This window comes from Glycine soja, chromosome 15 (assembly GCF_004193775.1).
Source record: "Glycine soja cultivar W05 chromosome 15, ASM419377v2, whole genome shotgun sequence".
NCBI classification, from domain to species: Eukaryota; Viridiplantae; Streptophyta; class Magnoliopsida; order Fabales; family Fabaceae; genus Glycine; species Glycine soja.
The window spans coordinates 30173386-30245474 of record NC_041016.1 but is presented as its reverse complement, the minus strand read 5'-3'; the positions used below and the strand labels follow the sequence as shown (position 1 = coordinate 30245474).

General features: G+C 33.6%; 4 protein-coding genes, 3 long non-coding RNA genes and 1 pseudogene across 7 annotated transcripts in view; 4 read left to right on the top strand and 4 right to left on the bottom strand.

The window, feature by feature from the left end:
* LOC114386052 overlaps window positions 1–29 on the bottom strand; it is a 1548-nt gene extending 1519 nt beyond the window's left edge. Inside the window, exon 1 of the mRNA XM_028346060.1 lies at window positions 1–29. This exon is cut by the window's left edge and continues 1519 nt beyond it. Within this exon, the coding sequence (XP_028201861.1) occupies window positions 1–29 (29 nt within the window).
* A 35477-nt stretch (window positions 30–35506) lies between these two features.
* LOC114387194 (factor of DNA methylation 4-like) lies at window positions 35507–36392 on the top strand. The gene is made up of 2 exons (XM_028347339.1): window positions 35507–35690; window positions 35999–36392. The coding sequence occupies exons 1-2, from the start codon at window positions 35559–35561 to the stop codon at window positions 36167–36169; spliced, it is 303 nt and encodes a 100-aa protein (XP_028203140.1). The 5' UTR covers window positions 35507–35558; the 3' UTR covers window positions 36170–36392.
* A 4748-nt stretch (window positions 36393–41140) lies between these two features.
* LOC114386655 lies at window positions 41141–44644 on the bottom strand. The gene is made up of 3 exons (XR_003661134.1): window positions 44452–44644; window positions 42883–42963; window positions 41141–41427 (listed from the first exon to the last, which is right to left on the bottom strand). It is a non-coding gene; the product is annotated as an uncharacterized LOC114386655 (long non-coding RNA).
* A 235-nt stretch (window positions 44645–44879) lies between these two features.
* Window positions 44880–50091, bottom strand: LOC114386051. Its single transcript, XM_028346059.1, has 8 exons — window positions 49922–50091; window positions 49646–49724; window positions 49456–49501; window positions 49265–49366; window positions 48425–48531; window positions 46170–46325; window positions 45141–45821; window positions 44880–45032 (listed from the first exon to the last, which is right to left on the bottom strand). Exons 5-8 carry the CDS (start codon window positions 48440–48442, stop codon window positions 44880–44882), a joined length of 1008 nt encoding a protein of 335 aa, XP_028201860.1. The 5' UTR covers window positions 48443–48531; window positions 49265–49366; window positions 49456–49501; window positions 49646–49724; window positions 49922–50091.
* On the top strand, window positions 48581–51234 carry LOC114386049 (annotated as a pseudogene).
* Window positions 51235–52370: 1136 nt separating this feature from the next.
* LOC114387361 lies at window positions 52371–52759 on the bottom strand. Its single transcript, XR_003661297.1, has 3 exons — window positions 52703–52759; window positions 52480–52551; window positions 52371–52387 (listed from the first exon to the last, which is right to left on the bottom strand). It is a non-coding gene; the product is annotated as an uncharacterized LOC114387361 (long non-coding RNA).
* Window positions 52760–62857: 10098 nt separating this feature from the next.
* On the top strand, window positions 62858–63223 carry LOC114387295. Its single transcript, XR_003661285.1, has 3 exons — window positions 62858–62944; window positions 63038–63125; window positions 63204–63223. It is a non-coding gene; the product is annotated as an uncharacterized LOC114387295 (long non-coding RNA).
* A 1707-nt stretch (window positions 63224–64930) lies between these two features.
* LOC114386048 (transaldolase-like) lies at window positions 64931–69332 on the top strand. The gene is made up of 7 exons (XM_028346058.1): window positions 64931–65097; window positions 67097–67185; window positions 67608–67684; window positions 67789–67899; window positions 68406–68711; window positions 68801–68989; window positions 69099–69332. The coding sequence occupies exons 1-7, from the start codon at window positions 64931–64933 to the stop codon at window positions 69315–69317; spliced, it is 1158 nt and encodes a 385-aa protein (XP_028201859.1). The 3' UTR covers window positions 69318–69332.
* Window positions 69333–72089: the final 2757 nt, after the last annotated feature.

The following is a 72089-nucleotide window of genomic DNA, read 5'->3' as shown; positions in this document are numbered from 1 at the left end:
CGTGATGCGTTCATCCAACTTCGATCCATGTTACACCTTCTATGTCAAACGTTAGTGGCTTAGGGGTTACTTGACATGCATCACAAGCATAGAGCACCAATTGCAGTAGAAAACACACCAGAACTGCACCTTTTGTACAAAACGCTGCAGTGGAAAACACATTAGCAATTGCAGTTAGTTGGACCAGCAATGCTAACAAGTAAAATGGTGCATGGCTGTTTCAAGGGATTCGGCATTTTTCAGTTTGTTGGCCTCTATTACCAATGCTTATAAGAAAAAATCAACAAAAACTGCACAAACGACAACATCGAAATTTAATGACGAAAGTGGTGCAATTGAAATTCAACATCATTTTTTAAACATTTATAAAATCAAATCAGCTGAATTTGGGAAAAATAATCTATGTCAAAGTAGCTGATTTCTGGTGGTAGAAGAAATTTCACTTCCCAATGGTGGCAGGATTTAAAGAGTATCTTTCAGCAGCAACACAATAACTGCTTTAATGATAATTTAAAGTGGAGGGTGGGTACGGGGTCCAATATTAGTTTCTGGAACGATTTATGGCTGGAGGACAACTGTAATATCCAAGGAAAGTATCCCCAATTATATGTAATAAGTAAACAGCAGAATTCTCTAATTAATTCTATGGGAGAATTTGTGGAGGGCAGATGGGAATGGAAGTTATCTTGGAGAAGGGACTTTTTTGACTATGAAATACAAATGGCAGCTGACTTTGTAGAGGAGATTGATTCTGGTCACATACACCAATCCAGCAGGGATATTCTGTGGTGGAAGCCAGATCCTAATGGTTTATTTTCAACAAGATCTGCTTACAAGGTGCTGCAGGGGGCTCATCATAGTGTTAGTCAAGACAATGTTCTAAACACCATGTGGAAACTGAAAATTCCTCCAAAAGTGAGTGCTTTTTCATGGAGACTCCTCAAGAATAGACTCCCTTCTAGGGACAATCTTAGAAAGAGACAGGTCACAATGCCTTCTTATAGCTGCCCTCTTTGTGATCATGAAGAAGAATCGATTAATCATCTTATTTTCAACTGTACAATGACAAGGAGACTTTGGTGGGAGCCTTTGAGATGGGTTAATAGAGTGGGTCCTTTTTCCACAGACCCAAAGAACCACTTTTTGCAATTCACTCAATGGAACAGCAAAGCTAGTATAAACAACAGATGAAAATTTCTGTGGTTAGCTCTATCCTTCTTCGTCTGGCATCATAGAAATGTTATGATTTTCAAGAACCTGTCGTTTGATCCTGAAAAGGTTATCGATGATACCTTGTTCCACACTTGGTCTTGGTTAAAATGTGCAGAGAAGGACTACACCATCCATATTTAGCAGTTGCATGTGGAGGTCAAGACCAGGTTGTCTCATGAACGAGAACTCCATTAGCCATCTTCCAGCGGTCAATGACATGGTGTGCATGCAAGGGGACTGGAGAAATTTGAACACCTTGCAATACATGTTCTGGGGGTGGTCGGGTAAGGACATAAAAAGGCGGAGATGAAGAGATTTATTGTAGAATATTTCAGTACACCTAGTACTGAATTTTATACATAATATATTTGATTTTTGCCTTGCAAAAAAAACAACAAAGCAAGGGTAAATGCTGACACCTCTTCCAAGAGGTGCAGCATACATGTACTTAAGTTATGGGGTGTAGCTGGTCCACAATACCATCCTCAAATTCAACCACAATTGGGGTTAATTTATACTTGTTCCTATAGTACCTATGGTACTCTCGTAATTGTATGATATTGGCACAAAAAGACATAATAAACATCATACTAGACAGCTCAAAAGAACAATTACACGGCATGAATATGAAGGCATTAAACGAATACATGTTTTCAGGCATCATACATGTTTGTGATTTGTGGAATTTCAAAAACATATTTTAAACTATTACTAGAAACAATAAACACACCTGCAAATAATGAAAGGAGTTCTTTGGTGATTCTTTGGTGCCTGATTCAGCCTGAAAAATAATAACACTTTGGTCAATCAACCGCTTCTATGACAAACATTTGTGTAATATGTAGAAAATAATTTGTGGCAATCAACTTGATATGATACAGAATTAAATTGCAAGGCATTTACTAAAGAAAGCAGTGAAGACAGAGTTCCAATAGTCATATATAAAGCTCAAATCATGGAAGAAGGTCTTCACTACATCATATTCTTTCTAGCTATATAAAGCTGAAATCATCATTGCAAGACAAGAATATATAATTAAGAAATGGCTCCAAAAAAAAATTAGTGTAAATTTTGAAATGGAAATGTTCCAATATGATCTGATTTGTATTGTAGAAATTATTGTCCTAGCATTTGGATGGAATCTCTATGCCCTTGCCTTGTTTCATTTGACATGTACTTAGATTTTGCTTTCCTTTATTGAATCTGATATCACAACATCATATCTTGGCATCTACAAATTACATCTAGCATTTGGATGATGCTCTGCTTTTACTTTGGTCATGGCTCAAGTCCAACGAGAAAGATTTTACACTTCACTTTAATCAATGGTCTTCCAATGTAACACTAGGTTTCTGTACGTAGCTTGGGAGTGTGGGGGCTGGACTTTTGTAGCATGGGTTAGGTAGCAGGGTGCTATGGTGCTGGCTTTGTTCCTACTAATAATCATAGGAACCAGCTGGCCCCTAAAATTTGTAACTTCAGTACCACTGGTACTCATTATTAATATATCATATCTATGTTTGCTGACAAAAAAAAAATTAAAAGAAACTATTTGTGTAAATTTTTAATATGATTAAGCATATAATGTAATATAAATTACTTAATTTATATCTATAAATTTCATAATAGTGGTTATTCCACTATCTACTATCCTACTATACCAGTTTTGGGGTGAAATGCTCTGCATCTGTATTCAGGAATTGATAATGATGCATACAACTCTCATTGACCATATTAGCCCAGAAAGGGAGCTTGGACTAGCCTAGCCTGAGTCTAAAGGGTGAAGGTTCCATGTGATGGGGTTAAACTGGTGGTATATTGATGGAAAATTTAATGGGATCTTAAATTGTGACCAGTCCTGATATCAATTGGTGGGAGGTATTGGTTTGATTGACTTAGGGATATTGTTGAAAATCAACCTATTGTTCATATGGAATTAGAGGTCAATTTGTTTTTTTAATAGGGCAGAAACATTTATCAGGCTGGAGGGGTAGAGAAGTGAATGTGCAACGGGATGGGTTGAGGTTGAGTATATCTTGGATTCTATATCCAGATGATGCAAAGGCCCAAGCTGTTCACTCAACAGAGGCAATGGAGCCTGATAGGGGGGCACATCAGGTTTGACTGAGTTATATCCGAGTGCCATGGTACATAGTCCTTGAAGCTCTGAACACAGATGGAGCTTCATAAGGGGCCACATCATGCTTAGTCAAGACATATCTGGACGGTACACTAATCAAATGGTTTTTTTTGCCTAAAATACCAGAGAATGGCGTTCTTGCTCATAGTAATGCCACCAAAAATAAGAATCCAAGGAATGTAATTAGAAACCTTGGAACAAACACCCCCTTAGATATTGGGAAAAAACTCTAACAAATGAATGAAATTAGAAACCAAGGAATGTCTATTTTTCCTTGATTAGTAATATCAGCCTGTAGAGATTATAAAATTTGATTGCATCATACAAAGAAGGATTGGTGTAACAGAAAAGTGCAAGAATGAAAGCTTTCCGAACCAAATTCTCATACAAGGATGTGAGAAAATGGGCTTCAAAGTAGAGTCTGTGGCTATAAATTCCTCAGCAAATGACTATTGTGGTTCATGTTGTTATGGTTGCAGAACAGGAGATAAGAAGGGAACTGACTCCTCTTGGTTGGTTGATTCTGTAGGCAATGGTGCAGTGATCCTCACTGGATGTAAAGCTGAGAGATTCATACTTGAAAATGTAAAGAATGGAATGAAGAAAAAGAAGTGCTTAGGAGTGATTGCTGCAGCAAGTTGGAGGACTAAGGTATGAAAGAAACTCCAAATTCAATACAAGGTAACCATCTCAGCATGTGGCTTTCTCAAGACTCGTCCTCTAATGATTTCTAGTGGACTAGTATGCTACGAAGACATAATTTGCACCAAGAAAATAATTAACTAGAAACTAAAAGTTTGCAGTGCAAACCTCCTATCATTTATGCTAAAACACACTGCATTATCCCATCTTTGCGATGAGTCCATGACAACTAAGAATATAGTGAGATTTCAACTCATGTAAGCAGACAAGAATAGACCATAGTCACTGTTTACATTATTTCCTATTTATATAAATTTCTCGTTAAATATTTAAAGAAAAGGAAAATACTAAACTAGAGCTATTCACCAAAATAAATTTGTATATATAAATAACAATAATAAAGAAAATCATTAAGGATTACGTTGTTTATGCCCCTCAATAACTAAAAATTTTCAAATTGAAATTCTATATTTTGTTTCAATTATTTAAATTATTAATAATTCGGAAATAAATAATTTTAAATAATATTAAAAATGTTGTAAGGAATATATCTAGTGGGAGAGCTATTTTTTAAATGACTGTGAGTAAAAATAGTAGGCTTAAATATATTTTTGATTCCTGATAAATATCTGATTTTGCGTTTACTCTTTAATAAATTTGTATTTTGCGTTGAGTTCTTAATGAAAAAAATAATTTTATTTTGACCCTTAACACTTATTCTTAGTTCCTAATAAATTAGTAAATTTTGTATTTACTCCTTAATAAAAAAAATTATTTGTTATTAGTCGACACTAAAAAAAATTATTATTTTATTATGGAGTAAATACAAATTAACTAATTTATGAGAGACTAAAACAAAATATCAAAAATAAAATATAAAATTGTTATTTTAGTAACGACTCAGCGTAAACCAAAAATTCATTAGAGACCGAAGAGAAAAATGAAATATTTATTAGAAATCAAAAGCCAAAATAGTAAATTTCCTTCACTTGTATGATTTAATTAATTTATGATATTTAAAATTTATAATAATATTTTGAATAATACGTAAATATAAATAACAATTAATTATATGAAAACTATTAAAATTAAATATTATTTAAAATAAAATAATTAATATTTTATTCTTTAATAGACAATTCATATTTCATTAGTAATTTTGTTACATGAGTTGCTAAAGGTGTTTATTAGCAGTATCTTCTACTTGCGAGAGAAAAACATACTAATTGTTATATTTTGTAACATAAGTATTTTTTTTTTCTTAACATAATCATACAACATTAATTGATCATAGAAAAAATATATTAATTGTAATAAATATCTACAAAAATGATATTTTTTGAAAAAATTCAATCAGTCTTTCATTGAGGGTTTCTAATGATATTAATATTGCTTGTTGTAAGTATATTAAAATTAAAAACTATAAAATAAAATAAAATTTTCATTGTTATTAATCAACACATTAAAAAATAGAAATTACATATTATAAATTAATCAAGTAGAAACACATGTGACAAACATGTCTACTAAAATGAATATCTCTACACATGAGAAGGTTATTAAATAGACCTCACTTTGAATTTCAATCAATAAATAATTTTTTTGTAAATATAAAAAAGCAAAAAAAATCACTTAAATATTATATATTTTAAAATCTAAAATTTTCATGTTCTTCCAAAGAATTTGCTGGACACAAGAGAAAGCACCACCAACCAATCTCTATTTGATTTCAAATCATGAAGGTGGCCATTGCATATGGAGAAGATACGGGGAAAATTCTAAAGTGTATCCTGAAAAGCTTTGAATTGGTCTCTGGTCTTAAGATAAACTACAATAAGAGCAAATTTGGGTGTTTGGGCAAATCGGAGGACTGGTGTAGGGAGGCAGCATCTTCTCTCAATTGTAGTCAAATGGATATTCCATTCTCTTACCTTGGAATTCCTGTAGGGGTGAGCTCTAAAAATAGGTCTGTGTGGCAGCCCATTATTAGCAAATTCGAGGCTAAACTTACAAAATGGAAGCAAAGAAATCTATCAATGGGGGGTAGAATAACCCTCATTAATTCAGTCTTAACAGCCTTACCCATTTATTTGCTATCCTTCTTCAAGATTCCTAAGCTTGTGGTGCAAAAGATTACATTTATACAAAGGAATTTTTTATGGGGCAGCCTCCAAGACTCCATTAAGATTCCTTGGGTGAGGTGGGACATAGTCTGCCTACCTAAGAGTAAAGGTGGGTTAGGGATCAAAGATTTGATTAAATTCAATGAGGCTTTGCTTGCTAAATAGGGGTGGGAGTTGGCAAATAATCAGAATCAGTTGTGGGCCAGAATTCTATTGTGTAGATATGGTGGTTGGAGGGATTTGATTTCTGATAGGAACTGCAGTTTAGACTCTCCTTGGTGGAAAGACCTCAAGGTTATCTTCAAGCAGCAGCAAAGCAACACAATTTGCAAAAATAGCTTTATTTAGGCCATAGGTAAGGACGGTCCATGGAATACAAACCAAGTACTCATTGGCTTGACAACAAAAAAAACACTCATTGGAAATATATATGTTTAGCAATTTGCATAGACTCGCTGAACAGGAATGGAGAAATATGACATAATTAGATTTTTCCTTTCACAAAGAATGTAGAAGAAACTAAAGACCTTCTCTTTTAGGGGTACAAATAATTTGAAATATAAGTAGAAATTGGCCTTCTAGGCAGAGAAGATGCTAATGAGGATGACAATTTGATAACACTAGTGCATTGACTAGAACTTGCTTTAGACTTGGTCATGCAAATTTCATCATGCTTATGTGTGTTACATTACATGTATTACAGGTGTATGCATGTGAAAACAGAAGAGAATGTCCATGACCTTGAATGGAGCAAAGAGATACAAAAGCAGAAAAATTGCATAAAACTGGATGATGTTGGGCTTTCACTTAATAGAGGAAGAGAGAATATATATATGTGTGTGAGTGTGTGTCAATCTCCTGCAGAAGCAGAAGGAACAAAAAGAAGTGGAAACCAAGCAATTCCAAAGTGATGATGCACAGAGAAGAGAGAAAAATTTGAGTGACCCAAGAAGAGATGTTTTTCTTTCTTTAAACTGAGCAGAGGAATATTTTTATTTTTTATCTTTAATTTTTTGTTTTTTTTCTCTTGCAGAGGGAACAAAACAGCTATAAAGGAGGCTAAAGAGTGTGTGAGAGAGGAGTTATGGGGTCTATATATATGAAGATGGCAAGGCAAGTGTTGAAAAAATTGGGTCGGAAGAATAAAAAACTCGCAGTGAAAACTTTTTTTTTAAGAAAATGTTTGATAAATACTCCATATATTATCCTACACTTAGAGAGAAAATAAAAAAGAAATAAAAAATATAAATATAATAAAATTTATAATGTGATAGCAAAAAAATATTGATGATGTATTTAAAATGAAAAATGATTCACCTACAATTATTTTTAATCATAAAAAAATGTATGATTATTTTTTTAATTACATTACGTAAGAAAAAAGGGTGGAATTTGGGGTGTCAAAATCTGAGTGCATGAGACAGATAAGAGTTGTTAAAATACATAAATGGTTGAGAAAAAGGAGGGAAGTGAGGTGTGTGAATGCGTGGGTCAGAGATGAGGCAAATATGCTGTGGTCATTGCATAGCACTTGTATGCAGACACAATAACGTGGGTGGGTCTTTGGCTTGGGCCTCTCTCTAGGAGCATGTGGAGTCTGTCAGAGAGTGAGGGAAAAACTAACAAAAAAGAAAGGAAGAGGTATAGTATATTTTGGTGTGCTTGATACTTCAAAGAACTTCTATTCATTTTAGAGGTTTATTTACAGACATTTTTATCAATCAAGTGTATGGAGTAACTAATAGTCTTAAAATTCAAGTATTAAGTATATGGAAGTGGGTTAAATACTTTAAGCAAGAATTTTTCCACTTATAATATATGTATTCAATTTGACTTAATCACTACTAAAAGAGAAGGTCTTTAGTTTCTTCTACATTTCAAATTATATGTACCCCTAATGGAGAAATATGACATAATTAGATTTTTCCTTTCACAAAGAATGGAGAAATAGGGAACCAAAGCAAGATTTTAGAAAGACTTCATTGTGATGCACAGAAGTTGAGAAACCTCCAAATCACCATAAAAGATTTGATGAAGAAAGTAGACATAAATGAGAAGAGCACAAAAGGAAAAAGTGTTGAGTTTGGTGAGGTGAAAGGGCATCAATCAAAATTGACATGGGTGCATTTAATACCAACTTACTGTATTGCCAGTAAGATTGCTGAATCAACCCCATGGTAACCATTCAGTCTACATCTTACTGTATTGCCAGTAAGATTGCTGAATCACTTGGCAAAGCATCAATCAAAATTGACACGCATGCATTTAATACCAACTTACCAATCAACAAAAAAACTAAGATACACAAAGTTACCAACCAATAACAACCCATAAGAAAATTTTTTATTTTTAATCATTTCTAAACGCACAAAGTATATTTAATAAACAAAAAGTACCTTGTGGTTGTAGCAGCAATAGATTCAAAAGCTGGTTCAGTCCTTATGGTTGTGGCAGCAATACATTCAAAAGCTTCTTGAGTAACTCTTCCAATTGATATAACTTCCTCTGAAAAAATGTAACGAAATTAATTCAAACCCACAATAAGAAGCTTTGTTCACTGCAGATTCAAATTTCTGCTTTATTAGTCTTCTTTTTTTTTTTTATCAGCAAAGATAAATTATATATATATATAACCTGGAAGTACCAGAGGTACTGATTACAGAGTTAGTCACCATAAAAATGGTTCCTCAGTCAGACATCATAAGTCTGATTGGGAACCAAAATATGGGAAGCAAAGTATACATATATTGATCCCTACTCCCTAATGAAACCCCTACTGCTGCAAAAAATGATGTCTCAAGTTACTAGACCATTGACTAAAATGTAATGTAAAGTCCTTCTCCAAATTATGGAGCCAAGTCCACATTAAGAAAGTCGCGTCTTCAAATTACCGAGATTGAAGTTCTTCTAATAATATCCCTAATCATATAACAATATTTAATTGTTTGTTGTTAAGCACATTACTATTTATACACTTTAAATTTATGAAGCTACAAAGTATAAGATTTTTATGATGATATGTTAAAAATAAATTCTGAGTCACTATATGAAAACAAAAACAATGGTATCAATTTTTTTTTTATCAGCAAAGATAATATTTTATAGATATGTAAAGAAGTACCAGAGGTACTATATTACAGCAGTATGGGTACCATAGAAATGGTTCCAAAGTCAGACAAAACAGGTCTGAGAGGGAACCAGTATATGGGTACAGTAAATATACATCTATTAGTCAAAAAAATCTATCCTCTACTGATGCAAAAGCCGTGTCTAATGCTACTTGACCATTGATTAAAATGGATAGTAAAATCTTTCTCAAAGTGCCTGAGCCACGTCCATAGAGTGAATATTGCATCTTCAAACTGTTTGTTAGCATTAAAGGTTGCATTAGAGAACACTATGCTGTTCCTAAGCTTCCAAGTGGACCAAGTTAGAGCCAACCACCAGCATTGCCATCTCTGCATCCTAACACTATGTTGTTCCTAACACTATGTTGTTCCTAACAATGGTATCAATTGAATAATAACTACAATTAATGACTCTAATTTGTTAGGACTAAGCTCAGACATATTTCTTTCTCAAAGTTCTATTCCAGCCATGACCCAAGAGCATTTCTTTTAGACTTTTCCAAAACCTAGTGCCAAATAATTATCCAACTCGAATAGCAGTTGTTGGACTCTAAGTTTCAGTTCAAGCTTAACAATCAGTGTCATACTATTCATCAAAACAAAAAACTACACAACGCAAATAAAAAAATACATTATTCAATAGTGGGGCAAGACGAAAATTGTATCCAACCACTTGTGCATTTTTATAATTATAATAATAACCCTAATCAGTGTGAAGACTAAAACTAGTACAGTAACGTAGATTCCTTTTGTCATTTAAATCTAACAGGTTATGCATATCTAATAATGGAGGAAAATAATCGAAACCACAAATGCATATGTAATAAATCCAGATACGAAAAACGCGAAACCAAAACCACCAAGAACACAAACTATAGAATAAGATGCACATCTTGCAGCAGATAGGAGAACAAACACTTAATAAATGGATTATTTATATAAAACAAGAAAAGAAGAAAAGGTTAACATTCTAGCACTGCATAAAAGATCTTGGATTTATATAAATAAACTAATTAATTGTTTATTATAACATGAAAGACTTCATGCGTCTAGCTCCAACATTCCACGAGCACCATCTTTCCAAAAATATGATCATTGATCACACAAGACAACACCTGTCACCTTAGATGACGTCCAAGGCATGATAGCCTTAATATTTAAAGATCACACAATACTCAAATTGGAATCCAATTAACAATATTATTATAATTTAATGAAATTTTAGAGATTATATAGTCTCCTTGAGAAGTAACCAAATCCAACAGCAGGGGAAAGACCATTAGTCCTTTTGTAAATTTTAGCTTTAAAAAATGCCCACCACTATATTTTATGTGTCCTCCTCTGGATTATGCCTCTTGTAGCTTTGTGTCCAGATGCAATATTGCCCTAATTTACAGGTGTCCACAGTTCTCTTTCTCTTGGCTCATTTTGGCATCAACCTTAATAAATATATACTATTTTATTTTAGAACCTTAGTCATGTCACCTAATAGCATAACACATTATTGAATTTCCAAATATGCCCTTTTGTTAAAATAGCTTGCTATTCCCTTATTGATTGATCTCAATATTCTAATCCCCTTCATTGACAGAACATTTTTCTGGGCAGAAAGTGGATATTAATTTGCTTTGAAGTAATACATCACAAGGGCATGACCAATCTTAAGTATTAACCTAATGTAAATAATATAGACAGGGCAAAGGTATTTTGGTCAATTCGCACTTGAAGGACAAGCATGCTACATTTTTAGTGTCACTTGATCCCTTTGGTTTATTTATTTATATATATTCTTAAAGAAGTGTTACCCGTAGTACCTTAAACAGTGAAATGGATAGAGATCAAAATATGTTAAGAAAGTGACCTTCGATTGACCGATAGAATCAAGTTGGGGTGGGGGGGGGGGTGGCAAAGCAGGTATAAATATGCAATACTAGACTCAAAATATGCAACAAACACTAGACCTAAATCAGTGTCACAGAAATTGGAAGAAAATATTTTATCCAAGCACAAACTTGAAGCCTTATTCCATGTATTGGGGGGAAGTTATGGCTGGCCATATGGGTAGAGGTGTCATAGAGGAGCAGGTATGGAGGAAGGGACCTTGGACTGCTGAAGAGGACAGGTTGCTTGTTGAGTATGTCAGGTTGCATGGTGAAGGCAGATGGAACTCTGTTACTAGGCTTGCAAGTAAGAAACACCAAACTTTTTTCACTATTTTGTTTCTTAATATATATGATTGGATTTTCACATTTATAAGTGACAATATAGCAAAAAAACAAGTGAAATTGTTTTCAACTTCTACTCTTCATAGTGGCTACATTCATGTTCACCGGAAGCTCTTCATTTTGAAAATTATACTATTGTCTGGTAGAAATTATGATATGATCTATGTATCTATGGTTTTAGTCAATCTCTACGTGATACGTAGTTGAGTTTTTCAATTCACAATAAAGACTAGATAAAACTCAATATGTATCGTGGCTGAAACCATTAATCTGAGACTATATATATCAAGACCAGATAATCCTTTTGGCATATTCAACGATGACATTGTTAGGGCAACTCAACACATTAATAATCACATTTTAAAAGTCTTACTTAAGTAAACCCCTAATACTGTAACACATATATATCAGCAAACAAGAACTCTGAGTACTTCGACATCCTTACCTTGACAGTAGCAAGGTCGCGACACCACTCCAAAGAGCACGACTTCGGCTACGGCGGTGGTGGGAACAATAGGTAGCTAGGGTGGGCACGACGGAGGTCAGGGAATGGCGATGTGAGGGTGGGCACAAAGGAGATCGAGTGGGATGAGTAGAATGTGTGCTAGGTTTTAGGTTTTTGTCGTAGAATTTTCGAAGACAGGAGATGAAGTGTTGAATCAATGGAAACACGAGTATATATAGTACAAAATTTAAGACGGTGTATAAGCAACACCGTCTTTGTATCCTTTTATTTCTACGACGGTGTCTTCAAAAGCACCGTCTTCGATAAGTTGAACCAAACGTACAAAGCCGGGGTTAAATTCAAACGTCGTCGTTTACGAAATGTACCGTTTAAAAATCGTATATATTTACGTAAATGCCACCGTGTTCACTACTACGTCGGCTACTGTATGACCGACGTAGAATGTGCGTCGTAAAATAGGATATTTTTAGTAGTGTTATTTAATTGTTATAAAAAATAATTCATTATATACAAATATTAAACCTTGTTGTTAGATAATTTGATGACTGTTTACATTCTCTACAAGTGTATTGATTTTTCTCTTTTGTAACTTCCTTTTGGCATCTCTCACTTGCAACATAATTTCAACCAAATGTATTGTCGATCTCATTGATTGTTACATGAATTGTGAACACATTATCCTATTATTTTATATATGTTAAAACTAAGAAAAAAATAAAGTATTATTGAATATTATGAATATGAAGGTCATGGTAAGTTATCATACATGTGATTCTCATACCCATTTCATGGACATTTGTATGGCAAAGATCTTCTATTTTTTGAGATTTTCTTATCAAGATCAATGTTGGCAGAACTTGAAAAAGATAGTTTTTTTATTTGATGTTGCTCCTTTTTTTTCCTGCAAAGTAGTTATTTATAATAAAATTTATAATTTTTTAACTGCATCAATAAAAGAATTAGAATAAACTAATAATTTTGTATATATATATATATATATATATATATATATATATATATATATACCTGGTGTGCCCGTTTGATCCTACTCCGGTGTGCCCTTGATATCAGTCATAACAAATTGGCAAGTGAAGGATGGTGAGTTAATCCAATCGGAATTACCTCCCGCAACACAATATCAACTACCAAACATCAAAGACAGTAACAATAAACCTGTCATGGCAATTCCATTCAAGACAAAAGATGTCAATGAGGAAGTAACCTCTAAAGACATTAAGAGCCTAATGGAACAGGAAAATTATACCAACAAATACTTACAAGCTTTAGGAGAAACCATAAAAACTAAGGTATTTCCTAAACAAAAATCAATAGAGGAAACTTCGCCAAAAATCCCCATTGAGAAACCTTTATTCAAACCTTTCAAAGTTAGTGAGAAGGCTAAAAGAAAAATTAGGGAACTTAGAAAAACTAAATCCTTAATTGAAGGCGTAGGTGACAACCATAGTGAATTACTAAACAAGATTGGTAGTTTACTTAAAGTCATTCCAGATACCCCCCAAGCCTCGGAAAATACTTCCAAAATGGTAACAAGAAGTACCTCCAAATTAATCAATGTTATTAACGAAGATAGTGACCAAAACTCAGATAACACAACTGAGATAGGATCAGTGTCAGAAAAGAATATAAATCCAATTAATTGCAAACACTGGAAGACACCCTCCAAATTATATTATCAACGTCCAACTGCCCCTGACCTTCTATTAGAAGAAAGAGGTGAAAACAATTTTAAGAGTTTTAGTGCAAACAACATCTATGAATGGAACATAGATGCACAAACGGAGTATAACATCATGAATACACTCCAACATATGACCATGGTAGCTACGGCTTACCAAACCTCCCATGAATGTTCAGAAGAAACCATTATAGATATCTTAGTGGCAGGATTTTATGGACAACTGAAAGGATGGTGGGATAATTATCTCACTAAAGAAGAGAAATCAAAAATTTACAGGGCAGTTAAGACGGATCTCAATGGAAGAGTCATTACTAATGACGATGATAAAGAGATTCCTGACGCTGTTAACACATTAATTTTTACAATAGCCCAACATTTCATTGGAGACCCATCATTGTGGAAAGATAGGTCTGCAGAATTATTGTCAAATCTTAAGTGTAGAACCTTAGCGGATTTTAGGTGGTATAGAGATACTTTCCTAACTAGGGTTTACACAAGAGAAGATAGTCAACAACCTTTTTGGAAAGAAAAATTTCTAGCTGGTCTTCCCAGATCATTAGGAGACAAGGTTAGAGATAAAATCCGTAGTCAATCTGCCAATGGAGATATTCCATACGAAAGTTTAAGTTATGGTCAATTAATTTCTTACGTCCAAAAGGTAGCCTTAAAAATTTGTCAGGATGACAAAATTCAGAGGCAATTAGCCAAAGAAAAGGCTCAAACAAAGAGAGATTTAGGTTCTTTCTGCGAACAATTTGGTCTACCGGCCTGTCCAAAACAAAAGAAAAAACAATCCTCTAAAAAAGAAATCCATGAGAATAAACCGGTCAATACAAAGAGATTTCCAAGGAGGAGATACTCACACAAACCATCAACCAGTAGAGGAATGGAAAATCCTAAACAGAAAACAAAATCAAAAATAACGTGCTACAATTGTGGAAAACAAGGCCACATCAGCAAATATTGTCGGCTAAAAAAGAAGTTAAGAAACCTTAACCTAGAACCCGCAATTGAAGAGCAAATAAACAATTTGCTCATAGAAACCTCGGAGGAAGAAACAGAAACTTCATCCTCCGTGCTTTCCGATGAAAACCTAAACCTAATCCAACAAGATGACCAACTATCATCAACAGATGATAATGACGGGCAAATCAATACTCTAACGAGAGAACAAGATCTCTTGTTTGAAGCAATCAATTCCATACCTGACCCCCAGGAAAAGAAGGTTTTTCTGGAAAAACTCAAGAAAACATTAGAGGTAAAACCTAGACAAAAAGATTTTATCACAAACAACAAATTTGATGTAAGTAACATACTCAAGAGATTAGAAAATTCTTCAACCAAACCAACGACAATCCAAGATCTCCAAACAGAGATAAACAATCTAAAAAGAGAAGTAAAAGAACTTCGTCAACAACAAGAAATTCATCAGATCATTCTTTCTCAACTTGAGGAAGATAGTGATTCTGAAAGTACCAACAACAGTGAAGAAAACCAACCAGAAAATTTAGAAGATGATATGTTTATGGGATTAATCAACAAGATTAAAATCCAAAAATTTTACATAAACATAAAAATAATTATTAATGATTTCGTTTTAGAAACAATGGCCCTATTTGATACAGGGGCTGATTCAAACTGCATTTTAGAAGGATTAATTCCTACAAAATTCTTTGAGAAAACCTCAGAAAAATTAAGTACGGCAAACGGCTCAAAATTAAAAATTAATTTTAAGCTATCAAATGCAATAATTGAAAACCAAGGTCTTAAGATTAACACAAACTTTCTTCTGGTAAAAAACCTTAAGAATGAAGTAATCTTAGGAACGCCCTTCATTAGAGCCCTGTTTCCCATCCAAATATCTAATGAAGGAATAACCACAAATTATTTAGGAAGAAAAATTATATTTAATTTTTCTACTAAACCAATTTCCATAAATATAAATCTTATAGAAAATAAGATTAATCAAATTAACTTCTTAAAAGAAGAAGTATCTTTTAATAATATTCAGATACAACTGGGAAAACCCCAAGTAAAAGAAAGAATTCAATCTTTATTAAATCATATTGAATCGACCGTTTGTTCTGAATTGCCACATGCATTTTGGGACAGAAAGAAACATATTGTCGATCTCCCTTATGAGAAAGACTTTAGGGAAAAACAAATTCCCACAAAAGCCAAACCAATCCAAATGAATGAAGAACTTCTTCAATATTGTCAAAAGGAAATCAAGGATTTGCTTGATAAAGGCCTAATCCGGAAAAGCAAAAGCCCATGGTCTTGTGCGGCTTTTTATGTTAACAAACAATCTGAGATTGAGCGTGGAACACCCCGCTTAGTCATAAATTACAAACCATTAAATCAAGCATTACAATGGATTAGATATCCTATTCCAAACAAAAAAGATTTGCTTAACAGATTAAATTCTGCAAAGATATTTTCAAAATTTGATATGAAATCTGGATTTTGGCAAATCCAAATCCAAGAATCAGATAGGTACAAAACAGCGTTTACTGTACCTTTCGGGCAATATGAATGGAACGTGATGCCATTCGGACTGAAGAATGCCCCTTCAGAATTTCAAAAAATTATGAACGATATTTTTAATCCTTATTCAAAATTTGTCATTGTCTGCATAGATGATGTTTTAATCTTTTCCCAAAACATTGACCAACATTTCAAACATCTCCAAACCTTCATACATATCATCAAACAAAATGGTTTGGCAGTCTCCAAATCAAAAATCAATCTTTTCCAAACTCGAATTCGATTCCTTGGTCACAATATATATCAAGGTACAATCATTCCAATCGAAAGGTCAATAGAGTTTGCTAGCAAATTCCCCAACCAAATCTTAGACAAAACCCAGTTACAAAGATTTCTAGGTTGTCTAAATTACGTAGGAGAATTTGTCCCTTATTTAAATAATATTGTCAAGCCATTACATGATAGGCTGAAGAAAAATCCGCCTCCTTGGTCTGACCTCCATACACAAACGGTTAAAGAAATCAAAGTCAAAGTCCAATCCATTAAATGTCTGTATCTTCCTATTCCACAGGCATTTAAAATTGTCGAAACTGATGCTTCAGACATAGGTTATGGTGGCATCCTCAAACAAAGAGTCCATGGCCAAGATCATGTCATTGCATATACATCAAAACATTGGAATCCTGCACAATTAAAATATTCAACTGTTAAAAAAGAGGCTTTAGCAATTGTTTTGTGCATTTCCAAATTTCAATTGGATTTATTAAACCAAAAATTTTTAATCAGGGTTGATTGTAAATCAGCCAAAGATATTTTACAAAAAGATGTTAAAAACCTTGCCTCAAAACAAATTTTTGCACGATGGCAAGCAATTTTAAGTGTCTTTGATTTTGACATAGAATACATCAAGGGCACCTCAAATTCACTACCTGACTACCTTACCCGTGAATTCTTACAGAAAAGTGGTAATGCCTCCTAAGGCATCGGGAATCTCCCTACGGGGAGGAAGGAGTACAGGCAAAGGAGCCAGGCTGGCTCTTCCAGAGCCAACCATCAAGAAATCATCTACCTCTTCTGGGTCACCAACCCAGGCTGGGTCATCTACCCAGAAAACCAATTTAGAAGGGTCATCAACCCAGATTGCCTCAATCAAACCTGAGTCATCCACTCAGGAATCTCCCAAACCGGCAACCGCCAAACAAACATCGGCCGACTATGCATGGCCAATTGAAACCCTTCAGGCCCTTCAAGACATGGGTCTGACCAAATTTCCAAAAATAATCAAAAAATCTTGGGCAGACATTGCCTCAGAATCTGATGATGAATCTGAATCAAATTTACAAACAATGATCCAAAATGCGTCAATGACCAAAACAGCCACCAATACTAAAGGAAAACTACCTTTAGCCAAAGCTCAAACACCACCTACCAAACAAACTAACAATTATATTTATAAAAATAAATTGTTAACTGTTTTGCAGATGGAACCTGAATTTTGGGACAAAAATCCCTTCAAGGCGACGGCCAAGGCTTTCCCACCAGGATTTCACTACAAACCAACCACCATCCTGAAGACAAGAACTTTTTATGAATTGATTTTGGTAGATTCAAACTCAGTATCTATCAAACATTTCAAAGATCCAAAAGACCAAACCTTAAACACCCACTCAACCATCCAAATACTAAAAGTTCTTCAACCAAGACACTTTGGTTCGGACTTGAACAAAGGAAAGAGATTTTCAGTTCCATTTGATCCGGTAGGTTATACCTATTGGGATTACGTTGATGCTTGGACTAAGGTGTTTTGGCACCAAAATACCCGCTTCAAACATTCATGGCTGATATATTTCAAGACCAACACAATTTACAATTTTCCCAATTGGTTTTTACAATGGTGGGACTTCTTTGGACCAATCCCAGAGATATTCCCAGAAACGGTCCAACAAGGATTTTCCCAATTTAAGAAACAATACAATTCGCAGGAATCACGAATTCCAGCAGATCTTAAATACTTTTCAAGCTTTGCACTGTCATGGATATTCTCATGGCAATATCGTTACAGCAAGACTGAAAAGACAAACCAATATCCATCACTACAAAGACACGCATTTGTAAAATGGTGGACACAATTTGACTCATCCAAAGCGGATCCAGAACAAGTAAAACTATGGTTCCAATCCCATCCAGAATTCCTCAAAGCAGCTGATCTAGAGACTTCTGTGTTTTTGAACCAAAAGTCTCATCTGGCAGCATTTTTAGCAGGATCGACATCAAAGGAGGTCTTAGCTAAAAATCTGAAGGAAGTTCTACAAATGTTACAACAGGAAGAAGAAGCTTCATCCTCAAAAAAGGAAGAAACAAGTTCTGCTGAAGACGAAGAAGATCCCTTTTACCCAAACGAAGATGATTGTTTTGGTATCTGTTTAGATTAAATTTAATTTCGGTCACAAAACCGTCTGTTTGTAATTTATGTGTAATTAATGCTGGACAATACTACCTGTCCTGTAGTCATTAAAGTCCCGATCAAAACTACTTGTCTTGTAACAAACAGTCAAATAGTCCCGGTCAAAACTACCGGCAACTACCGGTCTTAGATTTTTGGCTATATAAGGAGTCCTCAAGTATGTTGTGGGGCACCCTTTCATTTAGCCATTTTTTCAGGTTTCGGAAGAGAGGTGCTCTGAAACAAGATTTTTGTAAGCGCTTCTTTCTAGATTCAATAAATTTATATTTTTCATCCTTCTCTCTTCTCCCTTCACCGATCCTGTGCGGCTCTGCCGCCGCTTCGGTTTCTTTGTTTATGAAAACCTGGGGTTTGTAAGCCGGTCTCCGGTGTGCCCTTGATATCTGTTTTCAAGTTTATATTTTCATTTCATCAATCATACTGCATTCTTACTTCCTATCTGTCCGTTTGATCCTACTGGGTTTAGACAACCTAGAAATCTTTGTAACTGGGTTTTGTCTAAGATTTGGTTGGGGAATTTACTAGCAAACTCTATTGACCTTTCGATTGGAATGATTGTACCTTGATATATATTGTGACCAAGGAATCAAATTCGAGTTTGGAAAAGATTGATTTTTGATTTGGAGACTGCCAAACCATTTTGTTTGATGATATGTATGAAGGTTTGGAGATGTTTGAAATGTTGGTCAATGTTTTGGGAAAAGATTAAAACATCATCTATGTAGACAATGACAAATTTTGAATAGGGATTAAAAATATCGTTCATAATTTTTTGAAATTCTGAAGGGGCATTCTTCAGTCCGAATGGCATCACGTTCCATTCATATTTCCCGAAAGGTACAGTAAACGCTGTTTTGTACCTATCTGATTCTTGGATTTGGATTTGCCAAAATCCAGATTTCATATCAAATTTTGAAAATATCTTTGCAGAATTTAATCTGTTAAGCAAATCTTTTTTTTTTGGAATAGGATATCTAATCCATTGTAATGCTTGATTTAATGGTTTGTAATTTATGACTAAGCGGGGTGTTCCACGCTCAATCTCAGATTGTTTGTTAACATAAAAAGCCGCACAAGACCATGGGCTTTTGCTTTTCCGGATTAGGCCTTTATCAAGCAAATCCTTGATTTCCTTTTGACAGTATTGAAGAAGTTCTTCATTCATTTGGATTGGTTTGGCTTTTGTGGGAATTTGTTTTTCCCTAAAGTCTTTCTCATAAGGGAGATCGACAATATGTTTCTTTCTGTCCCAAAATGCATGTGGCAATTCAGAACAAACGGTCGATTCAATATGATTTAATAAAGATTGAATTCTTTCTTTTACTTGGGGTTTTCCCAGTTGTATCTGAATATTATTAAAAGATACTTCTTCTTTTAAGAAGTTAATTTGATTAATCTTATTTTCTATAAGATTTATATTTCTGGAAATTGGTTTAGTAGAAAAATTAAATATAATTTTTCTTCCTAAATAATTTGTGGTTATTCCTTCATTAGATATTTGGATGGGAAACAGGGCTCTAATGAAGGGCGTTCCTAAGATTACTTCATTCTTAAGGTTTTTTACCAGAAGAAAGTTTGTGTTAATCTTAAGACCTTGGTTTTCAATTATTGCATTTGATAGCTTAAAATTAATTTTTAATTTTGAGCCGTTTGCCGTACTTAATTTTTCTGAGGTTTTCTCAAAGAATTTTGTAGGAATTAATCCTTCTAAAATGCAGTTTGAATCAGCCCCTGTATCAAATAGGGCCATTGTTTCTAAAACGAAATCATTAATGATTATTTTTATGTTTATGTAAAATTTTTGGATTTTAATCTTGCTGATTAATCCCATAAACATATCATCTTCTAAATTTTCTGGTTGGTTTTCCTCACTGTTGTTGGTACTTTCAGAATCACTATCTTCCTCAAGTTGAGAAAGAATGATCTGATGAATTTCTTATTGTTGACGAAGTTCTTTTACTTCTCTTTTTAGATTGTTTATCTCTGTTTGGAGATCTTGGATTGTCGTTGGTTTGGTTGAAGAATTTTCTAATCTCTTGAGTATGTTACTTACATCAAATTTGTTGTTTGTGATAAAATCTTTTTGTCTAGGTTTTACCTCTAATGTTTTCTTGAGTTTTTCCAGAAAAACCTTCTTTTCCTGGGGGTCAGGTATGGAATTGATTGCTTCAAACAAGAGATCTTGTTCTCTCGTTAGAGTATTGATTTGCCCATCATCATCATCTGTTGATGATAGTTGGTCATCTTGTTGGATTAGGTTTAGGTTTTCATCGGAAAGCACGGAGGATGAAGTTTCTGTTTCTTCCTCCGAGGTTTCAATGAGCAAATTGTTTATTTGCTCTTCAATTGCGGGTTCTAGGTTAAGGTTTCTTAACTTCTTTTTTAGCCGACAATATTTGCTGATGTGGCCTTGTTTTCCACAATTGTAGCACGTTATTTTTGATTTTGTTTTCTGTTTAGGATTTTCCATTCCTCTACTGGTTGATGGTTTGTGTGAGTATCTCCTCCTTGGAAATCTCTTTGTATTGACCGGTTTATTCTCATGGATTTCTTTTTTAGAGGATTGTTTTTTCTTTTGTTTTGGACAGGCCGGTAGACCAAATTGTTCGCAGAAAGAACCTAAATCTCTCTTTGTTTGAGCCTTTTCTTTGGCTAATTGCCTCTGAATTTTGTCATCCTGACAAATTTTTAAGGCTACCTTTTGGACATAAGAAATTAATTGACCATAACTTAAACTTTCATATGGAATATCTCCATTGGCAGATTGACTACGGATTTTATCCCTAACCTTGTCTCCTAATGATCTGGGAATACCAGCTAGAAATTTTTCTTTCCAAAAAGGTTGTTGACTATCTTCTCTTATGTAAACCCTAGTTAGGAAAGTATCTCTATACCACCTAAAATCCGCTAAGGTTCTACACTTAAGATTTGACAATAATTCTGCAGACCTATCTTTCCACATATATATATATATATATATATATATATATTTAAAACTTAATATAAAAATTATATTTAGAAAAATAATTTCAATTTCCATAGTGAAATAATGTATGACAATCGTTTAATGCAAACATTAAATACAATTTAACCATCTATTTATCTAATTATCCATATTTTTTGGCTGAATTATATATATATATATATATATATATATATATATATATATATAAAGAAACATATTTTTTTGGAGGCTATGTTTGTCTGCAAAGTAACATTAATAACTTCATTTATGAAAATAACCGATTAAAAAGGGAGATTTGAAGAAGACACTTTGCCCAAAGTGGGTCAAGGTCACTTGATGATTTTCAGTGAGCCCATAAAAATCTCTAAGTTCTGTCCATCCAGCTAGTAGAGTTGAGCTCACCAGATCTTGGTTGTATGCAATAGAGTGCATGTTGCCACTATTGTCTAGTAGATGCCAAGTATGCTCTAGTTCAGCCTTCCATCTTATAGCAAATGACCTACTGACTTCACCATAAGGATACATTTAACAAACAAAGTAATATAAATAAATGTGTTATATCATGTCATGTTTATTTGAGAATAGTCTTGAAATTTCTAACTTGATACATTACATGAACAACATTGAACATTTCCTCTATTTTTTTTGTTAATCTTCATCATTGTGTTAGCCATTTCCTTCCAGTTCTGTTGATCTTCATCCATCGTTTCTAAACTCATTTACAATATAAACATGACACTAACTGATCCATGCACAAACTGACTATGCAACATGCTTATCTAAGAGCTTATTCCATGCAACTAATATAATATGATAGATTTGACATAACAATATGATACCAATAAATCTGCAAAACAAAAATATGATACCAATACATGATAGATTTGACATAACAGTATGAGTTTGTTCGTATGCACATAGCAATAAAGAGAATTCTCTCAAACAAAAAGTAATTGATACAAAAATTCATATCGATGTAACTTCCAAACGAATAAAGGTTTCTCTAATGCAACTTTTCTGTAGCTTTCTTAACTAACTACTTTGCAAAAGCTAAAAATAAACAATACTTTCCCATCTATTCATTCTAATCCTTAATATCCTACAAAACCCATTAATTTGATTGGATATTTAGAAGTAAAAAACTTCAAAGCCCATGGATTCTTAGTTCTCTCTTTAGTGGTTATGGTTGTACATCAATACATCTATACTAACAATCATTAATCAATCTCTTTAATTCCCAAATCTTCATCATTCACTAAACCAAATACGTTGTCACTGTAGCAAGACAAAAAAAATAAAACAAAAAATTTACGGCTACTAATCACCATTGGTAGTGGTAGTGGTAGAGACAATGCTGGTGGTGATTACAACACTGTTCAGCCATGACCACTTACTACTAATCTCAGGTTCAACAATCAGCACAACCACAATCACGGACGAAAGAAAACCAATTTTTTTTCCTACAGTGTAGAACGAGGAAGATACACACAATCCATAAAGCTTTGACAGAAAAACCTACGGTTAGAGCGAGAATGAGAGTGAGACCGAGAGTGATAGTGCCAATACTGGTTTCAGTGCCGCGAGAGTGAGACCGATAGCAAGAATGACACTAAAATCTAGACGATCTTAAGCAAGACTGACGATAATGGTTTCAGCGTCACGAGAGTGAGAGTGAGAGTGACAAAGGGTTTGAGGTTGCCAGAAGCGTGAGGGAGATGAGTGAATTACCAAAAGCACGAAAGATATTATAAATAGGACAATACAATGTCACGAAAACATCGATTTTTGAAAAACTGATGTTAAAAAACTAATGTTAACATCAATTTTTTGAAAAATGAATGTTAACAAGGTCATATTATTTATGATTATGCTATTGTGTTTTCATTTACATTGGGTTTATAGAAAACCAATGTTATTCTAACAGATGTTAAAAGTAAATTTTCTAGTAGTGCTATCCTAAGTTCCTGGTAAGATTATCGTTGGGGTCTCCTTCGTGTCCTCCTCCATCAACTCCCAAACTTCCTCTAGGACCTCCTCCTGCAACTTGTATGCCTAAAGCAATGCCTCATACGACGTCGCCTCCTTTACATCAGTCTCGCGCAATGGAGGACATCCAGTCCCTCAAAGGAAGGTCTGAGTTGCCCTCAATACAATCCTAAGTGACTCAATGGTAGGTTAAGACACCTTGAAAGCATCCTTATCTTCAACCTCTAAATTGGACGGCTCGATTAAAATTATGATTCCCTAAATTAATTTCTTAGATTATAAATAAATAAAATATGATGCTGAAAGATTACCATAAAAGTTTAAGGCAAACTACCGTTACACATGAAAATATAAGTTGTACATTATGTATATATGTATATATATATATATATATATATACCAGAGATCAGCGGAACGGATCAAACGGACAGTAAAGAAGTAGGAAACAAATTAAAACAGTTTGAATGTATTAAGTTGAAGGTAAAATAAACAATAAGAAGAATAAAACTTAAAGCTTAAAAATGATAACTAAACATAAAAGAAAATTGAAACGGCGGTAGTCCGCACAAAATCAGTTATGGAGGAAGAAGAGAAGAAACTGAAACGGCGGTAATCAGTAAGGAGGGAGAAGGGAGATAAAAGAAGCAACTTGCAAATTTATTTGATAACAACGAAAGAAAAGCTTAAAATGAGTGTTTCCAAGAGCTTCTCTCTCTACAATCTATCCGACTATCTCTCTCTCAAAAAGGGTACCTCACAATAGAGTTGAGGCCTCCTTTTATAGAAACTTAGTTTGATTGTAGCTACAGTAACGGTTACAAATACCGAAACTATTTCTACAGTAACGGTGATAACTAAATTAATGTTCATTCAAACAAATACCAAAACAATCATCTTCATTTTGGTAAAAATCATTATCATGATTAGAAGAATTGGTGTCTTCTTTCTTTGAGGAAGAACTCCCTTCTTCTAGGCTTGGGAACTCCCTTCTTCTTGGCTTTGGAGTAATTGCAAAACTTCTTTTAATTTGTTCGTGAGATGTTCCTTGGAGTTAGATCTTGCTAGGAAGGCAGCTAATTGAGACTTTTGATTGAGAAACAAAGAAGTCTCTGGATCAGGTGCTTTCAGGAACTCTAGATGAGTTTTAAACCAGATTTTCACCTTATCTAACTGTGCTTTTGATGTGTCAAATTGATTCCACCACTTGACAAATCCATGTCGCTGAAGGGATGAAAATTGCTTGTTGTTTTCTATTTTGCTATACCTGTATTGCCAAGAAAATATCCAGGACAAAGTAAAACTGGAAAAATATTTTAAATCTGCTAGAATTTGTGATTCCTGAGAGTTAAAATGCTTGTTGAACTGTGCAAATCCTTGTTGAACTTGCTCAGGGAAAATTTTCGGGATTGGTCCAAAAAAGTCCCACCACTGAAGGAACCAATTTGAAAAATTATAAAATGTGTTAGTCTTGAAGTAAAAAATCCATTAGTGCTTATATTTGTTGTTTTGATGTCAATACACTTTGGTCTAGGCATCCATATAGTCCCAATAGGTGTATCCTCTTGGATCAAAAGGTACATAAATTTTTTTGATTTCATTCCAATTGGATCCAAATTGTCTGGGTTGCATAACTTTTAAAATTTGGATTGTAAAGTGGGTGTTTAAAAGGGGTTCTTTTGGATCTTTGAAATATTTAATAGAAACTGACTCCGAATCTATTAAAATGAATTCATAAAAGGTCCTTGTTTTGTTGATTGTTGTAACATTCCAATTTTTCGTAAATAAATTTAAAAAGCTTTTTAGAAAAAAATAAATAAATAAATAAATATAGAGCAAATAATAGGCTGAGTACCCTAGGTATAAATAGTTATGTTAAGTCAGCTGCCTCTTTTTGGCCTCATTTTCGTTTTTCCCCTTCTCCTCTCAAAATCCTTTTCTTTTTCCCGCAGCCCACCAAACCAGTCTCAGAAAAACGACGATCTCCAACCTGTTCACCGTTGGATCGTCGTAAAATTTGAGTATCATGTTCGCAACACAATTACGAGCATTTTCACCGTTGTGAATTTTGATATCATGTCTGAACTGAGAGAAACACCCTTCGCATTGTAGTCTTTTTCTTTCCCGCAAAAACCCAGAGCTGTCTTGGTAAAACTACGATCCCGGTCTCGTTAACCGTTGGATTATTGTGAAATTTGGATATGTTGTTCGAAATTCAATTCCGCACGCCTCCACCGTTGGGATTTGCGAGATAATATTCGTGGAGGGAGAAAAAGGAATCGCATGAAGACAGCACAAGTGGAGGTTTCAATCTCTTCTCCGTCTCTCTGACGTTTGGGAATTCTATCGGAGCAGTCGGATGAATAATTGAAAGAATTTCCGGGAACCGCTAGAGATGTTGCTATTGCTGGCTGAAGACACGTGAGCCCGCTTAGAGGTAAGGGATGAGTTTATCGCAATTGGGGATTAGAATGAACATGTGTAGGGATCCTTAGAGAACTAAATTTGGGTTTATTTTGAGATGTTTATTGAATTATAATTTTCTCTTTATGATTATAAATATAATATTATTGTGTTCTATGTACCAATTGATGTCCTGATGAGAATTGATTGATAAACTTGAGTGCTCTTGATGTCTTTGTGTTTAACCCATGGATTTGATTAATTGATTGTGATATAATTGTGAGAAACTATTTCAGGGATTTTACACCCCATGTTGTGATGAAATCTTTTGTATAAATTGTTATGTTGAGGTTATGAAATGATGATTCAAACTGTGAGTATGTGATAAATTGAACATGTGACGGATGATGAAATACATGTGTATTGAGATGAGATGTGTGTATTGAGTTGTGAACTATGAACTGTGCAATCACACAATTGTAAGACCCTTTAAGGGCGACGAGTATTGTGATGGGATCCACTGTGGGAATCCGACGAGTTAAAATGATTTTGAAAATAATTGAGTAGATGTGTGTATTGCATAGTTCATAGGTAAAGTGTACATGATTCATGAGGTGTGATAGTATGTTAAATTGAGATTATACCATTGTGATTGGGATTAAGTGTATGTGATAAATTGAGTATGCATATGATTGAAATATATATGTGCATCGAGTTGTGAACTATGAATTGTACAATCACACGATCATAAGTCCCTTCAAGGGCGACGAGTTAATGCTAAGTCCCTTTTAGGGCGACGAGTTGATTTTAAGTCCCTTTTAGGACGACGAGTTGATGCTAAGTCCCTTTTTGGGCGACGAGTTAATGTTAAGTCCCTTTAAGGGCGACGAGTTAATGATAAGACCCTTAAAGGGCGACGAGTTAAAATTATTTTGAGAACAATTGAGGAGTCGTGTGTTTTGTACAGTTCATAGATAGAGTCTGTGTGCTAAAATAATTTTAGGGGTTGGATCTGAATCGGAAGGGAGAGGCCCTGACGGACTCTTCGGAGTGTAGGCCTTGGGGGTCACCGGGTTTGAGTGCTCCTTTAAGCCTATGTTGATCCCATATGGTTGGAGCATTCTCGCAAAACATCGTGACCCTGACTGGTCTCCCTATGATCTTACTTAGTGAGAGTGACCTGACAAACCCATTGTGTGGTGTGTCTTGTTATGTACTCCTAAGCGCCCCAGGGTGGTTTTTCACTGACATGGTACCACATTGCATATAGGCTTGAGTCTTAGCATAACTGTCGCATACGCTTGCTAATTGTTTATTATGAAATTGATGTGTTATTATTTCTTGATCGGAGTGTGTGATTCCTGTGTATAATGATTGATGATTGAAAGGTGTGATTAATGGATGAAAAGTGTGATTGATGAATGACAAAGTGATGAAATAATGTGAGATATGCTAAGTAAATTGTATTTGGTTACTATATGTTGTGTTGTTTCTCTCTAGTAGTTAGCAATGTGATAACTCACTCCCGGTTTGCTGTTTGTGTTTGGATCCTGTGATGATCTTGAACTTTGTGTTCGGGGGAGCAGATGAATAGGTGGATGACTATGAAGAACCTCATGCTAGAGGACACGGGAACACCACGCTCTGATAGGATGTGACATTAGGATATAGGTTCTATATTAATTGTATGAGACTTATATGACTTTCTTTGAGTCGAGATGACTTTATTATTTATTTGGACAAGTTTGAATATGATGTAGAAGAAAGTGAATGTGAGCCATTTACCCATTTGAAAAGCTTGTATTTAAAAATGTTTTAAAAATACTTTTAATTAATATTTGAATTTTTATTCCTTTATTAATATATATGTGAGGGGTAGAGGGTGTCACAATTGTTGTTGGTTTGAAATGGAATCCGGGTGGAAATGCCTTGGCTATAGCTTTAAAGGGATTCTTGTCCCAATATTTCGGCTTCATTTGCAAAACAGTTGAAAAATTATTTTTGTAAATATAACTGTTGGGTTTTGGGGCTGGTGTTGCCATTGGGGTTATTATTTGTTTTTTTTTTGGAGAATTGCAAATAACTTTTGTGCCTTTGGCTTTTTGGATTAAGGTTTTTAGATCAATTTCAGATTGATCATCTGATTCAAAGGCTATGTCAGCCCATGTTTTCTTTGGGAGTTTTGTCAGGCCAATTTCTTGATGGGCCAAAAGTGTCTCGATTGGAAAGGCATAGTCAGCCTTGGCTTGTTTTGATGTTTGGTTCTTTGAAGGTTCTTGAGTGGGGTTTGATTTCAACGAGTAGGGTAAATGACCCATCTTGTTGTTTACATTTCTGGGTTGATGACCTAGATTGGGTTGATGACCTAGTCTTTGAGGGTGAAATATTCTTTGAGGATGGCTCTGGTAGAGCCAACTTGAAAACTTTTCTGCTACTCCTTCCTCCCTGCAAGGAGGTACTGGATGCCTTAGGCTGCATAATAATTTTTCTGTAAGAATTCACGGGTAAGATAGTCAGGTAAAGAGTTTGAAGTGTCCTTGAGATACTTTATCTCAAAATCAAAAACACTTAAAATTGCTTGTCATTTAGCAAATATTTGTTTTGAGGTAAGGTTTTTAACATCTTTTTGTAAAATTTCTTTGGCTGATTTGCAATCAACCCTGATAAGAAACATTTGATTTAACAAATCAGATTAAAATTTGGAAATGAACAAAACAATCACTAAAACTTCTTTTTTAATAGTTGATTATTTTTGTTGTGCAGAATTCCAATGCTTTGAAGTATATGCAATGACATTTTCTTGGGTATTGACTCTTTGTTTGAGGATACCACCATAACCTTTGTTAGATGCATCTATTTCGAAAATTTTGAATGCCTGCGGAATTAGAAGATACAAACATTTTATAGATTGAACTTTGAATTTGATTTCTTTGGCAACCTGGGTTTGAATATCAGACTAAGGAGGAGGATTTTTTCTTAACCTATCATGTAATGGTTTGACAATATTGTTTAAGTAGGTACAAATTCACCAACATAATTTGGACAACCTAGAAATCTTTGCAACTGAGTTTTGTCTAAGATTTGGTTTGAGAATTTGTTGGCAAACTCGATTGACCTGTCAATTGGTATAATTGTTCCCTAGAGAATATTGTGACCAAGGAATCAGATGTTTGTCTGAAAAAGATTAATTTTGGTTTGGCAAACAGCAAGACCATTCTGTTTGACAATATTAATGAAGGTATGCAGATGTTTAAAATGTTGTTCAATGGTTTGAGAAAAAATTAAGACATCATCAATATATACAATGAAAAATTTTGAATATGGATTGAAAATGTCATTCATAACTTTCTTGAATTCTGAAGAGGCATTCTTTAGACCAAATGGCATAACATTCCACTCATATTGCCCAAAGGGAACTGTGAAGGTAGTCTTGTACCTATCAGTTTCCTTTATCTGGATATGCTAATATCCTAACTTCATGTCAAATTTTGAGAATATTTTTGAAGAGTTTAGCCTATTGAGTAAATCCTTCTTGTTTGGAATAGGATACCTAATCCATTGTAAGGCTTGGTTCAAAGGTTGGTAATTTATGACTAGACGAGGTGTTCCTCGTTCAAGTTGTGCTTGCTTGTTGACATAGAAAGCAGCACAAGACCAAGGGCTTATGCTCTTCCTTATTAATCCCATATCATGGAGATCCTTAATTTCTTTTTGGAAATATTGAAGGAGTACTTCATTCATTTCGATTGGTCTGGCTTTTGTGGGAATATGTTTTTCATAAAAATCTTTTTCATAAGGGAGATCAATTATATGCTTTTTTTCGATTCCAGAATATGTGTGGCAGATCGGAACAAATTGTTGATTGGATGTGTTGTACCAAAGATTGGATGTTTTCCCTCAATAGGGGTTTTTCTAGTTGGATTTGAATATTACTAGAAGAAACTTCATCTTTTAAAAAGTTGATTTGGCTAATCTTCTTTTCTATGAAGTTTATGTTTCTTGGAATTGGTTTAGTAGAGAAATCAAAGGTGATTTTTCTTCCCAAGTGCCAAGTGGTTATTCCTTCCTTGGATATGTGGAGGGGGAACAAAGATTTGATGAATGGTGTTCCTAAGATTACTTCATTCTTAAGGTTTTGTACCAGAAGAAAATTAATTTGTTTCAATCCTAAGACCTTGGTTTTCTATGGTTGCACTGGATAGATTATAATTAATCTTTAGTTTTGAGCCACTTGTTGTACTTAATTTCTCCGAGGTTTTCTCAAATAATTTTGTAAGAATTAGTCCTTCTAAAAAATAATTTGAATTAGCTCCTGTGTCAAATAGAGTCATTTTATCTAAAAGAAAATCATTTATAATGATTCTAATATTAATATAAAACTTTTGGATTTTAATCTTGTTGATTAATCCCATGAACATTTCATCATCTTGACCTTCATCTTTTTCTTCTTTGACCTCATTATCCAAATCAGTGTGTTCTTCAAAATGAGAAAGGATGATTTGATGAATTTCTTTTTTGATTACATAATAACAACTTGAAGAAGGGTTTCCTAGTTGAAGCAGGGAAACAATAATGCATACACGGAAACAAAAAAGAAACTAGAAATAGAGTACTTTCTAGTCCTTCAAACTTGCAATATACGTTGAAGCTAACAGCAAAGAAATCGAAATACGAGGATTAAAGAACTCGCCTTTGTTCTTCAAATGCTGTCCTAGTCCTTCCTTATAGCACAAGTTTCTCTACTCTTCCATTCTCTCTCTCTAAGAGTCTTTATATACTACTTTTTACCCTCTCTTCTCTAATTTTTCTGTTTGATATTATATATATATGGGACTGCCCCTTCCCTTAAATCGTACAACAAAACTTAAAAGGCTGACTTAGCAAGTGTATGTTAGAGCAGAATATTACTATCCAGTATTTTTATTTGTGGCTTCAAGTTTTGGAAAATTAAACATAAAAAATTAAATGATTATTAACTTCATGTTTTTAAAGGTATGTAATATACTTTTTTTAATATATAGAAATAAGATATTAAATAGTTTTGGATTTATTCATAGTTATATAAAATTAATCCACATGTTAAGACTTAAGAACTTTTAACTCAACAAAATATTTCAAAATAAAATTGTTTTAAATATATTTTAGTCCTTTAAATTTAAATTATGATATCTTTTTTCAATCAAAAAAATTTGAAATATTTTTAGTCTTTCGAATTCGCATAATATTCTTTTTAGTCCCTCTACACAATATGAGCAAAACAAAAAAATAAGTATTGTTGACAATTTGATATGACTTTTCATGATAAAAAATTAATTTTCTATCTTAAATTTTAAAATACAATTTCGACTCTTTAAAACTACTACAAGTCAATACAAAAATAGGAATTTTAAAAGTAATTAATGATTTTTAAAATTTTTTTATTGACTTGATGATTTTTAATCGTCAGAAAATCATACTATAAAATAAAAAATAGAGTATCAAATACTGATGGTAAAAAATTATCATAAATTATAAATTTTTTATTTTCTGTTTGGCTCAAAGTAAAGATCATTAGAGACTAAATTAAAAAATAATTTTAAATTTGAAAGATACAAAAGAAAATGACCTAAATTTCAGAAACTAAATGATGTCAAAGTAACGGTAACAGATAAAGTTAAAGTAATTTTGACTAATTAATTTACGGACTAAGGCATTTAAAAATATCTTCCTAAAAAAGGCATTTCAAAATATGCTATTGTAATACTAGTATCTAATATTACATTATATATTTACGAATGTATATAATATATCCAAAATTTCATGTATATTATCGTTTTCATAGTGTCGTGTGACTCAACAGTTGAATTAAATAATTTTACGTTTAGTGATGAGCATTTAAAGTTATTATTTTAAAAAAAACCCTATTACAAAAATTTAGTTGTCTTTTCTGTTAGGATCTAACAGGTTTTTAGTTTAATATGTACATATATATGGGTGATAAAAAAAAATCATGATCTTACCAAACCAAATGTTGATGAAAGTTTCCTCTGTAATACTCACTCATCCCTCTCTAGTTATTCCCCATTGATGGTTACCCCTCCACAAGATTACAAATCCACACAACTCGTGGGTATTTGTCTAGTTTGAGTAAAAGCGCATTCACCGTTTGTTTTTGTGTGTGACTACTATTAATATAGTATTGAATGTCATTAATGTATTATTGATATAAATATAAAAAAATATTTTTCTTCATAAAATATTAATTATTTAATACACTTATCATAGAATAAATTTTAATAATATTATTAAATGTTCGTTAATTACTCATTTCTAATAATTTTACATTTTTCTAAGATACCGAAAAGATTTAAATAAAAAATACAAAATTAATCCCATGCACAATTTTGTTTGCCTGTGCATGGTAGGATCAAAACTGAGTTAAAATAAGTAAAACTAACTATAATAAAATAAAAGTTAAATAATAATATTCATGGTATAATCGGATGGAAAGGAAAGAAAATATGGGGAAAACCATGAATAACAAAAAGAAAATGGCCTGCTTGGAAAAAAAATTAAAAGGAAAAGGCGTAAAAGGTTGATTTCAAAAAGAAAAAATCTAAAATTTTCTTTCGTTTTAGAGTTTTTCCCAAATTCAAAATTTAATTTTTTTTTCTTATTTTTTTCTTTTACTCCAATCAAGTCATAAATGTATTTATGGAGAGAAAATATTAAAAGAGGGAAAGTAATAAATATGATAGGAAATGCAATAGATAAAATGAAAGACACAATAAATGTGCACTTTTAATGATTTTAAAAAGAAATTACAGTTTGTCTTTTGCTGGTATAAACAGACACACCTCATTGCATATTTACAGAATTGCTCAACACACACATAAATTGAACATTGGACCAAGAAGACTGGGTGCAATTGGGCAACAAGAATCAAGGAAGAGAACCAACAAGATACTAGTTATCCCAGAGCACGCAGAGTAAGGGAAGGAAGAAGAGCTAAGGAGCATTTGAAGTACAAAGGTGAGTTTAATTGTGTTTTTAATTTTTATTACTGTTGCAACTGAGTTATCAATATTACAACTCAATTTGGGGACTTGTGGATCTATCACTTAATAATCCAAATCTGAAACAATAAAGGGTTATTGTACGTAATGTTTGAAAATCATGGAGTTAAATTTGTAATATGTATAAAAACACAGAGAGGGCATTTGTGTAATTATGTAATCAAGGGTGATTCTCGGTTTCAACTTTCAAAACTAAATATGACATTGATATCGGTGTGGGTGTCGGAGAAATGATTTTAAGCAAATCAAAAGAGTTTTTATGTAATTTGAGTAAAATATAGGAGATATCATTGTATACATGATGGAAATGAAGGATGTTACTGTCTAATTTCATTTTCTTTGTATATAGACCTATCTTAAGACAAAAAAATTAGGTAATGACCCTTGATTGTTTTTTATTTTTGTTTACAGGTGACCCTTAGAAGTTAAAGTCTATCGTTGTTCATAAATATTGGTTAGTACAAAGATCAACCATACACATGAAGTATATTTTTTCTAGTTTATTGTAACAAACAAAAGTAGCTCATTTTTACGGTGGCGTTTAATTTTATTGTCTGTTGGCTTCCAAAGTAGTAATTTTAAATCTTATAGAGAAAAATATTATTTTGAAAATTGTTCTTTCAGCCAAATTTAAAAAATGATAGTAGTACACATTTTAATCTACTTTTTAAAGAATGTTTTATTTTAAATTAAAATTTATCAAAAGTTGAAAAACAATTTTAAATATCACTTATTATTTAAAATAAAACTTAATTAATACTCCTTCCGTCCCATAATAAGTATCATCTTAAATTTTTATTATTAAGATCAAGAAAAGTTAATTAATAAATAGGTGAGAGTGAATAATAATTTTATAAAATTAACCATATTATTAATATTACATTAATTGAAAACCTAAAGTAATACTTATTAAGAATATTAATGATAATAATTTAAAAAAATGGATATTAATAAAAAAAAAATATTACATTAAAAAATTAACATAACACTTTGAGACTTATTTTTTCTTACACATTTATATATTGATTAGAACAACAGGAGAAATAAATAAAGAATTGGAAAATGAATTTCTCTTACTAACTATTCTCGTCTTTTAACCTATATGTGCAGTGTGTTGGAAAGGATGTAATTAGATAATTAATGTGTTTCTATAGAAATGTTTTATATATATATATATATATATATATATATTATTAGTTAAAATTTATTGAAATTTATAAAATAAAAAATGTTACTTAACAAATTGTGATTTGTAATAAATTATGTTAGGCTCTGTAAACAAAAAGATTAGTGAGATGGAATCGAAGTACATTGAGGATTACATGTCATTGGATAAAATGATGAAAGAGATTGAGAAGAAGAGAGACTTGCTTCACCAGACTCGTGCTGAAGGTTTGTAACCCTATTAATGAAAGAAACTTAAATTTTAATTAATTATTTTATACCTAATTTGCACCCTTGATATGTTATAAAACAATATATTTTATTCTCCTCTCCTTCTCACACTCTATATAGAGGGTATAGAAGAGTGTAAAATAATTAGTAAACACTTTCATATGAAAATTTGTTAAAACTCATTTAGAACATTTATATTAAGTCTCAGTATGTCATCTTAAATTTTAATAATTTTCTATTCTAACAGTAATGATCTCAAAACTTAAAAAAGAACCTTACGTCTTATTTGATGCATTATTTTTTTTGTTTTAATCATGTTCAGTTCAAAATTGATTAGTCTAGCATCTTAAAAGTTAATAGATTCGATGGATCAAATCTAACTAACTATTTTGATCAATCATGATTAGAACTAGCTGTAACTATAGGTGGATCCAAATGCGCAATGTAGAATTCTCTTGAATCCCTAAAGATGCTTCTCCACTCTTGAATATATTAAGCATATGTTTTATTTATTGGTTTGATGTTTGAACTTCATCTTATTACACAGCAGATGATCATGTAAATTGTGCTCCAGTGTTGAAGTCGATGGTAATGCGTGGACGTGAAATTACTTATAAAGCCATGGAAAAAAATAAAAAATTGCAACAAGAGATAGATACAATGAATGATGAACTCGATCACTGGTGTCAACAACTGACTAGAAGATGCTAGGCAACAAATTATTAAGGTAAATGTTCTGTTCTGAGAAAATCCTTATTCTAATCCTTATACTAAGGAGACACTTTAGTTCATAATTTTATTAAACCTTTTACTTTAATTTTTCAACTTCACAAAAAGTAATTCATTTTTTACTTTTACTCTGTATCATAAAGGTTTTTTAAGTGAATAATATTTTGCAAAGTTAAAAAGATTTTGTAAAGTTAGAAGTTAAAAAGGATTATCCAATTTTAAGTGTTAAAATGGAGAGTTTACACATTTCATTAATGGCACTGCAGTAAACATTATCTTAATGTTTTGTGACCATTTTATCACAATTAATGTTTTCCATGCAAAAGCTAATTGAATGCATTTGCTTGACAATTCAGGAATTACCACGGTTCTTGAAAGGGGTTACTAAGATTCAAATAAAAAAATTTGGGAAGTGAGTGCTAGGTCATTTAAAAAAGTGTGCATGAATAGGTATAAAAATAACAAAAAAGCATCATCGGAGTCTGTCAAACTGTGCGCAAAGTGGCAAAAAGAAATTCTGGATTCAACATGGCACCCTTTTAAGATTGTTGAAGTCGAAGGGAAGGAAATACAGGTATATGATACATCTTGGTTCCTTCTATGTTTTCTTCATGTTTTGGTTTAACATAGCTGTGAATTAGTAGAAGAGAAGGCTCGTTCAAATGTAATGTCCCTTTATTATAGATCCCATAAACACATGATCATGTAAGAAAATTTCATGTATATCTCCAATTTAGAGTTTGTTACAACCAAACGGGCATAATCTGTAAAACATGGTATGTTATCTGCAGGGTAGGGGATTCAATTATGTGTCACAAATGTACACTAGCATGGACAATTGAATGAGCAAAATTTGATGTCTCTCTCTTTTTATTTTTTCAGGAAGTAATTGATGAAAATGATCCTAAATTATTATCTTTAAAGAATGATTTGGGAGAGGAGGCATATGTTGCTGTGGTGACAGCTCTAAAGCAATCGCATGAGTATCATAATTCTGATGATGCTGAGAACACCCATAATTCAAGTGAGAAACAAGTGATACCTGAGATATGAGACTCCCAAAATGGACGTAGAGCCACCGTAACTGAAGCTTTGAAGTACATAAGCAATAGGGTTATCAAGATGCAGTGACGATGAATGGCAATCCCATATTTAATTTATTCCCTTTATGTAAGCCTACTTTTGGGACACAATACTCAGCACTTGTAGTGCTATATAGTTTTATAGGTGTTATTAATCTTGTGGTTAGATTATATACTATTTTTGCTATGACAGGTTAAAGAGAGAATAACTACTTTCATTGTTATTAATTTGTCTTTAATTGTATGTGCGGATTACATGAATTAGCACCATTAGTCAAATATGGTCAATTTTGATTTTTGAATCAGTACCAAATATGTACGTAGGTATGGATTTCGAGAATTTATAGCTTAATGCGGGTACTCATGTAAAAGAAATGTTTTTTATTTTACTATCAACTTATTAACAACGTGGGATAACAAAATAAAATATGTTAAATATATTTTTGATTTTTGATAAATATATGAATTTTATGGTTATTTACTAATAAAAATTTCTGTGTTTGATCTTAATATTTGAAAACTTATGTTTCATATTTTTATTATTAGAATGATTTCGTTAGCAGTTGACATGCTCAAGTCACCGTATAATACCTCAAATATTAGATATGGCACTAGAAGTGTCAAAAAGAGCAGAATATCTTGAAAAAAGACAACAACACAACAGCCAATCAAAAGCACAAATTAACCAACTAACTAGGCATGGCTACTAGCCTACGCTCAGCATCTTGCAAAACTGGAAGGATGACTGAAAATTCTTGAACAAACCCAAATTCATACAAAATTAGAAATGAACAGTAAAAAATACGATGATTACTTAATAAAAAATAATTTTAAAAGTTATATAACAAAAATTGGAAGTCAAAAGTGGATATCCCAAATTGTTACAGATTATAGAAAATATGTTCTTCTTATGTATTTTTAATATAAATATATATCTTGTGATCTCTCAAAGTTTATTGCGAGTTCTCTTTAGGTTCTTTTACTTCTTTGTCATAACCATTAAAAATTTCCCGTCATTGAAATATATATTAGTGAATGCTTTAAATGATAATTTTGAAGCAGGTCTACTTTAGTTTCCTGCTTTTGTAGATGTTATTCTGTCTATGTCCACTTTCCCTAGATTCATCAATCTTGAGCCTTTGTTACAAATGTTGGTCCATCTATTCATGTCTATCGTACATAGAGACAACCACAACCTCAGTCACTCAAATTCTTTGTTGTTGTCTAATAACATCAAGTTGCCGTTTTCATCGCCAAAACCTATAAATAATCCGAGTATTATAAAGGAAACTTTCAACAACATTAGGCTTGTAGAAGTCTTGTGGAGGGGTAACCATCAATGGGGAATAGCTAGAGAGGGATGAGGGAGTATTACAGAGGAAACTTTCATCAACATTTGGTTTGGTAAGATCATGATTTTTTTTTATCACCCATATATATGTACATAATTAAACTAAAATCCTGTTAGATCCTAACAGAAAAGACAACTAAATTTATGTAATAGGATTTTTTTATAAATAATAACTTTAAATGCTCATCACTAAATGTAAAATTATTTAATTCCATTGTTGAGTCACACGACACTATGAAAACGATAATATACATGAAATTTTAGATATATCATATACATTCGTAAATATATCATGTAATATTAGATACTAGTATTACAATAGCATATTTTGAAATGCCTTTTTTAAGAAGATATTTTTAAATGCCTTAGTCCATAAATTAATTAGTCAAAATTATTTTAACTTTATCTGTTACCTTTACTTTGACATCATTTAGTTTCTGAAATTTAGGTCATTTTCTTTTGTATCTTTCAAATTTAAAACAATTTTATTTTGAAATATTTTGTCGAGTTAAAAGTTCTTAAGTCTTAACATGTGGGTTAATTTTATATAACTATGAATAAATCCAAAACTATTTAATATCTTATTTCTATATATTAAAACAAGTATATTACATACCTTTAAAAACATGAAGTTAATAATCATTTAATTTTTTATGTTTAATTTTCCAAAACTTGAAGGCACAAATAAAAATACTGGATAGTAATATTCTGCTCTAACATACACTTGCTAAGTCAGCCTTTTAAGTTTTGTTGTATGATTTAAGGGAAGGGGCAGTCCCATATATATATATATATAATATCAAACAGAAAAATTAGAGACGAGAGGGTAAAAAGTAGTATATAAAGACTCTTAGAGAGAGAGAATGGAAGAGTAGAGAAACTTGTGCTATAAGGAAGGACTAGGACAGCATTTGAAGAACAAAGACGAGTTCTTTAATCCTCGTATTTCGATTTCTTTGCTGTTAGCTTCAACGTATATGGCAAGTTTGAAGGACTAGAAAGTACTCTATTTCTAGTTTCTTTTTTGTTTCCCTATATGCATTATTGTTTCGCTGCTTCAACTAGGAAACCCTTCTTCGTTGTTATTCTGTAATCAAACAAGTACAGAATTGCTGTGATAAATTGATAGTTTTTTTTTTTTTTAGGGGTGGGGGGGGTTCAACATTTGTTAGTACTTAGTTTCAATGGGTAACAGTTCAGATGAAGAATCAGACATTAAGAGAATTGGAGAAGGAAGACTAAAAAAAGTATATAATCAACTCAAAGCTGGTAAATACAAGATCGAGAATGCAAACGTAAAGATTGGGGCGATGGAAAAGAGAGATCTTTCACCAAGCTCATGTTGAAGGTTTGTGACCCTATTAAAGAACCTTTAATTTCTTTTATACCTATTTTAAACCTGTGATATAGTATAAAATAATAATAAAAATTATCCTCAAACATGTAAGGCTTATCTAAATCTAGGTAGTGAAAGTAAAAGAGAGGAGGATTTACCCATGGGCTTAGAAATCTACCCTAAGGTTCATGAGAACCTTAGGGCCTTCTTTAGCCGCTCTAGACCAATCCTCTTGGAATCTTCTATCCAATACCGTTGTGGGGTAGGATTTCATCATGATGTTAAATGGTTTTTCCAACCAATGTTGAATGCATTTTTTACTAGTAGTGTTTATTGACTCCAATATCAGTGCATCCTTTCAAGATCAGTGGTAACACCTGAATTGTGAACTAAAGGCCTTCAAATTTAAAAATATAGCTGTCAGTAATATTTTATATTATTTTCTGTTAAAGGAAATAAAAAATTATGTATAAATTAAGATATTTTTTATTTATCATTATATTTATAAGAAAATATTTTAAAATTTGAGACTGATCACTCAATTAAAGTTGATTAACGTGAAGATAAAAGTAAACATTGTGTATAAATTTTATAAGAATAATATAAGAATAAAGTGAAATTGACATAATAAAATAACAAAAAAATATATATTTAATGAAAGAAAAATAGTCAATCACAATGGTAAAACACATAAAAGTGATGCGCATAAAACACCGAAATTTTTTCATTTAAATAGACTTTCTGTATTTATTTCCTTTTGTTGGTGACCTGATGTTGAATTTTGTTTTCTTTGGTCTGCTTCTTTTCAAACTTTGATGTCAAAACAATTTGTTTATTCGTCTTTCTCCTTAATGAACTTTTTGAGATTGAATAAACTTCATTTGATGATGAAGATGCATATTTTGACTTCTCGGATGCTTGTAGCTTTGGACTTTGACCTGTGACAACTTGTTTATTAGCCTTTTTTCTTAATGGACTTTGTGAGATTTAAAAATTGTAATATTTATTTAATTATGTTATAAAAAATAATTCTTTATATACAAATATTAAACCTTGTTCTTTGTTAATTGGATGGCTATTTACATTCTCTACAAGTGTATTGATTTCTCTCTTTTGTAACTTTCTTTTGACATCTCTCACATGCAACATAATTTCAACCAAACGTATCGTCGATCTCATTGATTGTTTCATGAATTGTGAACACATTATCCTATTATTTTATATATGTTAAAACTAAGAAAAAATAAAGTATTATTGAATATTATGAATATGAAGGTCATGGTAAGTTACCATACATGTGATTCTCATACCCATTTTATGGACATTATGTATGGCAAAGATCTCCTATTTTTTGACATTTTCTTATCAAGATCAATGTTGGCAAAACTTGAAGAAGATAGTTCTTTTATTTGATGTTGCTCCATTTTTTTTTCTGCAAAGTAGTTATTTAGAATAAAATTTATAATTTTTTATCTGCATCAATCAAAGAATTAGAATAAACTAACGATTTTGTTTGTTGAATGTTACAAAATGTGTATAATAAAATAAAATAAAAGAAGGAAGTTCATTTTAGCCTTTTTCAGTTTGTAGCCATGGTTAGGATGTTCATAATCCACAAATCCAGGTGGTTGATCTACATACACATCTTCTCGATAAGTCCATTGAGGAAGACACTTTTTACATCACTACTAGTAAAATGACTTTTTACGACGGTTATTAAGTGCTTTTAACGACAATTATAAACCGTCATTGTATATAACGTCGTTGTAGCGTAACTGCTTTTTATGATGGTTATTATAATAACTATCTTTGAAAGTTAGAACAATTCAAAGACGATTATTATGTAATAACCGCCTTTGAATGCAGTGTCTGGTTCAACATTCAAAGACGGTTATTACATAATAACCGTCTTTGAATGCGGTGTCTGGTTCAACATTCAAAGATGGTTATTATGGAATAACCGTCTTTGAATGCGGTGTCTGGTTCAACATTCAAAGACGGTTATTACATAATAACCGTCTTTGAATGTTACATCTGGTTCCACATTCAAAGTCGGTTATTATGTAATAACCGTCTTTGAATGCAGTGTCTGATTCGACATTCAAAGACGGTTATTATGTAATAACCGTCTTTGAATGCAGTGTCTGGTTTGACATTTTGGATAATTCTGAATTCCCCACATAATCACTAAAATAATCTTCCAATATGTGTTATGACCCATATTTAGAGAGATCCTCATATCCCATGCCTTCAACGGGCTTCAAAAAATTTCTGTTCCATGAAAAGAATAACCAGTAGCCATACTTAAATACTACCAATGAGGAAATAAGAATATATTTCTATTTTACTTTTATACAACAAGCAAAGGCAACAAGTCAAGCTCTTCATATTTCCACTATAAATTTTGAAGATACCTATCCTTGAAATCCTTTACAGTAACAGGAAATGTTGCTGAAAACATCAAGATTTGACGAGTTGTAGGAAGAAAATGGATCAGCTACTCTATAGAAGGTTGAAACTCTGGGGACAGAAGCTTATCGACCTGACAAACCCAAAAAGCAATCAAAAGCCTCAGATTGATAAGTAACTGTTACTACTAAAGACATAAATCTTAATGTTACTACTAAAGCCATAGATCATTGATGTCATTTCTTTTTATGATCAATAATAGTTCACTCACATAAAAAATTTTAGAGGGCAATCCAACCAGACAAGGAGCCATGCAAAACAAGGTAAAAGTGCCGTGCATTTCAGCTGTGAAAAGAACAGAAGCAGCAACACATAGAAAGAAGGCCAACAACACCACAACAGGACCTCACAATCAGGCTAGACAGACAATGGGATCTCTTTGATCTAGAGATGCCAAAAGAAGACAGGTTCCAGCAATACAAGTGTTATCAATGGCATATCACACAAAATGACAAACCAATAACCCAGTATATCATATAACAGATAGTGTTGCAGGCAAATAGCAGAAGTCGTATTCACATATCGTTTGAAATTCATGATATATCAATTATTATACATGTATTGAAATTTAAGTTGCATGAAAATAAAAATTGGAATAATATTAACTCACATTTACTGAAACTTGGAAATTTAATGTTTGAATGGATTCAAGTCAACACAGCTGGAAAAACACTCCATACTAGTAAAAAGCCAAATAAAAAATTTTAGAACATAAATTGATGAACATAAGCTTTGTAACTCAAGTTCTGAAGGGTGGAGGGGGGGACTGATTAGAAAGTTAAAGGGCTTAGAAAGAATTATTAATTCCCTACATTTAAATTTTGTTAGCAAATAAGTACCTCAGGATCTCCAAAACTTGTATTATTTAGTATCTTCAAGGAACATTCAATCTTTTTTGCACGCAGACACAGTTGTAACTCATGTGATTCAAAATAAAATTATAATACCATGTTCTCGTGAAGCTTTGTAAACATGGTCTGAAACTAGTAAATGGGGCAAAATTAGACAATACATAGACTGAAAATACTAATATCAAGCCAGGTCTAAAGAGTTGTGGTTACTTTTTCGGGAAGGGTGAGGAATAGGATCTGAAATAAAAATAGGTACTGTTGGAAGTGCAAATATTCAAGATATATGATGAATAGAAGTCCTTAACACAAAACATCCTAAAACGATATTTTAGACATGATAGGATTTCATGACCCCACCAAAAAAAAAAAATACACAACAAGATTTGATCTAAGCTTCTGGGATTTATTTGTAAAATTCTCTAAAAAGCACAAGAAGCATGGAGACAAATTCTCAATCATCAATAAACAAATTTATCCCAATATAAGAATAACATTATATTTAATACAATTATTAACTCCCAGAACCCAGGCCTTAGTTTTGAAGCTTTTATTTCAGATGCTGATGATGCTTGATGAAATGAATAAAATATACTTGTCAAGACTTGGATTGAACTATTCAAGTCTGCATTATAATAAGTATGTATTGGCAATATAAGATTTGTCAATGCATTTGATACCTCTCAACGGGTCTCTCATTTTTTATCACTTCTAGTGAGGCAATTGCAACTGCACTGGCCAGTGGATTTCCACCGAAGGTACTGTGAACAATAACAGAGAAGAAGAAAGCTTCAACATTATTAGTCTTAGCTTTCATACTTTAATAACATTGAATTGTATTGTACTAAATGAAATTATTGGCTAATTACATAAACAAGAAATGAATGCAAAACAAAAAAGCAAAATTTCCAGAGTACACAAAGGATGGAATTTTTTTATAAAAAAAAAATAGCAATTGAAAGTTCTTAAACGAAGAATTCAGTTTAATAAGAAAACTGAGGGCTCTTGAATAGGTTCGTCAGCCTGGAGACCTTCCATCAAATAGGAAATGATTTTACCATCCTTGAAGGATCAAATATTTTCTTTAAGTGCATTGAAATAAAAATAGCTAACTATTTAATGTGCTGGTGATGCTACAGTTCCTGTCCTGAACGCAATTGCTTACATCCATAATGACTTTGCAATGGAACATTTTTTTTTATCAGCAGCAATGGAACATATAAGAATCCTACCACAATAATAATCCCAATATTCTAATAATATTTATCTTTATTTTCAGATACTTCCTACCATTAGAACTTATGAGCCCACATAAGTACAATATGAATGACCAAGCCAGTGTTTGTAAGTATCATCAGCTACAAACTCCAAAGAATCACTTATGGGAATTTATGGTGCAGTAAATATTCTCATCTCAGTCAATTGTTTCTCTTTTGGAAATATAAATGATTCTGTTCACAAATAGCTTTTGCAAATGGAGTAGTCTAATTTTGTCCCATGATCCTATCAACTTGAACAGAAGTAACATCCCTAACCCAAAATAAAACAAAGGCTTAAATGCAGTTTTGGTCCCCCTATTTTGCTCAATCCGCAATTTTGATCCTTCCATTTTAAAAGAGACATTTGGTCCCCCTGTTTAAAAAAATCTGCAATTTTAGTCCCAATATTTCAAAATAAAGACATTTGGTCCTTTTATTTTAGGAAATTCACAATTTTGATCCTTATATTTTTTTAAAAAAAAATTACCAATTTTGGTACAGTCTTCAATTTTATTTACGTTTTGTTTCATTTATTTCTTACATTATAATTAATTAAATAATTTTTTGATGATATCTTGAATGAATATGTTAGGTCTAGGATTCAGTTGCATCAAAATAAAATAAAAATGTAGGCAAAATTGAGAATTTGACTAAAATTAAAAATTTTATAAAATAGGCTGGCCAAATGTTTTTATTTTGAAATAGGGGACTAAAGTTGTGAATTATTTTATAATAGAGGGACTAAATATCTTTATTTTAAAATAGAGGGACCAAAATTGTATTTAAGCCTAAAACAAACTATATACTATAAGATTCCAGGTTCCAACAGAAAGGAGAGTTTTGTCTCTTCACATGATCTGACAAATAAAGGGCTTTAAGGATGAAAACAGATGCCCGTCATAATCCAGAAGTTTGACAACTACAGACAAGAAAATGCTAAAAATAAAGGAGCAGACTAAAATAAATTATAAATTTATAATAAAATGAAACCTTCCATGCTGTCCCGGTTGTATACAAAGCATCACATCTTTGTCTGCAAGAACTGCACTAACTGGTATAACTCCTCCACCCGATGCTTTCCCTAGTAAAAACTTCGTACCCCATTGCCCAGAGGCTCTTCGCTATGCGAAGGTATGGGGGAGGGATGTTGTACGCAGCCTTACCGATGCTTTCCCTAGTATCTGAGTAAAAAGACAGTTAAAACAGTTATGCATGGTTGTATAGAAAGGAGATAGAACCTTTAAAAAGGTGGGGAAAAAAAAGAGTTTGCACTTTGCAGTAGAGGCAGTAAATTTCTCATTTTCTTGAAAGAAAACACAAAATTGGGTGGCCAAGTCTTTCAAGTGGAAGGTAGTCAAATGCATCTAAATCCAACTGCATACTTGCTAAGTGCAATGGCAATTTCTATTGTCTATGATTCAGGCATGTTCATAAAATATATATTTATGGAGCTTCATCTGTCCATCGCGGCTAATGACTTCTTTTTGCTCCCAACTCCCTACAGTGAAACTGTTTTCCTCAAATTCAGGAACAAATGATGGACTAGTTGCGATATTTTCTATTTTATGCCACTGCAAGAACCATGTACACTTACTTAAATTGCTTTAAAGGTTGTTCTAAAATACAAAGACAGAAGTAAAAATGGAAGAAAAACTACAAGTTGTACATATGATATATACCTTTCCACTAGTGTAATCATCAAAAGAGCTCAGCAACCTATGATTATTGTCAATATCATGTCCACCCTCTTCTCCGTGTTTTTTCAGAAGTAGCTCCCCTTTCACCTTGCAAGATCTAAAGTGAAGTTTCCTTTTCCTCCAAGAAAGGATTCGGTGTTTTGAATTCTGATGCTCAACCTGATCACATGTATTATAATTCTCAGCACGTGCACCCCTATAATCAGACTTTTGGCTTCTATAGTAGATCCAGCACTCATCTTTACCATTAATGGTTGAACCTGAATATGGTGATCCTCCTGCATAGTTTCCAGAGGCCAGAGTCTCGTAACTCAATGAATGTCTCACACAAGAATCCTCCTCATTCACCTCTGACTTAATTGCAACATCATTATCCAGTGAATCCACGTCCGATGTATACCTATTTTCAAAATCTTCACTTCTGTTGGAGCTCCTACCATCACTTCCTTCATCTTTGGAGCTTGCCTTCTTGGCTCTTCTAGTTGATACATAATCAGCAAAGAATTTTACTCTTCTCAGACCCGCTTTAAGTGTGGTAAACTCATCTTTATTTATTGCGAGAGCAACAACAGAACAGGGTGATGAAGGAACACACATAGTTGATCTTTGCACTGCATCCAAATATTCTTGAAGGGCCTCCAGTTTCAGTAAACTAAGAGACAACTGAAAAGAAACACAAATGAAGTTCCATATAATTTCTCTTTTTGGATCAGGGAAGTAGGTTGTGCATCTAATCCAGTTAGGCAAGAGAATCATTAAAAGTAATTATAATGAGTAAATAGTTCATACACTAATGGTGTAAAGGTTTTTACACTATCATCTAATCACAAAACATCATGTATGATAAGTTTGCTGATTTTTACATTAACTAAGTTATACCAGCGACGACTTCTTATTGGTTGACAGTGTACAATAACTTACATTGATAGTGCATAAAAATCGAACTCAATTATAATATTCTAATCAATTTCAAAGCATAAAAAGAAAAGGAAGGAGCAAAAAAGAACTTACAAAAAGTGAGAGATTAGTAATATCATTGGTGCCAGGGAGATTCAAAGGAACTACAATTTCAGTCTCTTTATCTACAGCTGCAGGAACGTATTCAGCTAAGTTTATTGATGTAACACCAGCTACAGAAGCTCTGGTTTTTGGCCCTTGCTTAGATACCTAATTCAGTACAAAAGAAAGTAAAGAAAATTCAAACTATTATATAAAAGCAAGATGAGGAATTGGATCTTAGTTATTTACTCCAAAAATTAAATTAAATTAAATTTCAGCATAAATAAAATTCTTGGTTGAAATGCTGTAAAATGCTAGTCAAACATACAAGAGTATGCAACTGCATTGGTAATAACACTGTAAAATAATTTTTTAAAAAACAAATAGTGAAAGATAAGAATACTGAACTGAAGGACAAGAACTTTGTCTAAGAAAACAAAACCAAGAAAGATAATAGCTCATGAATGAATACAAGAATCAGATCCCAGAATAATTTTTTAAGAGAGAATTGTCATAACAAATTGTTTTATTAATCCCAAAAGATAAATATTTTTTCATAACAGAACCAAAATTGCAACTAATAAAAAACTGTCTTTCCAAACACAGTGACAATTGATAGCATTTGGTAAAATGGAATGGAACATTTAGGAGTAGGACATGAGGTTAAAAATGATATATATTTTAGTTCCACTAAAAGGGTGAAACCAAAACGGAATAGCACAAGATGCTCCATTTTGTTCTATCCATGTGTGAATAAAAACATTTCATGTGCTTCATGGCCCATCAAATTACTTCATGTTCTACAAGCTCATTTAAGTCATTTGGCCATAAATAGGTGATAGATAGATCAATAACTGATCAGAAAAAGTTCCTGCCAAGAAAATTCTATTAAATCACATTTCCATTCTAAAGGATGTCTTTCTCCTTTTTTGTTCTGCAAGATTTTCTAGTGACAGCTTGAGTCAAGACTAACCCCTCCTCTGCCAGCTATCTTAAGGGCATATTCTCATGTCTAGGTGCATTTATAAGGGAATTACTTCCCTTACGTGTTGGTAAGTTTCACACCCAAGAAATCAAAAGTAAAAGCTTGCCTAATAAACAAGGACACAAGAGACAGAAATCTTATAAATATAAATATAGATACACATGCACGGTAAAAAATTTAAATTATAATAAGAGGTGACAAGATCATTATACAATATATAAAATTAACATAAAAACATAAATGTTTAATTAAAGAAAAAATTAATATTTAATAAATTACTATCATTATTAGTTATTGCTGTTTTCATTTGTGTTTAATTATTTGTATTACTTTTTTTCTATTCAAACTAAACCTGTTCATAAGGCAATAAAAATTCTAAAGGGTCAGTCACAGTTTTCTGCAATCTCTGTCTCTTACGTATTTGAAAGTGTGTATATATATATATGAGATAAACTTCCACCCATTTTTCATGTCTTAAAAACTCGTGCCTTATTAAAAGAGAAGGGAAGTGCCATTTCAAACACTAAAACTCACGAGTGCTGTTATATCTTTGCTTCATAAAAGGAAGAAGCTGACTTTGTATACTTTAAGGTGACCCTCTCTTTCCAGCACTTCTGATATATTTTTCAGTTTTCTGTTGGAAAATTCCTTTAATGACTTTTATGAATCACATTGAGAAATAAATATATCATGTGTTTACAAGGTTATGTTATGTTATGTAATTAGTACATATTTACTCCTTTGAGTTATATTGTTACTTTTTTTAATTTAAGGATGAAGTAATTTATCGATGATTCATTTCAGAGGTAGGGATTGGTTTCAAGCAAAAGCCTGAAATCATGCTTGACAAATGTGCAAGCAAGGAATGCCTAAAGGGGCATTTCACCATGATTCCTTCATGTTCTAATTCTACCAGCTACCAAGCGTATCCTAGTCCCCAACCCAAATAAAGTTCAATTATAGCCAATGGCCATCAAAGAACCTTAATTTATGAAACACCTCCAGAACTAAGAAAGGCACTGTAGTCTTGTTACTGCTTAAAAGACCAATGAAACACCAATATGTGTGTGTGTGTGTGTGTGTGTGTGTGTGTGTGTGTGTGTGTGTGTGTGTGTGTGTGTGTGTGTGTGTGTGTGTGTGTGTGAAGAAATTTCAATATATGCGTAATGCATGGCCAGTTGTGTAACAACCAAAAAAGGAACTAATATTATTATAATTGAAATAAATAAATAGTTGAAAATAAGAAACAAAGTGGATATTATAAATTTAACAAGGAACTCACAGTGGAGACTGTTAGCATAAATTTAACAAAGTGGTTCCTTCCACTTAATTTCAACCACCTTGGACTTCACCTCCTCAGCTTTCTCCATACTTGTTGACCCTTCAAGCCTGCGCACTATGAAAACTACTTCAAATTTCTTAGATGAGAGAGGTGGCCATGGAGGCCAACTCATCATTGTCACCACCATTATTGGTTCAAAATTGGAAACTTCCAAGTTCAAACCAAGACCAACAGAAGTGGTACTACTGTGGAGAGACCAATGGCAAGGAGATTGTGGGGTGGAAAGGAAAAGACTGTTTTAAGGGGTTACATGAACCAAAAGTTTGTATCTTTTCAAATGGATTTGAAAAGTAAATATAATCCCAAGTTCATAATTGCAAATATGAAACCCATAATTCACAGAAGGATCCTCTTTTTTAGGTCCCTATTTAGTAATACAACAAAAGACCTGTTGAAACTTGACAATATGCTAAATCAATCAAGAAATTAATCATTCCAAATGTCTTCTTTACATGCTAAGTACTAACTACATGTGGCTGACTCGCTAACAACCCACATTTTTTCCTGATAGTCTGATAAATCATTGAGAACAATCATCCTTGCTGAATCCATCAAAGAAAAGACAGAGCAGGGTATGCTATGCCTAAATTTGAGTCTCAGCTCTCACATCTGAGCATTCTAAGTATATCAAGTTCAAACGCATACAAGTAATATCTCAGTAGAAGAGCACAATCAACATCCAAGGACCAAATCCAGTGCGAAATTGCAAAACAATTGAAATCACAAACAAACAAAGAAAATTACTCCAATAATGTGACCAACTGAGACAAGTTTGCATACCTCAAATTGTTCTAAGGTAGTATAAGAAGATTCATTTCCCAACTTCTTCCTCACAGTGGCAAAGTCCATGGGATGCTTGATCACATCGTGATAATCAGGAAGCTACATGTCAAAAACAGAATTTAAACTTCCAACTTGGGTGTCTTCCAAAAGCAAGATTAAAAACTCACAGGAAAAATAATTCGACATACCTCTTCTGGATCAACAGGGTCTGCAAACACACCATAAGCGTCTTTCCTGCCATCATCGATACCCCCAGTAGTCCCAAGTCAGAAAACAAAACAGTACCCAAAAGGATGCACCGTAATGCAATTACTCATCGCCATAAACAGTTAAACACCAAACCCAAAGAAGAACTTTAAAACGGGAAACGAAACATACTTCTGAAGCTTGTCAAGTATCAATTCCAGAGTCCTCTTATCAGGCAATGGAATCCCAGATTGAAGAATCACCAGAGCTCCTACCAGTAGAAAAAAAAACAATAACAAAAAAACAAATTGATGAGAAAACACACAAAGGACGATGCAGAAACAAAACCACTAGTACCCTTTCAGCAGTCATCACTTCTTCTTTTCAAATTATCTATATATAATATAGAAAGAAAAAAAATCACACCCACAACCACAAAACAAGTACCCCAATTAAAATCACACGAACCTGAAACAGGAACAGAGTGGAGCCCTTTCGATTCCACTTTTCTGCCCTTTACCTGTCATCATTAGAAACAAACAAACAAACGCACACACAATTAATAGCGTCCAAAGGCCAAACACTTCACAAAAAAGTTCCTTTACAAACAAACACAAACACAATTAATAGAAATTTTTGAAAAAGTTCCTTTAGAACTTCGCAAAGCCATATTTGCTGCACTACAAGAGCTCTTTGATCTCCCTCTACAAACAAAGATACTCAATGTGTCTAAGAAGCCTTATCATGGTTATGTTGGGCAATATCCTATGGTCCCACTTTTTGAAAGTATGGGCATTGATGATGCAAATGTCTATGAAAATGTAGAAAGCATGACAAACATCATGTGGCCTCATGGAAACCCAAGTTTTAGGCATGTACCTATTAAAATTTAAAACACAGTTTTTGTAAACTATTCCATTTTTTCTTTTACCTCTTTCTTAACTTGTCTTTTAAATTTTGCAGCAAAACTATACAATCCTTCTCTGAGCAGCTATCAGAGTTGGATCAGATTATCAGGAAGATGATTTTGGAGAGTTTGGGTGTTGAAAAGTACTTGGAGGAGCACATGAACTCAACCAATTATCTTCTCGGGGTTATGAAATACAAAGGCCCTCAAACCAGTGACACAAAGGTTGGCCTCACAACACACTCAGACAAGAACATAGTGACCATATTGTACCAAAATGAAGTTGAGGGTTTAGAGGTGATGACCAAAGATGGAAAATGGATTAGCTACAGGCCTTCCCCTGATAGTTTCGTTGTCATGATTGGTGACTCTCTCCATGTAAATTCTATTCATCACTTGCATTTGAAACAACATAAATCAGAAATTACGGTTAGCATCACTTTTAAGATAATTCTTGCAAGAGTGAATAAACTTATACTATATAATAATTTATTATTAGATGATAGTGTAAACTTAGTGCATAGATCATTTGCTGTAAAAATTATTATTATTGAATCATAGTGAAAATTTATTATTGACATGCATTTTGCAAGCATGCTCAAACAGAAGGCTGCATTCACCCTTTCACCGAGTGATGATGAGTGGGAATGAGGCAAGATACTCTGCAGGGCTGTTCTCTATCCCCAAAGGAGGGAACATTATAAAAGCCCCAGAGGAGCTTGTGGATGAGGAACACCCTCTACTCTTTAAGCCTTTTGATCATGTTGAGTTTCTCAAGTATTATTACACTGAAAAAGGTCAGAGAGATCAATTTGCACTGCGCACTTATTGTGGTGTTTGAGAAGCCATTGTTTGTGATGTACCATAACAATAACAGTGTGGTGTGTTCAAATGATGCATGCTAAAATTTATATCCACATTCTTGGTAGTTATATTGTCATTATACTGGTATAACTAACCAACAAATCACAATCACCTTAAAGGACATGCCCCAATGATTACACAAACAGATGAAGAGTGTCCAAAAATAAGTCTTGAAAAATATCTAACAATAGTTGATTACCAGAGGGGCAAAGAAGTGTTAATCACAAAATTAATTGGATTCAAATTATTTCCTAAATCCTGATCTTTATAATGTAGAAATTCCATACTCATAAACTTTATCTAATGAAGAATAGAGGGAGAAAAGGTGCTACCTAACAATATAGGTGCAAAATCAAAATAAACACATACTGTAGAAATGGAGATGATAAAATGATCAAATTATTACAGAGTGACTTCTAAATCCTTAATTGCATCATGATTCAACTAAAATTAGAATGTGTTTTTGTATACTAAAATTAAATAGATAATAATGAGACTGGTGAACAGTTAGATAAAAAAACTAAAGAATATATAGCTAGTTATATACTCTTGATGCAACTTACATGGTTTTCAAACTTTCTATTTCTCCAATGTAGTTTGGAATGAGACCAGTTATTAAGCAATTCCTCAATTCTCTGAGTAATAGAAATATGATAGAAGCCTAAATGAATTATATAGTTCTTCGCGTAAGAGCAGTTAAGGTTTCAACTCACAGTCTTAGCAAAAGTTTCAAATTCTTCAGATAAGGAAATGTCATAGTTGGTCCCTTCAAATCAGATATCCTCCTGATATATAAATGTTTCATCAATGAAAAGAAGATGTTCCACTATAAGAGATTGCATTCCATTACGATTGTAAAATGCACACAAAATGTAATAATTTTGGAATACTCTTAAAAGGACAAAGTGCTCATAATTCTGTCAAATTTGTCAAGTAAGATATGACAGAAGGAATTGGGCCATCCAAGGATGTGCCCTGCAAATCCCTACAAAAAGTTTTCTTACATAATACAATGCAAGTTAATCATGATATAACTTCATTTTATTGTTCAACAGAGAAAAGGTCATGGATGAACCAAAATTTAGACTCACAATCTATCAAGTTTGGTCCAGTTCCCAATAAAATTGGGTGTTTTCCCAGATAAAGTGTTCCCATCTATCCTACTGCATGCAGAAAATATTGTGTTATTTCACAATTTAACAAACATAAAATAAAGACTAACGGAAAAAAAATTGCATCACATTAAATCACTTACAACCGAGTGAGATTCTTTAGATTTCCATATGTTTCTGGTATTATCCCTGTGAAATTATTTGCACAAAGAAGTCTGTAGATTCATTTAGTTAAAGTGAAAAAAAAGGAGTTAGGGATGTGTGGAGAAAACAGTATGAAATTGTAGATAATATGGAGACAATTTAATGATTTAAATTGATTATGTAAATCAAATGAAATTAAAAAAATGAAACAAATAGTCTCACAATCTCAGCAAGTTGCTCATTTTTCCAAGGCTCGGGGGAATAGGTCCCTCAAGTTGATTATCTTCCAAGATCCTGTAAACATGGATTACAAATATAATTATTCGACCTCCTGTTTTAATCAATTAGCATCATAGTTTTCTCAAACGCTTACAGAGGATGATATAACAAATTTGGTGATTCACTGATTTTGGAGTCATTTGCCTAGGGACAGCTATTCTGCCTACAAAGCAAAAGCCTCAACAAGGAAAAATTAAACTCATTCACAAATAAATAAAAAATGTAAAATGACCATGCTGTGTCGGGATCCTTTGGCTCACAGAAGGGTCTATTCTTGGAAGAGTTGTCTACCTGTCCTCCCCATCATTCACTCTAAATCTGATAGAGGCAAAGAAATCTCATTGCCAATAAGAAGCATTGCTTCTTTACAGTTATAAAATAATAAGTATGTACAGGAGTTAGAAATTTGTGAATTTTATGTCTGCTGTCTTATTAAAAAAGGAATAAGCGGTATAGCAAAAATGTAATTATTGAAAACCTAAGGGTCTTCCCTTGCTTGATATCGTTCCATCTACCATTAATGACAAGAAATTAAAAGAAGAAGTTTCATTCTCTCAGTCCAACAATTTTGTAGAGACAACAAAACACAAAGTTTCATAAATATATTTCCAAATAAATACAAGCCAATATAGTGACATTTGTCTCAGTAATGTTCACAATAACCAAAAAATTTCCTATGTCAACTAAGACTTTGTACATTGATTGCTTTGAACTTTAAGAAAATATGCTGCCCATTTCTGGCGAATCGTTGTAATTGTTTCGTTGTCTAACGCCGTTCCATCAAGAAACCACTAGAAAATATGAAGAATACAAAGGGTGTATTTAATGAAGATGTAAAATGAATGAAAATACTACTAAAATAGTAATTTGAAGATGTTAAACCGAACATACCATGCTCCAATCATTCTTTAAACCCCCACCGATGATGTTCCACATCCAATGCATCACGTAGTAGCCACACTTATTGGTCGTAGGACACAGTACTACCAGTTGCCAATGGCCCCTACAAGAAACAAGTATTAGGTACGTAGAACTTCAACATTATTTATAACCATTTGAATTAATAGTACTTACTGATTTAAGTAAGCTCATAGGTACACCTCTCGTTGCGATTCCTTGAGCCATGCTTGTAAGTAATGCTCACATTCAGCACGTCGATCCTTTGCATTGTGTATCGATTGTGGCTCAAGGAATCCATACACGAAAGCATGACCCAAAGTTGAGCTCCACTCATCCAAAAACCTGCTTTGATAAAATATACATAAAAATTGATACTGATGCATAGCATACAAAATACTACTTATCAATGAATCATATTAAATTTACTTACAACATCCATAACTGTAGTATAGATATGTTCAAACATTTGTATCCAGCTACTATTTCATTTACATCAGAGAATGTCAAGAAGAATGAAGCATCAACATTTGAAAGCCCAAATTTGCTGCCATCCCACTTCAACTCAACAGGTGTGTCGTACATGAAATATAGGCTCTTAATCAGTTGACGCAACGGATCATGGTCAAAATCATTCGTCCCCCTTTCATTTGTTTCAGGAAGTTTCTTTGGACTAGTATCGGACTCCTAAATGTGTAATGAAAACAACAATTTACATAATGTCACAAACTAACATATATTCATGTAAACATGTGATGCATCAAATATAATAACACCAAATTTACCTCATGTGACACTTTTTTCACAAGATTTGTTGGCCATGCAATGAATGTTTGAAGAGCCAGCCTGACATATTGAATCTCTGATGTCGGGAAGGGCACTTCGGCATCACCTTCTATAACTTTTTCAACGCTCACCCTTACAACATCATCAGCATAAGTGACATTGTGAATGGCAAATCCCCCCTCACATATTTTCCCCAAGGCCACCAACACTGTAGTATGTTGTCGTTGCACGTATAACCCCATAGTGGGTTTTAAGCTCACATTTTTGTCGCCTGATGGGTCAACATCAGCAGTTTCTACATTACTTCCTTTAGTGCTAAGACGTGCAGCCAATGCCTGTAAATCCACCTCAATAAGGGGAGAGTATTGTGATCCCATCTGACTCAACTGAATGAAGATCTGACTGGACAACTCCTTCTTAAATTCCTATAGACTCCTCTTGTGTTGTTCTTCATATTCATTCCTTACTTGTTCCTTTATGTTTCCAATAATGTCAACCCACTGTTGCTGCATTAGTGTTGCTGAGGAACTACTCGACATACGTGTTGCCCTACCATAAAATTGAGTAAGGGTCATACCAGATCCCGCTGCACGAACTCGACCTAGATGTTCCAGTTTGCCAATGGCCGTATTCAAGAAGTCATCCTGACCATGGGGAACAAAACTACCCTATGTCGTTTGCTCTTCTAACGAGTCCTACAACAAGCACAACATATTGAAAGAGTTAATGAGGTAGTAATTATAAAGCAAACAAAAATTAGTTCCAAATTGATTACAACCATGCTGTAACTCACAATTCTATCCGAAATTTCTTTTGCTGCCTTTGATGTCATCTGGCCATATCGTTTGGTTCTAGCCATTTTCCACTTCACGTGCCTTTTAATGGGAGATGGCGGCTCCTCCATATCAAACAATGGATTCTCAGTCAAAAGTGACTGCTGTTGTCTTTGCTTTGTTTTCTCATCTAACAATTTTTTCTCAAGCAAGTCATAACCCCCACGAGACAGTACGTGGGGGAAGTCATTGTATTTTTGACTCTCCTTTGCCTTTTTCCGAATTTCCTGTCATTGACAATATATTATTTGCATTTATTTAATTGTTAAAAATGTACATTTCTAAAGAAATTTAAACTAAATTGAACAAACATGTTACCTGCCAATCCGGGGTCTTGCGACTTGCAACAAATTCGTCCCAAGTTTGTTTATCCATACCATATTTTGCTGAAGGATTTTCTTCCTGTCCGGCTTGTGTGTCAGCATAGACAAATTTAGTGGTTAGCGAAGACTTAAATTGCCTCCATCTAGTGCCCACCATGGACATTACTTTTTTCTTGGCCTTTTCAGCTTCTGGGATATCAAATTTAGCCTGCATTACACATTCATCATGTCAATTTTAGTGCATGTAAACATTTTTTTGAAAATAAACTCAATGTTTGAATACATCAAACTGTTAATGTGACTTACCAAAATGTCCCCCCATACCATGTCCTTAAGAGTTTCTGGCACATTTTTCCAATTGCTGTGGACAATGGGGATATTTTCTCGAGCTACAACCCCTAAAAAACTGTGGAACTTTTCCTTCTCTGGGCCTGATGCTCTTCCAGTTGCAGGATCCACATTAACTATTGGTCTAGGCTGATCTAAACTTCTTAAAGTCAGCCTTCTAAGACGTGTGCTTTGTCGTGTCTTCTTAGGTTGTGGCTCCGAATTACCATCTGACTGCGGAGGGGACCTTGGCGGTGTCACCATGACGTTGTCCAAATGAAACAAATTTAGATTAATTTGGTAGGATTAAAAATAGCATGTATGCATCACAAAATAAATATGAATGTTACATATAAGTCAATAACAAATAAAATAATATTGTAACATTACATTGATACAAGGCGGTTACGGAGCAATGTTCTCCCATAAACCTTCAGCATGATCATGACAAATCACATGTACATCATCCACCTCTGCTTGTTCACATATTGAAGGCATTTTTGTGCAAAAAACGAGGAGTCACACAAATGTCAAGGGATGCATCATGAATTTGTTCCCTAACACCAATTGGCCTTCCTTGTAGAACCACTGATAATCTACAATTATTTGGATCTTGGATGTAAAACACTTGTCTAGCTTGTTCTGCCATAATGAACGGTTCCTCCTTGTAACCTACCTTGTTAAGGTCTACTAAAGTGAATCCCATTTCATCTCTATGAACACCGGTATTTCCATTAACCCATTTACATTTAAATACTGGCACTCTAAATTGATTATAATCAAGCTCCCAGATTTCTTCAATAACTCCGAAATAAGGCATTGAGGCTTCAATTGGGTTGTTATCAGATGCTCTAGAAAAGTGCTCAGAATGAGCCTCCACAATCACCCCACTATTCTGCACACTACTTTTATCATCTTGTGACTTTGTATAGAACGAATAATTGTTTATGTCATACCCTTGCCAAGTAGGGACATTTAGATTCAGACCAATAGCCAACAATCTTAATGTTTTGGAAGCATTGTCATCACTCATAATTGTTTCTTTAAACCAGTTCATGAAATTTCTACTATGCTCTTGCAACAATTTCATCATGTTCAATTTTGGGTTAATAGATGTCAGATATTGTTTGTGAGTTTGTATGTATGGAACGACCTCCTGTGTGTTATTCAAGATATACAAATGCGCCTGTGACACATCTTGTCGACTCATGGTAACAACATTGAAGCCTCGTGTCCCTTGACCTCCTCGTGTCCGGTCATGACGAATTTTTGGTACCCCACAGCTTCAACTATTTCCATGTACTGTGAACAAAACTCAATAGCTTCTTCAGCAACATACCTTTCTACAATGGAAGCTTCTGGTCGGTATTGATTTTTGGTATATCCCTTCAACACTTTCATGTAGCATTCAATTGGATACATCCACCGCAAAAAAGCTGGACCACACAACCGAATTTCCCTCACAAGATGAACAATGAGGTGAACCATGATGTCAAAAAATGATGGTGGGAAATACATCTCTAACTGACAAATGACAATGGCAGCCTCATTCTCCAAGTCATCCAATTGATGAGGATTAATGACTTTACTACATATGGCATTAAAAAGAAAGCACAAACGGGTTATGGCAACTCTAACTTTGTCAGGCAAGATGCCGCGAATCGCAACAGGCAATAATTGTTGCATTAAGACATGACAATCATGAGACTTCAAGCCAACCAACTTAAGATCATTGAGGGTGACAAGGCTCTTGATATTTGAAGAGTATCCTTGTGGAACTTTGACATTCCGCAGACATTGACAAAAACTTTTCTTCTCTGCTGTTGACAGTGTGTGGCATGCTGGGGGTAAATATGTTCGTCGACCTTGTGATATGGGATGAAACTGCTCTCGTATTCCCATGTCAACCAAGTCTTGACGACATTTCAAGCCATCCTTTGCCTTCCCTTTAATTTTAAGAAGAGTACCAATTAAACTATCACAAACATTTTTCTCCACATGCATAACATCTAGACAGTGACGCACATATAGATCAGACCAGTATGGAAGATCAAAGAATATTGAGTGTTTCTTCCACATGTTGTTGGGAGATCATGTCTTCTTCTGGGACTTTCCAAACACGGTTACAATGTCCTTTACACGATCATGAACTTGGTTTCCAGTTAATGCTTCCGGGGGGCCTTCATTCTCCTGACTTCCATTAAAAGCTTTTTTCAATCGTCGATAAAGGTGAAAAGCTTTTAGAAATCTTCGGTGTCTGGTATATACCGTCTTCTTTCCATGCTTGAGTTGGATGAAGCTTGTGTTTTTCTCAAATATAGGACATGCATGATGCCCTTTCCCACTGTATCCACTTAAATTTCCATATGCTAGAAAATCATTAATAGTACAAAACACCATTGTGCGTAACCTGAATGTCTACTGCACATTTGCATCCCACACATCTACCCCTTCTTCCCACAATTGTTTCAAGTCTTCGATTAATGGCGTAAGATACACATCAATATCATTCCCTGGCTGCCTTGGACCCGCGATCATCATACACAGGATAATGTATTTACGCAAAATGCACAACCATGGGGGAAGGTTGTAAATCATCAGTAAAACAGGCCAAGAACTGTGGTTGCTGCTTAAGCTACCATAAGGATTCATTCCATCAGAAGCAAGAGCAAGCCTTAGGTTCCTTGGCTCATCCCCAAACTCTGGATACAAACGATCAATTGTCTTCCACTACGGCGAATCAGCAGGATGTCGCAGTAATCCATCAGATTTTCGGTCATCCGAATGCCATGAAAGGTTTTTTGCATCATGTGCATTAGCAAACAATCGCTTAAACCTTGGTATTATTGGAAGATACCAGCACACCTTGGCAGGACGACAATTTTTGGTTCCTGCATCATCAATTAATTCATCATGTTGCACTTTGTATCATGATACCCCACACGTGGGGCATTGCCGTAGTTCTGCATACTCATTTCTATACAATATGCAATCATTAGGGCATGCATGGATCTTCTTGTACTCCATTCCCACTGGACTCAAAATCTTTTTGGCGTCGTAGTGATTTTTCGGCAAAGTGTTTTGTTCAGGAAGCATGTTCTTCAATAAGACCAGCAATTCAGTGAAGCTTTTATCACTCCACCCAAATCTTGCCTTCAAGTTTACCAAAGCTAACACTGCTGACAACCGCGTGAAAGATGTGCACCCCTGATACAATGGCGTGTTGGAATCACATTCTATTGTATCATACAGAGGTGCATGCGCTTGCTCAAAAGTCTCTTGTCCAAGATCACAGATCATTTCCTCTATACGCTCTTCGCTGTCTTCGTGAACCCCTGAGACTGAGAAACAGTTGGAATGTCGGCCGATTCCCCATGCCATATCCATTTTGTGTAATTTGGAATGATGCCGTAACATATCAGATGTGATCGGATTTCATCAACTGTCTGTCGTCTACCATTAAGACATTTAACACATGGGCAAAAATAATTGCCCCTCAAACCTTCAACATTAAGTTGCGTAAACTGTAGAAATTGTTCCACCCTGTTCTCATACTCATCACTGATGCGTTTTGCTTTCATCCAACTTCGATCCATTTTTCGTCTTTGCTATTCATGACAATGAATAAGTTATCTGTGATGCATGCTAAACTCACTTTTTTGCATTGAAGGTGTGGCCCTACCCCATTCAGGAAGACATTTTTTATAGTTGAATCAAACATACAAGTAAAATCTCTTTCGAGTGATTTGATGAAATTTCGGCAGCATTTCGCATTGGTCTTCAAGTACACAAGATGAAAGAGGTGAATGTGTGAACAATCACCCCGATCAAATATGCACCCGAAGAACAATGTCAAATGCAGTATACCGAAATTTCTTCAAATCATTCAAAAGATAATTTACCTCTACGTATGATTCAACTATAAAAATATGTCATCCCAAACTGTCCAAACGGACAATTCAAGAATCAATACATCGATTAATTCAAACTATCCGTATTAATCAATGTATCAAATCTCAAACGGGGAACTAAGGTTCACTCATAATGCAACTAAATAGTAACATGAAACAATACCGATATTTGAACAACGACATGTTACAATCATACCACTTTTTAAAAATAGAGACATACATCGAAAGATGCTCAGTGTCAACGACAACGAGTGCGGGGATGCAATTACAGGGAAAACACTAACACAAATGTTGTAATGACGACAAATAATCTGTACCATCAATGGGGGAAACTATCAGCTGGATCAATCATACTCAAATAACAATGCATCATGTTTGAGGTTTATAAAATAGTACAACCAGTAAAGAGGTTTATTTTAAGTGAAATAAGGATAATTTAAATATTTGGTCAAATGGAAACAAATTAAGTTTTGGCTAACATCTTAACTTGACCAGAACAGGATAAAGCATACTCATGTATTCTTTAACATGTTGAGGGCAACAAGCTTCTTTCACATGATAATAATACCATTCCAGAGTTGCTGTGTGCCCACTAATTTAATTACATTGAATTAGAGCTAGAATTACACAATAATATTACTTCAATCAGTACAACATCCATTAACCAAGTCCCGATTTTGTAGGTGTATAACAATGCCAATTATGTACAGAAGTCAAGTAATTAAATTCCCTGTACGTAAGGGCATTCATGAGTGACATGAGGCTCGTTTGTGTTGCTATTGTCTTTGAAAATTATTATATGTTTTGTTCATTTGTTTTCCATTATTTATGATTGCTCCATTTTTGGCTGCCTAGCAGGCTAGCTTTTAGATCAAGGGAAACAGTGGGTTCATTCTAAAGGGTAGAGGCCTAGTTGACTAAAGACAAGAGAAATTAGAAAATAGCATTTTTTTTGGGGCTGAAAATAGAGGCTTGAGGAGTTGATGTTTTGCCCTATAAAGTAGGTCAATATCAAGAATCTTCCCTAGCAACGTTAAATTGGTGTTTGCATCACAAAATTGTATTCAGAAATGATATTTCCATCGTTAGGATTTAATAGAAAGACTTTTAGCAATTCCGGGAAAGAACACAAAAAGACTTATCATAAATCTGTATTGTTTCAAATATCATGGAGTAGTAGAATGGGATGGAATGGCCTTCGAAAAGATGAATAACCTCAAAAGACTTATCATAGAAAGTGGTAGCTTTACCACAGGTCCCAATCATCTTCCAAATAGTTTAAGAGTATTAGAATGGTGGGACTATCCTTCACCATCTTTACCAATTGATTTTCATCCAAAGAAACTTGTCAAACTAGAGTTACTCGGTAGTTGCTTAATGTCTCTTGATTTGTTCATGTCAAACAAGGTATGCATACAAGTTCTCTTCACTACTTCCATATCAATAAGTTCTTTTGAATATTAATCCTTTGATTCCTATTTCTTTCTCTTTTTTGTACCTTTTTGGCAGATGTTCGTGAATATGAGAGTTTTGAATTTTTCTGATTCTCAAAATATAACAGAGATACCTGACCTATGTGGTGTCCCACGTTTACAAGAATTATCATTTTGCAATTGTGAGAATTTAATTAAAATTCATGAATCAGTTGGATTTCTGGATAAACTTAAAATCTTGTATGCTGATGGCTGCAGCAAGCTTACGAGTTTTCCGCCAATCAAATTGACCTCTCTTGAAGAACTTAAACTTTCATACTGTGGTAGTCTTGAGTGTTTTCCAGAAATATTAGGGAAGATGGAAAATGTAACTTCCCTTGATATTAAAAACACTCCCATAAAAGAATTGCCATCTTCAATTCAAAATCTCACTCAACTTCAAAGGATTAAACTGAAGAATGGTGGAATTATTCAGTTACCAAGTAGCATTTTTGGGATGAAAGAACTTCGTTATTTTATTGTTAAAAAATGTGAGGGGTTGCTTCTATCCAAAGAGAACGAAGGGGAAGCACAAATGACCTCAATGGTCTTTAGAAATCCCATTGATTTTCTTGATCTTTCACATTCCAATATATCAGACGAATTCCTTCTAAGAGGTCTCCCTTTGTTTGCCAATGTGAAAGAATTACACCTAAGAGGGGATGATTTCACAATTCTTCCAGCATGCATTAAAGAACTTCAGTTTTTGAAAGAAATTTATTTGGAAGTTTGTGAGAATCTTAAAAAAATTTGAGGGATTCCACCTAATTTAGAAATACTCTGTGTAACAGATTGCACATCCTTGAGAGGTTTGGACCTCACACTTCTTCCTTCATGCACCAAAGAATGTCGCTTATTAAGGAAGCTTTTTTTATCTGCATGTGATAATCTTAAAAAAATTAAAGGGATTCCACTGAACATAGAAGAATTGGATGTAGAATGATGCATATCCTTGAAAGTTATAGATTTGCTGAGGATACTTGATATTCATAACACCGGTTAAAATAAAAGTTGTCCTTGAACCTAAGAAGAATCTGAAATGGGGATCTGAGAAACCACATAAATACAATCCTATAATTAAGGTAGAGGAAATTGCTTGGGACTCTTGATCTTTAAATCTGAACTTGCTGAGGCTTACTCCAAATCATTCAGGGGCAGGGCAGACCCTGATAAAGCATTTGATATCAAAGAGAATGAAGACATGGTTCTAATTTCTGCAGAGCAATTGAGAGTGAAAGACAAGTCTGTAAAAACTATGGCACAAGCTGCACAACAACACTCTCTATTGGAGGAAGAGCTTAAACAAGAAAAGAAAAAGCTCGAGGAATCATCTGAGGGTCAACTAATCTTGGAAGAGCAACTGTTGCAGATGGAATACACCGTACAATATGAAAGAAGTGCAGCATTTGAGGCTCTAGAAGTGCTGGAACAGGAAATAGCCAGTAAAAATGATGAAATATGTCGATTAAATTGTGAAGTACAGGATTGGAATGCACTTTGCTGAAACCCTTAAAGTATCCTATGAACCAAGTTATCATTATGATTATCATATATCTAACAGACAGAAGACTTCTGGTGCTGAGGGGGAGCGTTTAAAAGAAGCAGCTAACATCAATAAATCATTATCTACCTTGGGGTATTTACATTTTAGCTTAATACATTAACATTTTGAATTGTCTTATTTCTGCTTTCTCATTGAGTAACTAGTATTCTCTAATCATTGTTGCAGTCATGTTATTATGATACTAGTGGATGTGGCAAATGGGAAGCAGAGGCATATCCCTTACAGAGACTCTAGACTAACTTTTCTTCTTCAGGTTGATTTATATGATGGTTTAGTTTGACTCTTTAGTCTCAGGGTTCTTTTGTTCATCACTATTTGGCATAAAATGCAGGACTCTCTTGGCGGAAACTCGAAAACAATGATCATTGCCAATGTCAGCCCTTCTATCTGGTTTGTTTATTTATCTGGAACTATATTTGGCATAATAATGTGAGTGTCATTCTATGATCAGTCTGAATTTCTTTCAAAGGAATGAATCTCATCAACCTATCACTATACATTCCATATATTGTTCTTGTAGGCTGCGGTGAACGAAGATTCTACTGGGGATGTAATTGCTTTACAACATTAAATTCGACTTTTGAAGGTGGTATTAGTTATTTCTTGTAGTATAAGTTTTATGTGAGTTGCTAATTTAACTAAAATGATAAATTTTTGGGCCAGCGACAAGTTTTGAGGCTCTAGAGGTGCTAATTTAACATCATATATTGTTACTTATAAGTGTACACTGACCAACAAAGAACAAGAAATAAGGGAGCTTATAGATAGGAAGCTTATAATATTTTTTTCCTGAACCTTATATTTTTGAATTTTTTATTTATTTTCTAATAATATCCTCTTCGCATTTGCATATTTGAATTTTTTATTTATTTTCTAATAAAATTTTATTTTGTGTTGAGTCCCTAATAAAACAACACTTTTATTCTTGATCTTTGATACTTTAATTAGCGAATTTTGTTTTAGTTCTGACTAATAACTAATAAAAAATAATTATTAGAGAACAAATACAAAATTTATTAAGTAATGAGGAACTACAAATAAGTGTTAAGAACAAAAAAAATTATTCTTATTAAGAACTTAACACAAAACAAATATTTATTACAAAACAAACATAAAAATCCAATATTTATTAAGGATGTATACTATATTTAAGGTTTTTATTTTTTAAGTAAAACCCTATTACCCGTCATCTTCTCAATAATACAAATGCCATTTACTATTCTGTTATAACACTATTGAGGACAATACTGTGGGCTGACATTCAGAGAAGGATTTACTGAATTTGCCATGTAAATACTTCATACATCCAAAAATTTCCCATAACTGTGTGCAAGTTGGTGCTATTTTGTTTCATAAGACCACAACTAATGATTGATATTTTAAGGTTTAGTTGTACTTTTGGTTCTTTTGCAATTTTCAAGTTTAATAGTTTTTCTATTTTTAAAATTAAGAAAATTCAAAAATATTCAAAATGCAAAAAAATATTCAAAAATGTTATAAGATACAACTATATTCAAAGCTAGACTTGAATTCAGAAAATAGTAGAGCACTGAGTGGGGAGCTTTCTCAAATGGTCTCCCTTTAACCAAGATGGTAATTTTCTTTCTTGGCCAAAGAAAGATGGTAATTTCCCAAGAGAACTATTATATAAATAAGCACCATTTTGTTATTTGATATTGCAAATATAAAACTCACTGTTTCAATAGTAATTTTTAAAATAATTATTCAAAATATATTATATTTAAAAGCATACTCCTTGTGGACCAGATTTTTAAGATGATGCAGAGTTATGATCATATTATTGTCAAACAAGAGCAATGTGTTTTATTGTATCTGCTAAAAAAATGCATATAATACCCACCCTATAATTAATTTTCATTTTGTGTTTTGTTTCCATTGGGTTGTTTCACTTCAGGTTGAATCCAATTTAAGTGAAAGAAAAAACAGTTTTAGAGGTTTGTGAGACAATTGTAAAGCGAGGTGGGAGCTTAGCTGGTGCAGGAATAGTGGGGATTGTACAAAAAATGGAAGAGGATCAGATACGTCTCGTCTTTGGGAATGGGAAGAGAAGTGTTGTTGCCATCAGATACGTCTCAATACAGGGCTTATTTGCAAGATTCAGTCATAGAGCTGCTAGGAACAGAAAAGTCAAACAATGTGGTGATAGAGCATACTAAAGATGGATCTGGAATAGGAGCTGCTGTATTGGCTGCTTCAAACTCCATGTACAACCAAGACTTATAGTCCATTATCATGCAAATAAAAATTGAAGGAATAATCCATTTTTCCTATTGTATATGGGAGAGGAAAAGGTGACTTGATGGAGGTCCAACATTATTTTTTAAACTCATAAACGCAGTATTGAAATTTGTATTTTATATAAAATACTCAAGTCTCTTGTTGCTAGATCTTTAAATAATTTTAGTGGATTGGTACAGTAATCAGTGTAATTTATATAACTGTTTTTTATAGTAACGTAATTTATATAAAAAAATTACAATTTTTATACAAAAGAAAGAAATAAGAAGAGAAGAGAAAAATGTGTAATAAAAATAAATGTTGTGATAGAGAAAAATGTGCAACTAAGGTTCACTCATAATGCAACTAACTAGTAACATGAAACAATATCGATATTTGAACAACGACATGTTACAATCATACCACTTTTTAAAAATAGAGACATACCTCGAAAGATGCTCAGTGTGAACGACAACGAGTGCGGGGATGCAGTTATAGGGAAAACACTAACACAAATGTCGTGATGACGACATATAATCTGTACCATGAATCGGGGAAACTATCAGCTGGATCAATCATACTCAAATAACAATTCATCATGTTTAAGGTTGATAAAATAGTACAACCAATAAAGAGGTTTATTTTAAGTGAAATAAGGATAATTTAAATATTTTGTCAAATGGAAACAAATTAAGTTTTGGCTAGTGTTGTGTGCTAGTGTTGTGTGGTAAAAATTAACTTTTTTTTTTATCAGCAAAAATAAGTATTAATTTATATTAATAAAGTACCAGAGGTACTCAAAAGTACAAATAGAGGGGTCAGATTTTTGGTTCCACGGCAGACTTAATGTAGTGTAACATAGAACCAATTTCTGAGTACATAACATATAATAAACTCTAGTAACAGTCTAACATTACACCCTAAGCTACCTACTAAAACCACTTGTGATGTTACTAGACCAGTGGTTGTAATGGGTAACAAAATCCTTCTCTAAGTTTCGAAGCCACGTCCATAACAAAAAAACTACATCGTCCAGCAGTTTGGTAGCGTCAAATGTATCATTAGCAAAGATGATTTTGTTCCTATGCCGCCAACTTGATTTCGTGCCCAACTTGGTTTTTTCTTAGTGTGGGTGCCAAGTTCCCATTTATTATTAGAATGGAATTTGTGGTTCTTTCATTTCAAAGTTCAAGTGGGATGTTATATTCTTAATTATTTTCAAAGTTTAAGCTACCCTTATATGCATCAAATTCTTAATTACTTGATCATAAATGCTCTAATAAAGACAAATCATACTGGATGTTGAAGTGTCAAAATATAACCTCCTAAATCAAGAGAATTCTTGTTATATGATTACCATTGATTATCTTTGGACTTTGGAGATTTTATTTTCATTGTTAAGCTGTTAGGCAGTGCAATCAAAATAACAACATTCTGATAAATACCTGTGTTTTCGTCCACTTAAAAACAAAAACAACTAAGATACTTGCTAGGAAAATGAAAGTGTGGTAGCATCATAATTTATCAAAAGTATCTTCAAATCTAGCAAAGAAAATATTGACGAATAGGAGCTTATGCTTACCAATGACCTGGAGCAGTCTTTGTGCTGGTGTGTTGTCTACATACCCAGTATTTTAATGAAGCTTCACAACCTACATTTAAAAGACAAAAATATATTAGGTTCAAAATAATCGTGTCAAAACTACAAACCAGATCAGGACATGGCAAATACATTTATATATACATATAGTTCAACATTTTGACAACATTAAGTGATATGACAAACAATCATGAGTTTCAGCAGGTTCTTAGTTGAACCATGAGTTTTTTGACAATATTTTCCTTGTACTAAGGATTATTTTGATTAGGCAATATTTTTATTTTGCAAACACAAGTTACATCAAGGACAAGTAATGAGAAGTGAGTTGTAATTGACATTTTCCCAATCAAGAGCGTGCCTTAATTCATTTAGAGTTCTCTTATCAGGTTGCGTGAATATGAAGTTGATGTTGATCGTTCTAAAAGACGTGGACCTGAGGTTGAAAGAATTTATTCCGTGATTCTAGAGATGGCATGTAAGTCTTGCTTGCCCTGTGCACAAAGAGGCATATGCTGTATTGTTCATGTGTTTAACTATTTAAGCTAACATATTTCTTAACATGTTGAAATTTTATTTAAAGAGTAAATGAATGTGAATGTATAATTATCGATGTGTACTAGTGGCACTAATGGTCAATATGACTCAATTGATTCATGAGACCATCAAAATGCCTAATTTCTAATGGTGGTTAACTGTGTCATAACTGGATCGTGTGGATGCTGTGTGAGACATTTTCAGCAGGTGTTTATCATTTTCATTACTTTTAAGTTACCTCAGATGATGAATTACATGAACCACATTGTACTGAAGTTTGTGAATGCTGTTTTCCACTACAATTGTTCATAACTAAACTATGAAAGGGATAATGATAATAATTCTGACTTCTGATGACTGCAGCTGTGACATACATAGATTCTAGTGCTGTTCAGGCTTTGAAAGACTTGTATCAGGAGTACAAATTACGGGACATTCAAGTAGAATAAGATTGTGAAGTTTCAACTACCGTTAGAATTCTTGAAATAATCGCTACAGGTTTACAATGTCCCCACCAACCAACTTGAGCTTATTCTTCTTGCAGATTGCAATATCCAATCCAAGTCCAGAAGTTCTGCTTACCTTGTCTAGATCGGGTCTGGTGGAGTTGATAGGCAAAGAATGGTACTTTGTGAGAGTACATGATGCTGTTCAAGTTTGCTTGCAACATGTTCAAAGCTTGAAAGGAGCATCTAACAATCCACAAGCACCATTCTCTTCAGTAGAGAACAAACCAAGTTTGTTTGCACGATTATCAAAAGAGAGAGTGGAGAAGCTTTCAATTACTGACATGGAGTCTGGTAATGGCAGGCCTCCACTCCCCGAGGAGAGAGATTCCAAATTGGAGCCATTGTTGTCTAAAGATCATTGAAGTCTACTTTGTATCATAAGGTAAAAAGTGTATTTAGCCATTCTTTCAGAAAAAATAAAATGAATAGGTTAAAGTTAAACCGGGTGTAATCAAGCCAACGTTAAAAAATAGCTTGTGTAATATTTGATTGGCCAGTTGTTGTAAAATTAAATGAATTTTTAAGAATGGTTTTATTATGTAAATCTCCTGTCAGCTGTGTATCCCTAATACGAAAATCTTGTTAAGTTTTAAGTTCATTTCAGAGCTTGTTAGGGGATTGATTTGCAGTTCTTAGAATAAATTATTGAAAGGTTTCTGAATTGGTAGGGGCAGGGAAGGACATAGAAAGTGCTTATTGGGAATTGGTTGTGAAGGACATACAAGATACTTGCAAACTTCTGGAGCCAATTTACAATGAAACAGATGGGGAAGATGGACATGTATCTCTTGCAGTTTCCCCAAAGCTAGCAAATGACACCAAGGGGACAATTGAGGCAGCAAAATGGCTTCATAATATGGTTGGAAGTCCGTGTGTTTACATGAAAATTCCTGCCACTGATGAATCCATCTCTTCCATGAAGGAGGTCATTTCTCTGGGGATAAGTGTAAATGCCACTGTAAGTTTGTTATGTGCATTCTGATGTCACAAATTTTGATCCTTATTGGCTGTAACAGCAATAGGCTCATAGTTTGCGTATTTGAACAGCTCATATTCTGCCTCCCTAAATATGAAGTAGTGATTGATGCTTACTTGGATGGCCTTGAGTCTTGTGGCATGACTGATCTCTCTAAGGTTTCAAGTGCAGCAGCATTCTACATCAGTAGAGTGGATGTTACACTTGACAAGAAACTTGAGCAAATTGGTACTTCTGAGGCTCTTGATCTCAAAGGAAAGGTAATGTGAAGCATTTTGCCTTTAAAACCTTTCTCCTTTTAGTTTTCTTAACCAATGCCCTAAGGGCACTAGTTAACATTTGCCTAAAATATTATATCAATTCTTATAGGGTGCAGTTGCTCAAGCAGTCTTAGCATACCAACTTTACCAGAAAAAATTTTCTGGTCCAAGATGGGAACGCTTGGAGAATAGAGGTGCCAAGAAGCAGAGGTTGATGTGGGCTTCAACAAATGTGAAAAATCCATCTTACCCTGACACATTTTATGTTAATTCTGTTATTGGACCAGATACAGTAAGTTATATCGGTTTCCTTATTTTTTTACCTTGACTGGATGGCCATGTGGGCTAATATGGATTAATGTTGGTGTGAAAAAGCTTAAAGTTCAGATCATTCATTAATAGGTTGCTGAAATAACCTTGCGTTTATTTGGTGCCTCTATAGATTTCAACCTTTTTAGTACAAGCTCTTCAAGCATTCATGGACCATGGTATTCTTTCAAGAACGCTTGATGCAAAAGTATCAGAGGCTCAAGACATGTACAATGCAATTGAGAAGTTGGGGATTGATTGGAGTTCTGTTGGATCAGAACTGGAACATGAGGTGCTGGATTCTTTCACAAAAAGCTTTGACAATGTGCTTGAATGCATGCAAAAGAAGGCTATGAGCATATATTCATTTCAAAAGCACGTTTAAAAGACTATGAACATATATTTATTTTATTTTAACGGTAAATATTAATTAATAATTTATTAATTTTTATTAGGAGGAAATCAAACTTCAAACCTTTCTCAAACACGTTTAAAAGACTATGAACATATATTCATTTCAAAAGCACAAATGGTATCTGTTAATGCACTGAAATTTCTAATGTAGTTGCTGAATTTTCTTATGTGTATTTATTTTTTATGCTTTATGCAGTGTAAAAGTGTGTGTTCAGTAAGTGTGTTGACTAGTACTTGTTGGACTATGTTTTAAGCTTTCTATTTATGATGGGTAGATGGGCTATTAAGCTTGTTAGATAGAAGTTACTACTGTTCTATTTTGTGAGAATATATGTATTAGACACAAAGCATTTTAGCTGCTGTATGAATGAATTAGACTTGCACTTGTTCTCTTTTGAGTGCATTTTTCTGATTTCTGGGTTTGTGAATCTCTTGTGCCAACAATTGGTACCTAGAGTTGATTTGATCATGAGGGACTGTGAGAGAACCTTGAGTGTAGAGAGAAATTGGAAATCAAAAACAGAGTTTGAGAGAACCCAATCCCTTTTCAGAATACCCAACTTTTTAAATGGCTTCCAACAATGTTCCATTACTAGCACCTCCTGTATTCACAGGAAAGAACGACGAAATCTGGGTTGTGAAGATGAGAAGGCAGTTGAAAGCTTTTGATCTTTGGAAAGCAATGGAAACAACTGAACCACCAGCTTTGGAAGAGAATCCAACTGTTGCTCAGATCAGATTTCACAGTAAGCAAGTTGCCAAAAGAGCAAAGGCTCTTACCATCTTGCACTTAGTTGTGGATGATGATGTTTTTATGAGAATTTCCAACTTGGATACAGCAAGGGAGATTTGGGAGAAACTTCAAGAGGAGTTCTTTGGAAATGAGAGGACCAAGAAAATGTAGGTTCTCAACCTTAAGAGGGAGTTTGAAGCCTTAAAGATGAATGAGGCTAAAAACATAAAAGATTTCATGACCAGACCGATGAAGGTTGTGAATCAAATCAAGTTGTTAGCAGAGAAATTTCTATACAGTAGGATAGTTGAGAAAGTCTTCGTTCTCTTAGCCGAAAGATTTGAACCTAATGTCTAATGAAAAAGCTAGTAAGTTTGAACAATGGAACCATTCTATGAAGGAGATGACCACCATTGAAGACAACAATACATGGCAGCTGGTTGACAAACTGGAAGACAAAAATTCTATTGGAGTTAAATGGGTCTATAAGGTAAAGCTGAATCTTAATGGGTCCATTAACAAATACAAGACCAAACTTGTTGTTAAAGGTTATGCTCAGCAACCTGGAATTGATTATTTAGAGACGTTTTCTCCGGTTACAAAAATGAACACTATTCGCATTCTTGTAGCTTTGGCAGCTGAAATGAAGTGGAAAATTTGGCATTTAGATGTCAAATCTGCATTCTTGAATAGGAACTTGACTGAAGAATTTTATGTAGCTCAATCTGAAGGCTTTGTTGTGAAAGGAAGATAAGAGAAGGTGTATAAGCTTCATAAAGCTTCGTATGGGCAGAAACAAGCTCCTAGAGCTTGGTACAACAACATTGATGCTTACTTTAGCAGTCAAGGTTTTAGGAGTGAAAATGATGCAACTCTTTATGTGAAAAGGTTGTTGGATGGTGGCTCTTTAATTGTCTCTGTGTATGTTGATGATTTTCTAATGACTAGCAATAAATAACAAGAAGTGCAACAACTGATAGTGGAGATGCAAAATCAGTTTCAGATATCCAACTTATGAGAAATGAATTATTTTCTAGGCTTGGAAGTGCATCAAAGTGAAGTTGGTATTTTTCTGAATCAAGAAAAGTATGCTTATGAAATTTTGAAGAAATTTAGAATAAAAAGTTGCAAATTTGTCCCTACTCCTTCGGTGCAGAATCTGAAACTATCCAAAGATGATGGAGCTGAAAAGATGGGCGATTCTCTTTATAGAAATGTGATTGGAAGTTTGCTTTATCTCACTTCATCTAGACCAGATCTTACGTATGCAGCCAGCTTACTCTCAACATTTATGAAAAGTCTAAGTGTGTTACATTTTGTAGTAGCAAAGAGAGCACTTAAGTACTTGAAACTCAATTTAGAATCTGGTTTAAACCCGATGAAAATGGAAGTTTGTTTGGTTATGTTGACAATGATTAGGCTGGAAACCTTGATGACATGAAGAGCACTACTGAATATGTTTTTACTTAGGCTCACACATGTTCTCTTGGAACTCAAAGAAGCAGGACATTGTAACTCAATCTACTGCTGAAGCTGAATATGTAGCAGCAGCTGCAGCAACAAACCAAGCCATTTGGTTGAAGAAAATTATGTTTGATTTGGGAGTGGAGAAGATGGACGCTACTGAGATTTATTGTGACAGTA

Coding starts and splice junctions, on each gene's coding strand:
- LOC114387194 (XM_028347339.1), top strand. CDS start 35,559: ATGAATAGGTATAAAAATAACAAAAAAGCATCATCGGAGTCTGTCAAA. Junction 35,691..35,998: donor TCGAAGGGAAGGAAATACAG/GTATATGATACA, acceptor TTATTTTTTCAG/GAAGTAATTGATGAAAATGA.
- LOC114386051 (XM_028346059.1), bottom strand. Junction 45,822..46,169: donor TTACTAATCTCTCACTTTTT/GTAAGTTCTTTT, acceptor GTTTCTTTTCAG/TTGTCTCTTAGTTTACTGAA. Junction 45,033..45,140: donor ATGATTACACTAGTGGAAAG/GTATATATCATA, acceptor TGGTTCTTGCAG/TGGCATAAAATAGAAAATAT.
- LOC114386048 (XM_028346058.1), top strand. CDS start 64,931: ATGGGAAGAGAAGTGTTGTTGCCATCAGATACGTCTCAATACAGGGCT. Junction 67,900..68,405: donor GAGTACATGATGCTGTTCAA/GTTTGCTTGCAA, acceptor AATTATTGAAAG/GTTTCTGAATTGGTAGGGGC. Junction 68,990..69,098: donor CTCTTGATCTCAAAGGAAAG/GTAATGTGAAGC, acceptor CAATTCTTATAG/GGTGCAGTTGCTCAAGCAGT.